The 72,089-nt window shown below is 37.3% G+C and overlaps 2 protein-coding genes across 3 annotated transcripts in view; both read left to right on the top strand.

Annotated features, from left to right (window-relative positions):
• The window catches only part of LOC131039293 (2-alkenal reductase (NADP(+)-dependent)), a 23,058-nt gene extending 11,521 nt beyond the window's left edge, over positions 1 to 11,537 (top strand). Inside the window, exons 2-6 of the mRNA XM_057972002.2 lie at positions 3,476 to 3,715; positions 4,302 to 4,479; positions 6,798 to 6,964; positions 7,297 to 7,379; positions 11,001 to 11,537. Of these exons, the coding sequence (XP_057827985.1) occupies positions 3,476 to 3,715; positions 4,302 to 4,479; positions 6,798 to 6,964; positions 7,297 to 7,379; positions 11,001 to 11,379 (1,047 nt within the window). The 3' untranslated portion in view covers positions 11,380 to 11,537. The remainder of the gene's footprint in view (positions 1 to 3,475; positions 3,716 to 4,301; positions 4,480 to 6,797; positions 6,965 to 7,296; positions 7,380 to 11,000) is intronic.
• A 19,731-nt stretch (positions 11,538 to 31,268) lies between these two features.
• LOC131039222 (2-alkenal reductase (NADP(+)-dependent)) lies at positions 31,269 to 58,030 on the top strand. Of its 2 annotated transcripts, XM_057971929.2 has the most exons (7): positions 31,269 to 31,386; positions 31,554 to 32,348; positions 35,570 to 35,808; positions 36,717 to 36,894; positions 37,835 to 38,001; positions 38,274 to 38,356; positions 57,652 to 58,030. In XM_057971929.2, exons 3-7 carry the CDS (start codon positions 35,584 to 35,586, stop codon positions 58,028 to 58,030), a joined length of 1,032 nt encoding a protein of 343 aa, XP_057827912.1. In that variant the 5' UTR covers positions 31,269 to 31,386; positions 31,554 to 32,348; positions 35,570 to 35,583. The 2 variants fall into 2 exon arrangements, with proteins under 2 accessions (XP_057827912.1, XP_059069189.1); XM_059213206.1 differs by lacking the exons at positions 31,269 to 31,386; positions 31,554 to 32,348 and having other exon boundaries at positions 33,313 to 35,808; positions 38,274 to 38,354; positions 57,647 to 58,030.
• The last annotated feature ends 14,059 nt before the right edge of the window (positions 58,031 to 72,089 follow it).

Genomic DNA, 72,089 nt, shown 5'->3' with positions numbered 1-72,089 from the left:
AGGAGCAGATAGTTCCAGAAGAGTTAATTAAAGCTAGCTTCTCAGCAACATCAAATTGGCATCAACCAAGTGTCAGACGAGTTGGCATCCTAGTCATCACTTCTCCAGTTAGTGTGGTCCACCTCAACATGTCCAGATTCAATGTACCTAACTCATGGAAGGTGGCACAAACTTCGATGTACCTACCCCAGCTATCCATTGGTCGAATTTTCCAGAGAGGACATGTGTCCAATTAATACAATTTTATCATTGGTCAAGCATTAAATGTTATGTAATGGTTGTAACAAACCCTAATTAGGGTTTTCATTGTTGAATCCTGGCCATTGATCTCAAATTGATCTTAGCCATTGAATTGTATTGTGGGCACTATATAAGCCCCGACTCTTCATTTTGTAAGGGAGTTAGAAAGGAAATAGAAGATAGATAGAGAGTAGTTAGAAGGTGAATAGTTAGTTGATAGCGTAGCAATTAGAGTAGAATAGGAGGACAAGGCAAGAAATTGTTGCCATTGACTGTAAACAAACTCCATTTTCATTGAAGTAATGGTGAAGTGTGTCGTTTCTTGCAATATGCATGGTTTCTTGTTGAATCTTCAATTCTAGATGGTAGATGATTAGATCGAATGAAGGAAATTGTTGAATGCACCTGTGTGGAATCCGTTTAATCCATACCACTAGCCTCTTACTGATTGTAAGGACGCCTTGTGTGGTCAACTAGAATGAAATGAGCTTAATCATAGGTCATTACACGTTTATTGTTTCATGCATTTTCTTGAATGGTGATCATTGTTAGATGGTGTACGATTTAAACATATTGGAAGTATCCCTTAGAAGATCGCACTGAGTTGGTGTTGAATTGTTCAGCCTGATGGTGAGACCCAGCCCAGTAGGAATCCACCTAGTCATTCATCCATCTTCTCGCATTATAGGTAGTAGAGTAGACTTCCTGAACCTTGCATCTTTTGCCATTTGTTTGTCTTCTAGTTAGTTAGTAGGACTTGTGATTCCAGCAAATCAGACGTTCAGGTCATTGAGTGTAAGTCCCCTTGTGATTCCAGCAAATCACATCATACCACAGAGAGCTTATCCACACGTAGAGACCCTACATACAAGAACCTTGAAGTTTCTCCAATTGATCCTTTTCGCGATATCTTCAGCATTCAGAAACTTTACTCAAGAGAGGATAAGGTACCCTTGGGTATTTTATTCTGTGTTTGGTCGTGTACAAAATACACGTCAACACAACCTCATTATCCTCACATCCATTTCCATAATAACATTTAGAAAAATTAAATTGTACATGATTTACCTTCACCATTGCAATTCTTTCTTCACTATCAATCATTGTATCATTGAAACATAAATCAAATTTCGCACTTACCTCATCAAAATCTGATATTTCTCCTTTCATTACTGCTGCAACACAATTTTCAACCTCCTCATATCCACCCATTTCATTCACATCATTCACATGCAAATCAGAATCATCAGTAAACTCACAAAATGTAAGTTTTACCTTTTCTTTTATGGCTGCAACTTGGCTGTTTTGTCCTTCAATATCCTCCATTTCACTCAACTCTTTTGTTGCTGCTGCAACCTCTGTATTTTCATCCTCCATGTTTTCTAATAGACATTCCTCAGCTTCAAGTTCATCAATCTCTTCATTTTCATCCTCTATGTCACATGCATGACACTCTGCTACTTCTTCTTTCTTTCCTGCATTCAAAACATCATTAGAATAATAAGGATCAACATCACTTCTTTTGTGATGAAGGGTTCTTCTCTTTTCCAACTCTTCTTATATTTCTTTCACTTGCTGCTTCAAATTTATAAATTCTTCTCTCATTTGATCTCTTATTCTCTCTCATTTTTTTGAGTCCAGGAATTGTTAAATCCATCTAATGACAAAAGTCTTCTTTCTCTTTCTCTATTCCATACTCAAAGAATCACAAGGCCTCAACATAAAGCCTCTAAGTATCTCCTCTTGCATGCACGTTCATCTACAAGCAAATATCCACACACTCTCCACCCTCGAGTCCTAGTGCAAACTACCTCCAATCGGTGCTTCTGCTTGGACACTCAAAAACTCTCGCTTTGATACCACTGATGTAGTTAAAACAACTGCAACTACAAATAAATCAATGACAAAAAAAATTGCAATATAAATTACAAAAATGGCCTTCGTGGCCTCTGATATTTCATCTCTCATTTCTCCCATAATCTTCAGCTCTGCCCTCTTGGCTTTGTATCCTACTTTATCTTTCTTAGCAGCCCACTTTTCCCATGCCTTCTTTTCTATTACTTCTTTATCCACTTCATTCTTCCATCCACATCCCACCTTTCCTACCTCTTCTCTCTTCAAATTTTCTGTTTATCAAATCTTAATTCAATGCTGCTATAACAGCCTCCCCCCCACCCAGTCTCACGTAGCAGCATCTGCCCATATATATATATATATATATATATCTGAATTAAATAAGCTCCAAAGTGGCAACTTTCTCCACTACTCCCACACCTCCCTCCTTATCTTGTGCGCCTACTTCTTTTTAAATGTTTGCTGCCATTTTTAGCTTTCCGTTTTGCTGATATAAATGACCCAAGAATGGGAATCCATTTCCTCACGTAGCCCCATCTTTTAATTTCCCTCTGTAATTTGCAGATTTGAAATGATTTCCATTTGCCATAATGAAGCATCTATTATAGTGGTCACTGCCTCCCACTACTCTGTATTTATACCATTTTTAGGAATTTGATTTCCTTCCCAAAAAAATAAAATGCCACTACTATTTCAATGCCTCCAAGAAGGCACAGAGAAAGCTGTTACAAACTCTGCTATATCACCTGCCAGTGTCGAAAACAAGGTGCGCTGCCTTTAATTCCCATAGGGAGGCAGGATGCTGGCAACAGTTACTAACTCTCCATTCTGGCACGGGCAGCCAGGATGCTCTTGCATCATTCAATATGTTTCTGTTCTGTTTGATTGGAAATGCAACTATCGCTCTTTATTTTCCTAGGCGTTGTTATACTTATTCTGTAATATGTTGAATTATATTTTATGATAATGATCTAGGTATTACATTCTTAATGATGTTTTGAGTTGCTTATTTTACTTCTGAAGCATAAAAGTAATATTAAAACTGCATTGGTGTGTGTTCTGATTGTGAAGGATAGCATTCATCACATTAATTTTTTTAAAAGATTCGGATAGTGCATTTGTTCATGCTTATGCTGGCAATAACCATGTGTGATAGACAAGTTGCAAGCTGACACTTTTAAGTAGTACCATTAAAAGACTATTTCTTTTCTTATGTTCTTTCTTTATTGCATTAGTACATTTGTAGCATGGTCACTTACCTTGAGGTCAGTTTATTTGAAAAACTTTTGGAACAAGTTGTTTGTAAGAAGAGTGATACTTTTAATGTGATTAAAAGGGCAATTACTATGAGATTGTAACTGATGTAACCGCTTTATTGCAGGGTGGCTCTACTCAAATGGCTAGAAGTGAAGTGATCAATAAACAAGTAATCTTCAAGGATTTCGTTACTGGAATGCCAGAGGAGTCCGACATGTCATTAAAATATAACAAACTAACCTTGCAACTGAGTGATGTATCACAAGATGTTCTTGTAAAGAATTTGTATTTATCATGTGATCCTTATATGCGATTCCGCATGGCAAATAATGTTCCCAACTCAGCCCCTTTTATGCCTGGATCTGTAAGATTTTCTTGCTTAATGCTTTTACTGAAAAATCAGTTAACTTTCATGTGAAAAATGTACCACTTTTTGGTTTTCCTATGCATCGATGGAAAGAAATAGATGCAAGATTAAGTAGCATATGCTGATTCAGTTGGTGAATTTTGAGGCAATGAAGGGAATCCCATGATAAAAACCTTTCAGTTTAGCCTGAGATAACTTACTAGTTAGTGAGTGATATATAATGAGTAAAAAGATATATTTACTTTTGCAGGTTAGATTTAATAGTTTCCTGTATTTACTGTATAGGATCAAGTCTGATATTTTAGAAAATGAAGATAAATTTACTCACCTGAATATTGTTTCCTGAAGAGTTCAAAATATATCCAATTTACCTTAATTTCTGTGCCAATAAAAATTGAACTTTTCATAACTGAAGAATTATATCACTTGGCACAATTTCTTTCAGTCTCATCTTGCACTAGATTTGAATGAAATAAACTTTTTCTTGTACTAGTTCAAGATTGAGTCAATTAGAATTGAAAACAAATAACCCAAGGTGACTCGTGGCAATGATTATAATTAAGGAATTCGGATCTATATGCAGGTCATAACTGGCTTTGGCATCTCCAAGGTTATCATTTCAAATCACCCTGAATTTGAACAGGGTGATTTTGTATCGGGTTTTACTGGATGGGAAGAATACAGCATTATACCAGGCGGCATCAACTTGAAAAAGATCAAGTATACGGATGTACCTCTATCATATTACTTGGGAGTTTTAGGTAATGGCATAGCAGGCCATATTCCTATTTTTGAATCCTTATTGTTTGGATTGCATGAGATGTTGTTTGATCAAATATGCATTTATTGTTTATAGAATCCTTATCATTTGGGGTTGAATGATTTTTTTTAGTAAATAGGTATTTGGTTGATGGTTATTCTGTTATGATCTCTAAAGTTCTAAACTACTTTTCAAAAGAATAATTGATAAACGTGGGTATGATTATACTGATGGAAGCAACTTTATTTTTCCCTTCATAGTATTGAGACTTAGACTTGTCTTGGTATCAAACTCAGGCTAGTCTCCCTCGACACATTTTTGGCTTGAACTCATATTTGGCAAAAAACTTGGCAAAAACTTGATATGACTCAACAAATTAGAAAGCTCTAAATTATGTATCAGCAAGGTAAGAAAACAGTTGGTTTGATGATGGAGATGCTTGGACCTGCTAGCATGCTCCCTGAGTACATTATTATTATCACTGTACATACTACATAAGACTGAGCTGTACCCCATTGTTGGCTGCATTTATTGAGGAAAACTAGCACACCAAGAAAAATTATAGAGAATAGCAACAATGTGCCATTGACAATTGTATATTGCAAAGGAAAGAGATTACAATGTAAAAATCATACAAACATGAGAAGCCTTGCATTTTCTGATCAAAATGCAGCTGAGTATCAAAAATACTTTAATAGAGAGAAGCTGAAAAAAAGTGAGAGTGCTGTATTCATCTTCCTGACAATAAGGCCGCCAATCTGGAAAATCTTCAGATGCTTCCTCAGACAAATCTTCAGGCCTCTTTATCTACTTTCTCAATACTGAAGTGACACTGCTCATTATTTATTGGCAGGGTCTCCATAGACATTTTCTCACCAGCAATTGCTGACATTTACTACTCAGACAATATAATTTTCCTCACAGAAATCACAATCCTCTTCAATGAGTTATCTGCATAAAGCATTTGATATGTATAATTACTTTTACTGCCCAAAACATTATATATGCCATTGTATGTGCTGAAATGCCATTGTCAAGCTCTTTATGGAGAAAGTTGGCACACCCTTGTTTTATGACAGTGGGAAGCTTAAGTATAAGAATTTGTTCATCCACTATGTTAGCATTCTCTGTTTATTTTGCATCAAATTTAGAAGTTCTTTGCCTACTGACACATACAATGATGACTTATCACTTGTAACGCAATGAATGATAATTTTTTCTACCATTATTGCATTAACTAGCTTATAATTCTCATTATTGTAGAAACACATTTACAGAAGACTAACAATCTCTTCCTCGTTTGCTCTAAGAATTGCTCATTGGTGTTATTCTATTAATGGGAATGCCTGCTCTATAGTTCCAGATTTGCTGGCAGCAGGAATATGATTTCAAATTAACCATGCTTGTCAATTGGAAATTTGCAGATCGTTTTGGTCATTCAGGCACATGAAATCTTAAGAAATTTTTTGACTGTTAAAATTTATTTTTAACCTGTATTTTAATTGTCATTCATTGAGTTTGAGTGTTGTGAAAGTTTAAAAAAGTTCTGAATGGTTAATTTTATGAGGAAATAAATATCAAATTTTAAATTGAGGTAATGAATAAATATTGTTTTATTTGAATTTACAGCCTGTAAACACTTTTTTTCCAGTAATATGCAGCCTAAAAAACAAAAATACAGGCTACAGACCATCAAATTTCAGGCCTGATTGGCTGGCAGTGGTTGATTGGTTGCCCTGATTCCTGAAAGAGAAAATAAAAACAAAGCAAGCGGTGGTAGAAGGTGGTGAGAAAGATGGAATAATATTTTTTTTTCTATAATAGCAACTTTGGATGTGCTCGAGAGATATCCTGTTTTTATGAAGTTTTGACTTTCAAAATAAACAAGTACTTGAGTGATAACTGATACTGGCATTCGGTATCATTAATTCTAAACACTTTTAAACTTTGAATGGTTAGATAAAGGTAATTTTGGCAACTTGAGTTGCATAGATTGTATCAGGCAATATGAACTATGCCTTCTTTTCCCAGACCAAATATAAGAGTTGATATAAATGTTTCAAGTTAAAAATTCTTTCTGGATGACAGTTCACAATAATCTTTAAACTCATGGTGAATATAAGCTTTAAGTTCTGTTCACATTTATTATGTTAATCAGAAATCTATGGCTGTATCTCTGGCTAGTTTCTTGGCTGTCAAGATACTGATAATTATTGAGAATTATAAGGTTTAAATGTCTCTGGAATTGGTGGGGTTTCTGTCTTCAGAAGACAATTAAGAAATTTCTAGTACTCATTTCTGATGCCAGTTATCTTACAGGAATGCCTGGGCTCGCAGCATATGTTGGGTTTTATGAAGTAAGCTCCCCTAAAAAAGGGGAAAGTGTTTATATCTCTGCAGCTGCTGGGGCTGTTGGTCAGCTTGTTGGCCAGTTTGCCAAGTTGCTTGGCTGTTACGTTGTTGGGAGTGCTGGCACCCAACAGAAGGTTACATTTAGCTATTTCTTGTTTCTAATTTTTGTGTCTTCCACAATTTGAAATACTTTCTTCTGGGCACGTAAACGAGGGATTTTACTCAAAAGTGCCAGGTCACCCACCATTGAGCATCGTGGTTATAGTTTTACTTTTTTTAAAGCTCACAAGTTGCAAGCTATAGTGAGGATATGGGTGCCTGATAGACATATAGTTACTCCACTGCCTCAAATCAACATCAATCATGTCAACTATGGACTTAATCGTAATGCTTCGGTTTGGCTGCATTTAGAGGTCATGAATATGAATGACTATGGCTATGCTGACTCCAGATCTCTGTCATGCAGGTAGACTTATTGAAAGATAGGTTCGGTTTTGATGAGGCATTCAACTACAAAGAAGAATCGGACTTAAATGCTACTCTCAAGAGGTAATGCATATTCAACAAGACTTTATGGCTAGCTTACAATCCTTGTGATATGATATTAATTTGATCAAAAGATGCAATACATTGTCTGTCTCTTCTATGAATATTGAAATGGAACTATAATGCTTTATACTCCAACAAGAAACCAAATTGGAATGCTTTATTATTTTTATTCCTTTTTTCTAAGTTTATTGTATTACTTCCTATTATTACTTGCCATTTAGTGTCAGAGCTATAGTTGTTGGAAAATTGAAAATGGAACCAGTATGTCTGTTAACTTCATTTAATTTATCTTTTTGGTATGATAATTCCTACAAGATTTCCAATGGTACCATCTACAAAAGATAATAACTGTGCAGAATTTTGAATTTCGTTTTTTTAAAATTTGGGGTTAAACGCTTTTTGACTGGAGCTATGAACCAGTAAGGCCACATACGGGGGAACCTTATCCCCAACATGAGCACTCAACAATAACACCCTGGTAGGGATTTGAACCTTGGTGGCAAGAATCACAACACCACAATTTAACCATCACACTAGCTATTATCTTATAAAATATTATCATTTTTTCATTTTTCAATTGAACCTAGATTCCCTTTAAGATCATTGGGCAGAACATGAATTTGTTCAAGAAGATATAGAGACACTACTCCTAATATGTACCATTGTGATTGATAGAGGAGGTTTGTTAGGTCCCAGAGACAACTAAGAGGGGGGGGGGGTGAATCAGTTGTCTAATAAATTCAAACCAAAAACAACTTAACCAACCTTAATGCTTAATACCGGTAAATCAGATTTTATGCCGGTAGACAATTTATCAGTTAATTACAGTACCAGTAAAGATTAATGCATGAAACAGAAAGACAATAACATCCACTACACATAACACCATTATTTGTACGTGGAAACCCTGTAAGGGGAAAAACCACGGTGGGAAACCTTACCCACAATCAAATGATACTACTGCAGATAGTATGTGTATACAGATGGGGTCTGCACATGCAGAAAGGCCAAGCGCCTAGAGCTCACTGCTCAAACACAAATAGGAGTCACACTGACTACAATTGGATGGTTAAATCCAATAATAATGTACTGCTCAAAATAGCATCTTCATATGTTAGATTCAGTACTGGTTCAGTTCTGATATGCCTTCACAAAAACCTTGCTTCACCTTAAATGATGTCTGCGTGTATAGCTTTGCTTATTCTCGCATATACCTTCTTGTAATTCTTTTTCCCAATCGCCTATCGATCTTACAAATAAGATCTTACATATATACCATAACCTAAGACCAATTTTAGTAGGTCGGCTCTAAAAGATATTACAATAAAATCAATTTACAAGTACATCAATAACCAATGCAATATTCGATTCAACATGTCGGCTTAATGCATTTACAATAACAACAAAATCATCTCCAAAGCGTGCTGTGCTGATCTGGAATAGATAAGCTTGCCGGTGCTTAATCTGGAACTATTTGCCGGTAACAGCAAATATGCAAACACAAATAATCCAATGAACATATCTCCAAGACAAAGTGTCCAAACGATGTCTTCGACATAACCAGATGTTTTCCATATCATTCCAAGTGCCCGTGAACAATATATCCTGCCGGTGTACCAGATACCGGTGACTGTGCATAAAGTCACTTGCTTGCCGGTGAATATAACCATTTCTCCAAAGTGCCAGAGTTGATAAGTGTTGATAGGTGTTGACATCAATGACAAAACCATACCAAAATACCAACAAGGTTCTCTTGCTGAAAATTGGGTGAGAAATTTATATGCAGACTAACTTAGAATCTTAGGCTGTGGCTAATTCACATCTTGAACCCTAAGCTATGGACATCAATGAAAAAATCAACTTGCATCTTGTAACCTTTTAACCTAGAAGCCTTTCTCAAGATATTTTCGAGAAGAGTCTTGAGCATCTGTAGAGTGTCAACCCTATAGAGTATCATGATCATCCTCAATTCAACTATCCTTTGCATCCTTGACAATAACAGCTTGTGAAGCCTACTCAACCTATGTTGTCCCAATCCATGGGGACACTAGACTCAGAGCATGTTAGCAATCTATTGGTACTTGTTTCTTTTTTATGAGAGAAAAAGTTGACATCCAGTGATGTGAAGGCCATGCATATCCAGTTAGTTGAGTGTTATACAAGGACGAAAAAATAATTTCATAATTCAGATATGTGAGGCTGGTATTTTAAAGTAAAAGCTATTTGTTTTCAGAAAATTGTAGACTACTAAACCCACCCCTTTTACCCCTTCATCCCACTCCACATAAAAAAGGAAAAAAACACTAAACTATTTTAACTATTTTTTGAGGAAGTAACTTATCTATGCAATGACAGGACAGATTTGATTTGGAACAGAAATTTATTTATTTATGCATAGCCTATATTAGCCCTTGACCCTTTCTTAAATTTGAATGTACTACTGAAATTAAATTAACCAGAAGAAAACAAAATAAAATATATTTCAGAACTTGTACAATTCTTTTGTGAAAGAACATTTCATTTCTGAGAGACAGTGGAGTGGCATATCTTTGATAAGCATATTCTGATTTTGTCACAATGGTGGTGATGTGAATATTATAGTGAGATAACTATTATCTTGTAACTTTCCATTATCTTCGAATCAGGTATGCCAGATCTAGTCAAGTTATACCGTTGATAGATTGTGAGTATATTTTTTTAAAGTTTGTGATTCTTTACATATTTTACCTGCACCTTGTACAAACAAGCAATTTTTATGTTTCCAAAGACTTCATCTGAAATACTCAGTTTTTTTTCCAAAATAAAAAACTCCCTTTTTCAGCCATAAGTGATATTACCATCTGCCATGCTACACTTTGTATTTTGTGAAGTTATCAGTGATCATCCGTTTGATTTTTGCAATGATCTGAAATAGTCTCTATATATACTATAAAATGTTATCCCGCATTACAAAGGATTGAAAAGAGAAACTTTGTCTAGACCACATTTTGATTTTCTCATTTGTTAATCAGATTTATAATCATTTTAATTTTTCACAGTTCATTTCTATGTAGCATATGGACAACTTTACAACCATTATACATTTTTAACTGTATTCACTTTGGCATTCCTTGCATTTGATATGAAAACCATGTTATGGTGCACTGTGTTCTTTTGCTTTATGATGGAGTCAAATTGCTCATTCTATCTGAATAATGTTTCCTCTCACGAGCTTAATAGTTTCACACGACTTGGATGATAGTAAAATGAAGAGTTTCCTATTTTCTTCAGAAAAGAAAACACCACCATTTCTAATTTCTTATGGCATACTTGAATTATTTTTCACCGATGCATGCAAATACACATCAATGCTCCAGTTATACAAAAGCAGTACATATGAGATGGGCTTGTTGATAAAGAAGTTGCTGACATCTTTTTTTTTTAAATGTTACTGATGATTCCTTTGTTGCAAACATTAAAAATATGTTTTTTCAATTTAAATGATGATTCCTTACCTTGTAGCAAATATTGAAAAGGTATCTAAGAAAATTATAAACAATGATTTCCTACATTGAAGAAAACATTGGACAAGATGCTATTATAACTGAAACATTGATAAAAGTGTCTTTTTATGTAATCCAGGTACCTTCCAAATGGGATTGATATCTACTTTGAGAATGTGGGTGGTGATATCCTTGAATCAGTTCTTGAAAATATGAATGTTCATGGACGTATTGCTGTTTGTGGGATGATCTCACAATATAATCTGGAGGAGGTAAAAGGTATAAAGAATCTAAGACAACTTATATCTAAGCGGATAAAAATGGAAGGTTTCTGTGAACCTGATTATTTGCATATGTACCCTGAGTTTGTTGAGAAAGTAAGAGGCTATCTGAAAGAAGGAAAAATAGTTTATATTGAAGATACTGCAGATGGTTTGGAGAATGCACCATCAGCGTTTGTCGGTCTCTTTCATGGTAAAAACATTGGAAAACAGATTGTACACATATGTGACGAATAATGGAAAGGAAATATGGCTGTCTGATGAGAGCAATTATCTGGTATCAAGAAGTTTAAGCTATATAGTCTAGTGTAGACACATTTGTTTTCAAGACTCCCAATGTAACATATTTATTCTATGATGAGGATAATGCCTGCTAAGGTCCCGTTTGTTGACAACCTTTGTATAAATAGAATCAATTTTCCTTTGGTAATCCATAATAAACCCTCAGTTCTCGCCCTCTAACCTTTTCTTCTAGATTGAAAAGTTAGGTTTCAAGAAATATTTTCTGTACAGATCTTGATTTGATAATAAATGTATTTTCTAAAAGTAGACACTACGAGATGTCTAGAACTTCAAAAAGTTGGGAGGAGGTTCTCTGCATTGGTTCTCTCAAGGTTTCCAACTTATAAAAGAAAAGTTAAGCACCCTTCCAAGATATCGAGTCACTGATTAGAGACTGGTACAACCTAATATCCGCTAACAATTATAGAAAAGTTATTATATGGGATTCATTGCTGTTATAGAAATTGAGCAAATCTGTATTGAATAGGATAATTTAAATAACACCCCACCCCATAATACCCACACACAAGTATTGTAAATCACCATTCTGCGTGTAGAATCACTATTAATCACTCATCATCCCCCTCATACACACACATGTATTGTAGGGATGGACCAAAATGGTTCTTGTCATCCTATTGCTTCTTTTTTTAATCCACCTGCTTCTTATACAATAGTTAATCACACTTCCATTGTCAATGTTCATCATGGATCTCTATTATTTATGTTATTAATCATGCCACGTAGAGAAACATGTTTACTATCCTATCTGATAAAATCATAAAACTAATACTTAAAATAGTGAACAATATTAATAATGCATACTAGATAAAGGAATTAAAGTATATTAATATTTTTCTTCGCACATGAAGTTATTACAGAAGTAGTCCAGAGATGGTCAGCCAAGTATCAAAGTTGATCTAACTAGATCATTTTTCTTTCCTTGTCGATGTTGGCACCCCATTTTGTTGTCTCATTCTTGCCCTTTTGTTGTTGTTATGGTCTTCTTTTTGCCTTTGTTAGCCCATTGATCATAATCATTCTAAGAGATTCTAAGTGGGCTAGGTCATATTGCTTGATTGTACCTTTGGATGGTTCATTTTTTTCCCCTCTTATGTTAGTCAAATACCTAAGTTGAAATTTCCAAAATTGGCTAAGTAGGGGTTTTCGGAGCTTTCATAGGCACTTGAAACCTTTGGTTCTTGGTTCCTATAAAACCTTCAATGGGTTCCTAGTGCAATCATAAGCCCCAACAAGAAACGCATAATGATGAGAGAAAAGGTAAAGGCGATAAAAGGTAAAGATAATGGTAAGTGGTTCCAATGGTTTTTGGAACTGTTGGAACCTTTGATAGGTTCCCATTGCCCCTCTAAGCCCCAATGACTTCTTGTTCCTTTGTCGAGGGTTTGCGTTTTTAACATTTCATCTTTCAGAGGCTCGACATAGGGAGTTGTAATTATTTTAAAGGTTTTTTTGGGGCCCAATGACATGTTTCCTCATTGACCTACTCCACCTACCAGCATTCATGGATCCATTTCACCCAACTATCTAAAGTAAGTGTAGACATCCTACTTCAATCTAGAGCGCTCATTATAGGCAAGACTCTTCTCCAACATTTGGTTTTGCATGTGCCATAGTGTGATGGTTTAGTCTTTAAACCTAGGGATATATGTTTTATTATGAGTCTAATTTTGGGAGGAGGTTGGTTCTTGTGATGGCAATAGGAGGCTACGTAGGTGCAAGTATTCATCTAAGGTTTCAACCATGCTATGTCTAGTTGCAAAAGGGCAATGGATCCACGAGGCATGTGAAGGATAATATGTATCAGATATTGTGTGAGGATGTCTTCATTATTGTTTGTATTTCTCTAGGGAAATCTTTAGTAATTGTAAAGGTTTTCTCTTCTCATAGTTGCTGACATGAATGTAATGTACATTTGATAATTTGACAACATTCCAAGATATTCAAATAGGTATTGTAATAATCATTTGTTTATTACATATGAATTCATGTAGTCTAGTTATGATTACTAAGTATGCGCTCTATGTAATGTTTGTAGTTTGATGGCATATTTGTCTAGATAGACTATTATATGTTTTCTTTCATTACCTCCTTTATTCTTATTTGTGACTTTAAGTCCATTAGATAGGCATTGATCTCTAGTCCACTTGACCGATATCAAATCATTCACAACAAACAAAATGTAAACTAGTAGTGTTGGAGTAGGAGTAGCTTTAGTACATTCATAACCTCGTGATATAACTAAGGATATATCTTAAGCGAGCCTCAAATGAATTCATTTTGTGTGGGTTATAATTGTATATTGTTGTCAGCTATATAGGGGTTTCTAGGTACCCAGTTGTTCTTGGTTCAATGACAGTCTTTGGGACCAAGACATCAAGTTGGGTTTGGTTGTCATTAATTTTTTTTTCATTTGATGTGATCTCAATACTTGTTAAGGTATGAATACCCTTTCAAGTCTAAGATGAGCTCAAAACGTAGGAGATATAACCCACTCTCGTAGACTTGACCTTCAACCCTCCACAGTATGTTGATGAGCTAATTGTACTTACTTAACAACAACCTTGGCCTTGTACGTGAGATTTGGTTTAGGAACTGGAGTAGCAATTTTGGGAACCACCAAAATGGTGTATCATGACTAAATTAAAACATAAATCATTATCCATTTTGCATAATCACCCCAAGTAGACTATAAAGGGTTGCTGTCTCGGGGAGATCAGTAGGCTTCTGGGATTGTAAGTCCCTTGTTATTCTCAGCAAGTGGAAGTTGTGGTGATTGACATATGGTTATTGCCAAGCTACAGATGTGTGAGAACTGGACAAAAAACTTATATAGGGGGAAGCAGAGTACCTCGACCGTTCACGAGAGAACGTATCTACATTGTGCTTTACTTTCCCACAGGCGAAGGTTCGTGGTGGAGAAATCCAAGGAGGACCAAAACAACATTCCAACGAGCAAAGGTGTTCAGAGTGATTGCAGAGTAGAGGTGAAGTAGGAGCAGCAACAGAGTAGCAGTGTGACTTGGAGTCCCCGTTCAGGGAGGAGGCTTGGGTCATGTACTAGGTAAGTCATCGCGGGCTCACAAGAGAGTCAGTGGTGCACCAGGTTGAGTTTCAAAGGAGACAGGGTCTTTGTGGATTTGGAGTCTACGTGAGAAGCTACAACTAGGGGCGAGGTGCAGTGGTATCTGTACCGGTGTTTCAAGAGTGGACGCAGATCCAGGGGTGGGAACTTGTAATCGGGTGCTTGGGAAGTACTCGGGGTAGTGACCAATGATATTGTTGGAATTGTTTGTAGACCGGGCTAGGGGCCATTCTTCAGATCAATAAAGCTATCTTATTGCCCCAACATTGTGTTATTGTGTAAGGATTCCGCTGTGCAAGTTTGTACGTGTTGTGCAAGTGTGTGTGTGCAGGTTCTCGAGCTTGGGAGTGCTTACAGGCGTAGTCCGAGTTCTTGGAAGTGCTTGGATCTCACAGACAAGTACCAAAAAGATCGTCGGTGCCGCACGGGAAAACCTAGCCCCGTGACAGTTGGTATTAGAGCACAAGGTTTTGATACCCCAAGCTAGCACACTAAGAGGGAGTTTAGTTTACATCAGTCATGACGAAGCCAAGAGCAAGGGATGCTGACGAGGAGTCAGAAGGAGAGCAGGGCTCACCCCATATTCACGTTACTGAGAGGTCCAAGACAAAGGAGCGACTTTTGGAAGCGAGAAACCATTTGGAGGCTTTGGAAGAGATGGAGCTGCCGGCGCGCACAGAGGCCGCTGAGGTAAGACTGGACATTGTTGAAGGTGAGATCAAGGATCTCCAGGTCCTGTATGGACATGAACAGCAAGAATGAGTTAGACTTGAAGACGAGTTGAAGAAGGCTCTTTGGGAGATCGAGTTTGTCAAGAGTTGTGTTTCTCAAGTAGGGATTACCAAGGGTGCAAGAGTGACACCAACTGAAAAGTATGAGGGTGATCGAGATGACAAGATCATGGAGAATTTCTTCTTCGACATGGGTAGGTACCTGAAATCCATGAGGGGATTGATGGACGAAGAAAAGGTGGAAACAACCATAGGATTCCTCACTGGAGCAACAAAGCTTTGGTGGAGGACCAAACTTCAAGACATGGAGGCTGGTAGGCCGGTAGTCAAGGTAGACACATGGGATGAGTTGCGGGATGCACTCAAGGAGCAGTTCAAGCCAGAGAATGCAGGTTGGACCTCCTTCAAACAACTTTCAGACCTGAAGCAAAAGGGAAGATTCGAGATTATATCAAAGCTTTCCAGGTCCTTATGTTGGAATTTCCAAATATGGATCAAGATCTTAAGTTGTATCACTTCTTGAAGGGTCTGGTACCGTGGGCTCAGAACGAGCTACAAAAGCTGAAGGTTCCAAATGTCGAGGAGGCCATTTCAGTCACGGATCGACTGGTTGACTACAAGGATTTGCCGAAGGCACCGGGTGCATCGGGTGGATCCTATCCGCCGAAGAAAGACAAGAAGCAATTCCAACCCAAGGATGATGGAAAGTCTAAGGGAAAGGGGGACTCTTCTAGCAGCAAGTAGAGTGGGACAAGGAAGTCCTCATCTGGTAAAGGTTCCAACAAAAGTTCGAGAGACGTCGAGTCAAAGATTGACAAGAGAGGGCATGGGTGTTTCATTTGTGGAGGCAGAGGTTGAACTCTACATAGATGGCAGTAGACCAGGATGGTTAGATTGCAGCAATGGGTGTGATCCAACGTTTGGGTGTAGTCAATGCCACCGAGTAGCCTAAGGCAACGACTGCCGAACTTGAGAACCACAACAAGTTGTGTTACATGGAGGCCCAGTTGAGTGGGAAGTACACAGTGGCTATGGTGGATACATGAGCCACTCACAACTTTATCTCAGTCGGGAGAGCTAGAGATCTGGGGTTGAAGGTGCAGGCCGATGCATGCTCTTTCAAGGCGGTGAATTCCTTGTTCAAAAAGATATATGGTATTGTCCGGGACATACCATTGAAAGTCGGCTCGTGGCAGGGTCGCATGGATCTGACAGTGATCGAAATGGATGATTTCAAGTTGATTTTGGGTCAGGAGTTCTTGAAGATCGGCAAGGTTGCGGTGATACTTCACCTGGATTCATTGGTGTTTTTAGATCCGAAGTAGACATGCTTGGTGAAGATGACAGAGAAGCGATAGTCTGGGAAGGCTCCGATGATTTCAGCATTGGGAATGAAAAAGGTGGCCAAGAAGCATGGTAAGGAACCGATGTTTCTAGCAGCGCTACTTGGAGGTTGGGATGAACTTGAGGATGTGTAGGAGACACCCATTCCACTTAAAGTAGAGGAAGTCATTCTGGAGTTTGAGGACACTATGCCAGTCAAGCTACCCGCTCAACTCCCAGAGAGGAGAACTGTAGATCACAAGATTGAAATGGTACCAGGGGTGAAGCCACCAACACAGGCTCCATACAGGTTATTTGGTCTAGAGATGGTAGAACTGAAGAGGCAGTTGGAGGAGCTGCTTGAGGCAAGTTACATCAAGCCATCCCGTTCTCCGTATGGGGCGCCCGTGTTGTTCCAGAAGAAGAAAGATGGAACATTGAGGTTATGTATCGACTTCAGGGCCCTGAACAAGTTGACCATCAAAAATAACTATCCCCTTCCTCTTATTGCTGATTGTTTCGACCGATTGTCTAGGGCAAAGGTCTTCAACAAGCTTGATCTTAAGCAGGGCTACTATCAAGTGAGGATTGCAGTGGGAGACGAGGAGAAGGTTGCATGTGTGACTAGGTATGGGTCATACGAGTTCATGGTGATGCCCTTTGGGCTATGCAATGCACCCACAACATTTTGTACACTCATGAACGATGTGTTCCGACCTTTGTTGGATAAGTTTGTGGTGGTGTATTTGGACGATATACTAGTTTACAGTAAGAACATGGAGGAGCACAAGCAACACTTGGCAAAAGTATTTTAGTTGCTCTGGGAGAACAAGCTTTTTGTCAAGAAGGAGAAATGTGCGTTTGCTCAGGAAGAGGTGCACTTCTTGGGGCATATCATTGGAAAAGGTTTCATTCGTCCAGGCCTAGAGAAATTGAGAGCAATCCGGGATTGGGAACCCTTGCAGAATGTTCATGAAGTGAGGTCATTTCTTGGTTTGGCAAATTACTACAGGAGGTTTGTTGAAGGGTTTTCTAGATGTGCTGCGCCCTTAACAGAACTTCTAAAGAAGGACCGGAAGTGGAAGTGGTCAGACAAGTGTCAGACGACCTTTGAGACACTCAAGGAGAGACTCACGTCAGCGCCAATGTTGGCATTGCTTGATTTCACAAGGCCATTCGAGGTTCAAAGCGATACTTCGGACTTTGTAGTTGGAGGGGTGTTGATGCAAGATGGACATCCAGTGGCTTATGAGTCGAGAAAGTTGCAGGATAGGGAGAGGAATTACCTTGCCCATGAGAAGGAAATGACAGGGATCATTCATTGTCTTCGAACTTGGAGGCACTATCTCTTGGGAACGCATTTTGTGGCGAAGATAGACAATGTTTCCTCAACGTATTTCAAGACTCAAGCGAAGCTCACTCCAAAGCAAGCCAGGTGGCAAGAGTTCTTAGCAGAGTTTGATTTTGAGATTCTCTACAACCCAGGAAAGAAGAATGTTGTAGCGGATGCTCTAAGAAGGAAGGGACAGTTAGCTGCTATTGAAGGGGACTAGGAGGCACGACACGGGGCTAGCCGAGTGGAACTATCTAGCGAAGTGTTGGAGTCTATCAAGGAAGGTTATCTGATGGATCTTCAGACGACGGAGCTGTACAAACAGGCTAAGGAGGGTAGGACTCAGAAGTTCAACATCAAGGATGGGTTGTTGTTGTTCACCCAGGATCGAGTTTACCTTCCGAAGTGGAATAATGTGAGGAGGGAAGTTCTCAACGAATGTCATGATGTTCTGTGGTCAGGCCATTCGGGATAGAAGAGGACCCTTGCATTGGTTGAGAGAGGCTTCTACTGGTAGAACATGAGGAAAGATGTGGATGAGTATGTCAGGAGCTGTCTCATATGTCAACAGGATAAGGCAGTAACAAAGCCTCCGGGAGGATTTTTGCAGCCCTTACCCGTGCCAGTGAGACCATGGGCAAGCGTGAGTATGGATTTCATCACAGGGTTGCCGGATGTGGATGGGTACAGTAGTATCATGGTCGTGGTTGACAGGTTCTCGAAGTATGCTATTTTTGTACCGTGCAAGGTACCGTGTAGAGCCGAGGACATTGCCGACTACTTCTTCAGGAATGTTGTGAAGTATTGGGGTGTTCCGTTGAGTATCATTAGTGATAGGGATGCTCGCTTTACCAGCAATTTCTAGAAGGAGATGTTCAAGCTAATAGGGACAAAGTTGCTCATGTCGATGAGTCATCACTCGGAGACAGATGGACAGACTGAAAGGATCAATGGGGTTCTGGAGGACTATCTTAGGCACTTTGTTTGGTCGGACCAATCCAACTGGCCAAAGTTGTTGGACCCAGCGCAATTTAGCTACAACATGCAGAAGAGTGCATCGAGTCAGTATTCACCTTTTGAATTGGTTTCAGGTCAACAACCACTGACTCCTCATACAGTTTTGAGTGGATATGTTGGGGACTGTCCGGATGCAAAAGATAGGTTGAAGGAGTGGCAAGATCGAGTGGATCATGCGAGGCATAACTTGGTCAAGGCCATAGAAAGAATGAAGCATTATGCAGACTCAGGGAGGAGCAATGTGGAGTTCAAAGTTGGTGACAAGGTCTTTCTCAGGATGGACCCAGTTTAGTTTAAGACACCCAAGGGATTGAGTGCATCACTTGGTCATAGATTTGATGAACCATTCACAATCACAGGGCAGAGTGGGAAAGTTGCATACAAGCTGAAGTTGCCAGCGCATCTTAGAGTCCACAATGTTTTTCATGTCAGCCAACTCCGTTCGTATCATCAGGATAAAGAGTACAACAACATGAACATACCAACCCGAGGACCAACATTTGTCAAGGATAGGCCGAGACTAGACGTGGAGGAAGTGATCGCTATAAAGGAGCGAGGATTTGGAAACAGGAAGTGGAGAGAGTTCTTAGTTCATTGGCAGGGCCAGTCCCAAGAAGAGGTGACTTGGGAGAAGGCTGAGAACCTCTGGAAATATGAAGCTAAGGTTTTGGAGTTCTTGGAACGGAACTCCAGCCTCCCCTTCTAAGTGTAAACAAAGTTGGGGGCCTCTGCAACACGAGTCTGGGACTGTGTTGCCGGTGTCGAGGACGTCACCTATTTTAAGTGGGGGAGGATGTAAGGGGCTACTGTCTCGGGGAGATTAGTAGGCTTCTGGGGTTGTAAGTCCCTTGTTATTCTCAGCAGGTGGAAGTTGTGGTGATTGACATATGGTTATTGCCAAGCTACAGATGTGTGAGAACTAGACAAAAAACTTATATAGGGGGAAGCAGAGTACCCCGACCGTTCACGAGAGAACGTATCTACATTGTGCTTTACTTTCCCACAGGGGAAGGTTCATGGTGGAGAAATCCAAGGAGGACCAAAACAACATTCCAGCGAGCAAAGGTGTTCAGAGTGATTGTAGAGCAGAGGTGAAGTAGGAGCAGCAACAGGGTAGTAGTGTGACTTGGAGTCCCCGTTTAGGGAGGGGGCTTGGGTCATGTACTGGGTAAGTCGTCATGGGCTCATGAGAGAGTCAGTGGTGTACCAAGTTGAGTTCTGAAGGAGACAGGGTCTTTGTGGATTTGGAGTCTACATGAGAAGCTACAACCAGGGGCGAGGTGCAGTGGTATCTGTATCGGTGTTTCAAGAGTGGACGCAGATCCAGGGGTGGGAACTTGTAATCGGGTGCTTGGGAAGTACTCAGGGTAGTGACCAACGCTATTGTTGGAATTGTTTGTAGACTGGGCTAGGGGCCATTCTTCAGATCAATAAAGCTATCTTATTGCCCCAACATTGTGTTATTGTGTAAGGATTCCGTTGTGCAAGTTTGTATGTGTTGTGCAAGTGTGTGTGTGCAGGTTCTGGAGCTTGGGAGTGCTTACAGGCGTAGTCCGAGTTCTTGGAAGTGCTTGGATCTCACAAACAAGTACCAAAAAGATCGTCGGTGCCGCACGGGAAAACCTAGCCCCGTGACAGACCATTTAAGAACAATTAGACATCACATTTCATCCATTCGTAACCATTACTAGTATACCTATACTCTAAAAAAAATATATGTAAAATAATGTTGAGAGATATCACATAATTGTCTTGCATGTTTATTAGTTGTCAAGGACATGGAGCTGAATAATGTTGCACTCTTTCACTCTCATTAAAGATGTAACAATTTCATATACTTAGAGAAACTGAAACATGCATGTATTTACTTGCCATTTGCACGTCAAATTTATTCAAAATCAATATTTTGTTTATAGAGATTTGTATGTCATTGTAGATGCCTCTCAACATAATTATATCATATAGGGCATTTTTTTTCCAAATACCATCTTTATTAGGTATTTTAACAAACTTCCACTACACTAGAATCATTACCCATTTAGTGTTAGTATCATTTCACATTTAGTACCATTATCCATTTAGTATCATTACACATTTAGAATCATTATCCTTTTAGGGTTCACTTTGATTGTGCATCATCCATCTCATAAACACTAGATTCATTTAGCATAATGATTACATAAACATCAACATCTCATCTCACATGCATCATAAGCATAAACATGATACAACATCACGTCCTGCACAATATTAGTTAAATACATCATGATAAACATACATAATAGCCATGCATGACACTCATAACATTTCATTCATGTATATCATATCTATGCATCACAAATAAATAAATATCCATCATAATAAAACATCACAACCTACATAAAGCACATTAGAATAATCACACCCATCATAATGCATAATCATAATCATAATCATAAAATGCATAAACATATACAACCCATAATAAATAATGTCCATCAATACACCATAGATAATCGTTACCAAAAGAATCATATCTCATATATATAAACAAGTCATGATACATTAACATCACCAAAAATGTTTACATAGCAGGTATGAATGTCTAAAATACATAAAGGCTCGAAGGCATATCAAAGTCTATCTTGTGCTCGCCCCCTCTAATTGAGCGAGTGATGCTCCTCACCTCCCGATCCTCCTATGGCTCCCCCTTTTGGTGGTGATGGTGGTCGTGGAGGTCCCATACCTATTGATGGTCCCTACTGAGCTGATCTCGATCTCCCTGACCTACTACTGTCTATATAACTTGGAGCTCTATGGTCTGCATGCACTGTAGTAAAATATAAATACCCATAATATAAGCTATCTAGTCAATATATTTGTCTCTGTGTGTCTCATGAGCATATCAGATGAGGCCTGCGATAACCCCTGACTTGGCACTAATCTCGTCATCGTATCCCTCTCTTCTCTCAAACGAGCAACCTCTATCTCTGCCCTCTATTGTAAAATGCGAGCTACATCCAACTCTACTAAAGCTTCTTGTACCTATCCATCATCCCCCATACCATCTAAATGAGATTGTAAGGTGTCTTATTTTGTCCTGAATAAGTCTCTCTTCGCTATAGCCAAATCCCTCTCCACCATAGCCAAATCCCTCTCCACCTATAATCCATCGACACTAGCCCTCTCCTGATCTTTGTCTACTATAGTCGCATCCCTGTCTAGCTGCAGAATATCTACCTACACATTAAAGCCTATACCTGGGTAACCTCTCCCTCCACCTCCTCCATCTCTACATATGGAGACCACCATCACCACCGTCATCCCCACCATCACCATCCTTATCTTCATTGTCATCATCGTCATCACCCGCCTCCTCCTCAACACCATCATCTCTCTCCTCAGATGCTTGAATCTATTTTACTACGCCTATCTCTCTGTCATAGTAGCCTCTTTGTTACCCACTCTATGCCATAATCTACAATAGTACCTTGTTAGAACATAATGTTATTAGGGGTCACAACCTTATAACATTTATATATTGTTCTAATATAAGGATATAAAACCTTATATATATTATATGCTTTATAAGCATATCCCATATGAAATAATTATAATCTAATAACTACTAGATTATTAATTATTTATGGATGGGGGTTATTGAAAAGGTGTGACTAGTGAAGCCACCCTTCCTCCTATATTTAAGGAGGCTCACTCTTATTTGAGAGATGTGGGAATTTGGAGATTTATGGTGAGTTACATCACTATGCACAAGATGTATTATTGGCCATGTGGAAGTATTGGAGGAGTATCTCCATATTCAAGTCTATTTTGTTATAGACAACATTTTGTAAGTGTTTTTAATAAAATGAAGTTTATGAGTTTTTTTACCCGAAAGAGTTTTCTCTATGTATATATATTATGTAATGTGTTAATTTATGGTTGTATGATTTTTAATGCATTGTTTTATATCTTGTTTATAATGATTAGTAGCCTAAGATCCTAATTCCTAACATACTTGCATCCTCCACATATGCCCTCAAATCCCATGGTACAGGCTGCATGCTGCTCCAGGATGACCTAGCCCAAATTGAACCATAACCACTCCCCATGGACTAATCTCATGAGTAACACGAGAAAAGATAATATATCCACTTGTCACCCTTGCTGCAACTCAAACTATCACCTCACTTGGTGTGGTAGATACTTGACATGAACTATACAATCGATCAAAAAACATGGTGTATGAGTATGTAGAACGTGCTCATCGTCATCTTCCCAGGCTTCACAAAGTCTCCATGCCCTCCATGTGATCTCAATCATCTCATCAATCACCCTCCTCCTATATCCTAGTTGTCCTACCTTTATGTTTTTGATGGATCCATCATATAAAAACACAAAAGGCTCCCTTGTCGCTTGTTGTCAAGGTGAAATTGACTTGAGCACTACAATGTGCTCCCATTCCAAATATGCAAAAGAGTGACTCCACATCCCAGGCTCTTTCCTTTCTGGTACATGACTACATGCATGTCTCCGTAGAGATGAGTCAATGTACAATATCCTCATGCATAAATTGTCCCCCACTCAAACAATTGATATAATACCCGCAACCAACCCATAGGAAACTCGTGACTACCAAGATCTAACACTAGCAATCCACTGATCAATATAGCAACATATAAAGGCAATACTAACAAACCCCTATGCATCGCTAACTGCAAACTCATACAAGTAACTCTAACTGGAATATCATCTCCTACAAATAGCTAATGAAGATAATAGTCGCTAGTGTCAATATCATACTCCACTGGGGCACCCCAAATAAGCAACCATGATATCGTCCAAACATCCTCCAAAGTGATACTGACCTCCCCAGTAGGGAGATGGAAGTTAATGGTCTCATTATGACAACAGTCTACTAATGTCATCATCATCACTCGATGTGCCCTAATATGTGGTCATCTCCCTGCCCACTCCAAACTGATTTCTACCAGAGACTCTTGGTCAACATCTGTAAGTTGCACTTGTAGCTTCATAGTAAATGGTCAATGCTCCGTCAACTACAAAATGGATAATCTCTCCTACACACCAAATATCTAGTCAACAAAAACAATCCCTCCATGGTACAAGCACCATTTCTTTCCATGCTCGTACTAAACATTGCAAACACCATTTACCTTTGCACAAGCGCTAATCCATGCATGCACCATTATAAGTGCCAACGCCACTTCCTTAAAGTGTTGCCTACACAAGCATCATTCTAGGTGTTTGCACACTTTACCTTGCACAGACACTTTCGCCTAAGCAGGCACCATTTCATGAAATACCACCTTCACTTTGACCCCTAAAAACCTACCATAACTTCCCTAAAACAGGAAATTAATTGCATGGATTATGATAAATACTGGGTGCCCTCACCTCATTGGTTTCTTGAAAGCATGAACCTCCCTCGTGTGATGCTTATAGCATGGAATGTTCACCATTTTGCTAAAAAATCACACTAGAGAGCTCTAAAATTTGCAAATGAGAGAGTGACAATGACCTTCATAGGCCCCCCATAGCCTATTTAGAGCCCATTTTCTCTCCTCCAACCCCCTCCTCTATTGGCCCCACCAATTAAAATACTCTTTCTTTTGCCATTCTTACATATTTTTTATCTTTCCCTTATGTTCCTTCACCAAAATGCTTTATTCTTCGCTACCTTCATTCTTTAATTTTCTTCTATTTTGTTGAGAACTCATCCCAAAAACTAATTTTTTGGGTGGCCTTTTGAGGGTGCATAACCAACTTACCTCATACTTCAATGGGGCAATGTTTTTCTTTTCTTGACACAATTTTATTTCACAACACCTTCAAAGAGGGGCAAAATATGTTGGCATTGTGTTGTCATTGATGTCAACCAGTATAGGATGTTTCCGGTATCATTGACATTGATGTCAACTAGTGAACAAGAGGCTATTGGCATTAGAGTTTGATGTCAACCAAAATGGAAGATGGACCGGTATGGGAGAAGAAATGATGTGTTGTCATTGGTGACAACCAGGTGACCATCTTCATGTAGAAGGAAGAACCAGTATGTACCGGCATGCTAGTGGTGCAGTCAAGAGACCGGTGAGTAAAAGGTTGTTGACATAGTGATGCATACAACCGACATGAAAGATAAGGCATACTGGGAGGCTAATTGTGATGAAGAGGTGGAATGTTATTTGAATCACATCAACACCGGAGATGATTTGTGTAGGTCACTGGATTGCTAGTATGCTGTTAACTAGCAGAACTCCCACCTGATGAAGAAGCTATCACGGGTTAAGTAATAGGTTGACAAAGTATGATGCTTCTATGAGTAGGCTGACATATGGAAAGATACTGGGACATATGTCAAGATGAAGATGTATCCTCCCCTCGACGAAGTCACACTTGTACCGACATAATGATTCCCTGAGATAGGCATGTGATTGAATGCAAAGACCGAATGAACAAGTGGAAGATGAAGAAGCCTCTAGAGCATGAGATTAGAAATGCACACCGGATAAGCAAGCGAAAACAAGGTGCGCTACCGGGACAGTGAAGGAAGAATGAGGAGTTGAGATGGTGTGTTTGTCATCTTGACAAACCAATTGAGAGGAGAATTAGTTAGATGAAGAAGGACGCTAGTGAGTCTGCAGGAACATGCATGGTGATATCGGGATGAAGATGAAGGTTTGTGCAGACTAGTTGGAGTTTGATGACTTGGTGTTATCAATGGGTCTCACCAGCAAGAAGGAAAGTATGTTGTCCACCGACACACATCTACCGAAATCTGCATTGGTGATAGTTGACATGTTATGACAATTGGTGAAATATCAGAGAAGAGACAAGGAAGATAAGGTTCTCACCTGATAAAGAGGAGTACAACAAACTGAACGTTAAGGAGAGTTGTCGGAGTAGCTATGTTGCCGGCAAGTGAACATATTTACAGAGGTGTTTCACCGGCATGAAGGAAAGAATATGTTGTCAATCAGGAGAAGATGTGCATGATGTTGCTGCAAAATGAACAAAGGTATAAACCGACAGGATAGAAAAGGCGATGGCATGAAGGTTAGCCGATAAAGTATGATATATCGGCAGGGTTATTATATCGGCAGGCTTGGTGAACCAATAGATTTGCATCGGTAGTGCATGATGGTTGGTGATCTTGTTTGAACCGACGCAGATGACTTAGCCGAGGTGGGTAACGATAGTGATGCCACGTGGAGGTGAAGTGGCGAACTTGCACAAGTTGGTGTAGAGTGACGATGAGGTAGTTGGCAGTTGGTCCAGCATTAATGTTGACTGCGAAGCTCGAGGGATGATTGCAGAGGGGTTGCGGCTTGAGGCAGGATGAATCTGACCATATCCATGGCATGCATTGATCTATGTAGAATGTCTGGATGTAGATCGAAGTTGTTGAAGCAATCCATCGAGCCATTATTGGTGATTGACCAAGAGGTGAGCAGACAGATTTATTGCAGGTTGCTGAAAAAAGAAAGTGTGTTCTGGAAGGCACGAAAATGGCGGATTTGTGTAGATGCATGAGAGAGTTAGATTAGTCAAAGTGAAAATAACAGAAGATAACAGTGACTGAGTGAGTGAAGGTTAAACCGATGATAAGGTTTAACAAAGGGTTTAACCGGTATGGTTTGAGTAATCGGTAAAGCAGCTAGATTGCATTAGAGAAGATATCTAGTAGGTGCTTATACCGGTAGGAAGAAAACATAGGGTGTTGAAGTACAGAACAATGAAGGAGAGATCCGAAAAAGCAAATGCAAAGCAAGGTAACCAGTAGAGTGTAAATTGGTAAAGCAACAGTAGAGGGAGGTGAACTGGTGCAGCAGGGAAGGTGTCTCACCAACAGAGTGAAGTATATGCAATGGTTACAAGATTCACTTGTAACAGTATAACTACTTCTATTTTTTATGCCATCATTGTGATCACTGAGTTGTAGCTCGGTGCAGGGGTTGTAGCTCCTTTGGGTTGGTGCCCATAAACTAGCAAGGGTTGTAGCCCATAAATCAGTTAGGGGTTGGTGCTCCTTGGGTTGTAGCCCTTAAATCAGTTAGGGGTTGGTGCCCTAAATAGTAAGGGGTTGGTGCTCCTTGGGTTGGTGCCCTAAATCAGGGGTTGTAGCTCCTTGGGTTGGTGCCCTAAACTTTGTAACAGATTTCGTTGTGAGGCTGGATTGGAGCAGCAGACTCCAACAACATTGCTCGTCGAGGGTTTTTCCATCTTGGGTTTTCCTCGTACATACTGGTGTTATGGGATGTGCCCTTGTGTATGCTTGCATTGCATTGTCTTGATTTATCTTATCAGCAAATCCATTAGGTAATAAGATGATAACCGGTATACACACATAAGATAGTTAAAGGGAAAAGATTGAGAACCATTGATTCACCCCCCTCTCAGTGGTACATTGTGTCTAACAAAATATAGACACCTTAAATTCGACTACTTGAATGTATTAAAAATACACCTTTTTTTTAATTCAAGTTCATTTAGCTTAATTCATCTCATCCCAATAATTAATTAATTTATATTAATAAATTATGATATTTTCATAATTAATTTGCAATTTATTACATTTTTTACTATTCTTCCTATAGGTTGATTAATTAAATTGAATTAAATTAAATTGAATCCAACCTTAGTCCCACCTCCTAAATTCTTCTAATCATAATTAGTTAATTAATATAATAATTAACTAATCTATTTCCTTAATCATCATTAACATTTTCTCTATTTTTTAAGTCTCTCAAATCCTCAACTTGTAGTCATATGACATGTGTCCTTGAAGCCTTCATAAATGCTTGCATGCACATGTCACTTTCCCACTTCCATGTCATCCTTTGACCAAATATTTTATTTGGCGCTCTCATGTGTGGGAGCGCTCTTCTCAATAGAGCCACCCTACACTTTCCTCTTTTTTCCATTTGTCATCTTTCCAATCTTACATCTCTTCCAATTTTTCTCTTTTTTTGTTTCTACTTGTCAACTCTTTGTTCTTCCCAATATGTGCTCACATGTGTGAGGACACCTTTTTCTCTTCCCCATGGCAAGTGTCATTCTCACATGTTCCCACCTTGTGACTCTTGTCACAAGGCTAAGCCTTCAATCCCATTCACCTCCTCTTATTCAATGTATGTCCTTCATGTCACTTTGTATCTTGACCCTCTATTATTCCATCAAGAAATCTATACATTGTACCCTTCTCTCTCTTCATTGGATCATCACTTGAATTCATGCCATTATTATGCTATAATTTTCCTTATAGAATCCATATTGTTATGCTACTTGGAGAGTAGTCCACATTCAACTAAAAATCAAGTGCAAATCAAGTGAATATAGTGCTTCACTTTGGCTCAAGCAAGAGGACAAGGTATATAGTTTTGTGCTTTAATTTCTATTGTTTTATGCTTTTAACCATTATTTTTTCTCATCTTCATTATCTTATAGTCACAACATCTTAAATCTTTAAAAAACATTCAAAAACAATGAGGTACATAGATTTTGTCATATCAAGTATCTTAATTAATATAAAGGTGAACCTCCTCCTTGATAATTCATCCATCTAGGCTACTTTTTACATCTTCCACATGTGTAACTCAACATGTTTATAACAAACCTATACAAAGATTGTGACTTGCTCTAAATGATAATATTGATTTTGAATCTTAATTTGAGGACTAAATGTATAGTTCTAACAGAATCCACAATAGAGGAAATACAATTTGACAAAAAACAATTCTTTGAGTCACAAAATTGTTTAGTGTACTATCTTGCACCATAACAATACTAGATATGTGGATATATGATACTACAAAATTTATTCATAAACTCATTGTAGGGAAATTAACTTTTTTTTGAGAATAAATTTTCTATTCAACTCCTAACTTCATTGTGTATTTCTCATATTCAAATAGCTTCCATTAAATGATCTATATTTTTTAGTAGTAAAAGTTTCTTCAAATTTCCACAATTTACACCTGTATTTTTTATACATTGTATTTGGATGATTATATTTGGATTAACTATATTGTCATAACTTTTTTATATGACCATATGTGTAGATGAAACTCAACATGATTTTTTTTTTTTCGAAAAACATGTATAACATGTTTTAAACACTAATCAGTATATATTTACCTAGAAATTTGTACGGTTTTAACAAAAAACTTCCTTGTATATAATTTTTTTCACTTCCTTGTTAAGAAAATTAGATTAAAAAAATTATATAAAATGTAATATAAGATTTATATTAATTTTAAAAAAAAATCAATAATTACATATTTATATTAAATTTGTTAATGCAAATTATTATATTGTTACCTAAAATTTCATAGGATTTTAGGAAAACAAATAATCTTTTTATGTTCCTTTTTTTCACTTTGTTGTCTATGGAATCAAATTAAAAATAATTATAAAAAATTAACACCACCATTTTGATATATACTGTTTAGGTCGAAAGGGTTTCATTTGAAACCTTATTGGTTGAAATAGTTTCGATCAAAATATTTTTTTTCTAAAACTGCCTATGTGACATCTCATTTGACACTTAAAACCTCTCCAACAATTTGCTAAAACTCTTCAATTTGGCTTCATTTAAAAAAATTCTAAAAATGCTCTTTTATAGAGCTCGAAATCTATAATCAATTTTTAAAAATATTTTGATTAGTTTATCATGATTTTCTAAAAAAAATTATTGCAAGTTGATATATTCAAAGATGAGGTTGATTATTAATTTTAAAAATATATGGTGCATTAAGGGAGATAATCCTCTCCAATAAGACAATTTTTTGCCAGTGATAAAAAAATGAAAAAAAACCTAACATTTTGATGAAGTTTGACTTTAAAAAAAAATTAACATATTTATCAAATTAACTATTTGAAAAAAAATCTAGATTAAAAAATTATTATTATTTTTTCTAATGATATCTCATAGACTCCGCTTTTTCATAATTTTTTAATTTAAAGTAAAGACTAATAAGACTAATAAGATGGCACTAGTATAAAGTGGTGGACCAATAGACAAAAGAATCCAATCAATTGATGATCAAGTGCATGAACAAAGATGGATGAATGTACACATTAATAAAGTTTAAAAAATAAAAGAAGTGGGTTAATCCCTTTTGTCTTTTGTGTGGACTTTAAATTGATAAGAGATTGTATGTGTTGGGTTCATTACACCTATCCATCTCTATGTTAAAATGTTATTATTATTATTGTTATACAAGAAGTTAAATCACATAAAAAAATATTATTTTTATTTTGATTAAAAAAATCAACCTTTACCTCCAACCTTCCCTACTTGACCACCCTATACATGTCATTTATATGTAATTCATCTAGGTGCTTGTAACATGGAGAATGCTAATAATAAGGGAAGTGCTCTTTCTATGTGGATTAAGTAATTCTAAAGTTAAATTTAGTTATAATTTGGTTTTTTTTTTCTTCATAAAATACAATTATTAATTTTTTTTGTTATCTTTTATAACTATCTTAAATTATTTTAGCTATATATTATTATAAAGAGCATGAGCTTAAGTCACATAATAAACAATTTTTTTTAAGGCACAATCCTAATCTCATTGCTTAACTATCGCACTTTTGAAAATTTGAAATTTGATAGATTTATTTATTTAAGATTTTCTATTTTATACCACCATTAGATAAAATATGAGAGAAACCAATCACAAGGGTTAAAACACATCTTATTCAAAGGGGCTAAACTCCACACAAAAAGCCGTACAATTTCCAAAATTCCAGTGTTGTTAAACCACAAAAAATCTGAAAGAAAAAACGTTATGTTTTAGCTTGTATCATTCACAACCTCACTCCACTCTACAATTATTCTCTTCTACCAAATAAAATGAATTACTCAATAAATTAGGCCCTTTTCTATTGATACTTCATTTTGCCTATTGGATACTTAATTATATCTGTATATTTTTATTTGGCTTTAAACTTTCATGTTTAAATACTCTGGTTCTAGCCAGTTGGAAATCTGCCATTATCGTTAATAGTCCTTTTATTTTTTCTAGACTATTAAATTTTTGACGGCTCTAATAAAATGGCTAAACCATAAGCCTAAAGGTCTCCAGTCCTTGGAGGGAACTATGTTATGTTGAGCTCTCTGAGAATAGGTATTTTTGGAATGTTATGGAACTCAGAGAATAATCTATGTATTTAACCAAAATTAATATAAATATGACTCTGCCTTTACATAAAAAATAAAATGAATTACTCAATAAATAAATAAATTAATTCTATTTTATAGTACAAACAATCTGTTTTAAGATGCATATATCACTTGCAGTATATGATACTTCCCAAATTCCCAATATACAGGAGGTATCTAACTCTGCTTATCTAGAATTTGAACTTGTATGAATATACGAAACACTAAAAAATAAATGAAAACATTATAACAATAATCAAAAGTACGATGGCTAAAACATCTGGTACAAACTGATTTCTGTAACTACGTAGTTGCATTCTCTTCTTTCATAAAATCCTCGCTATTTTATTTATGACTAGACTCTTTTTGCTTGAAAATTTTGAACCAGGTTATGAGTCCATGTCATGTATTAAACTGAATTACTTCAAACTCTTATATTTTTTGCATCAGGTTGAAGTTATTCACTCACTGTACAGACAATTGAGCTGGGGCTATATTTTTAGTTAGTATCCTCTGTACAATTACATTTCCATAGTCTGAATTCACTTCTTTTCTATTTATTGGCTTGCATAAATTGAACTGAAAAGGTTGGAGGTTATAAATATTAATAGTACTGTTGGTCTGCTGAAAGATAGTTTCTGTTTTGTAAATTGGGTCATAAGTTAAGTTTGATCTAGAATGAAATTTAGAATAGTATTGCTATGGATGAGTTTATGGAAAGTTTCATACTTCATTTCTATAGATGAATTCTTATGAACCATTGCTATGATATAGAAATCAATACAAATTGACTCAAAAAAATAGTGACATAAACTGAAATGCACTTTTTTCTGATCTGTGGATTGCTGCACCTGCTGCCATCGTCTTCTCAGTCTGCAATAGTAGACAGAGTGATAAATCTAGACTGTCTTCTGGCGGGCTTGGGCTTTTAACCAGACCTAAGTTAAAGTTTAATGATCTGCAATTATATGGGACAAGGATTAGGTTCCCATATCATGCACCCACATTTTCTGATGTATCAGCCACTCCAGTAACCTGATTTGGAACCCATATCGCCCTGTCTTTGGGTGACTATGACTCTGCAATCAACTTTTACATAGTGGGGCTGGAATTCCAACATTCCTAGCCATCCAGAATAAAATAATGTTTAATTAAGTGTGGGCACAGGTGACTGTAGATTCCTGACATGTTCTGTTGGTCGGCTGCATAGCCAGCCATGCCCCATCTTCAACAATCTATAATGAGGTGCATTTCCACATATAACTCATGAGATATATGTTTATTTCTCTTCCATATCCTGAATGAATGGTGTTCTTTTGATTCCTAATTCAATATTTTAGTATCGCACGTCCTCATATTATTTTATTTGTATAGAATCAGAATGTATATGTGGTAGAATTAATTATTGGATTTATGTGTTCAATTCTAGTTTGAAGATCTGTTTATCAAACTTTAAAACTGAGTATTATAAGACTGGGGATGAAAGGGTTGTTACCATTAAGAATGATTTATATTTTAAGATAAGTACATTTAGTTTGTAATATAGTTAGGTGCATTCCAAAGAAATATGGAATAGTCTTATATTGCTATCAGTCAGTCATATATGGATCTATATATAGACTGTCCAACATTGTAAAATATGAAAGAATCTTCTTTCTTTTATAGATGCACAAAGACCTTTACTAATGATAAATAAAGAACATGGACAACAGCTGTTAGAATAATCTCTTAATAATTTCATGATCCTTCCAATGTTTTGGTTACTTCCCTAAGGCTATCAGATAGTCAATCTAGTGTATAGGATGTATGAAAGGAACAGGAAGTAAAGCCTCCAGAAAATTTGGATGGCTAACTTTGGTATATGAGTTTTCATAAATGTACAGATATCATTTGTTTTAAAACAAGTTATGCATGACACTGAATCCATAATTCGGTTCAAGCATGAATTTATAATATTGATTAAGACACATTTACGAGTTGATCTTTAACTCTTTTATAAGAGCTTGGAACAGTTCCAAAAGTATTTAACAAGTTCAAAAACCGATTAAAAAAATTCAATGCAATGCAGCATAAGAGTAAAAACTACTAATTTAGTTTATTTCTTCAATGAAAGGTAAAATAATGGAGCAATGGCTCTAGTAGTGCATTTTCATAGAACAAGAACTTAATGAACAGATTGAATCAACATGATGATTTTATGTCTAAAATCACTGGAATATCAATCATGGAAACATGAAATATTTATAGAATAGAAAACCAGCTATGCACTAAAATGATTTGCAGGAAAACGAAATACACTAATATGTAAAAGTCATTAGAAACTATCTTATTGGTTTCATAAGGAGCACGGGAGGGCTTGTAGCTCTTCCCCACCCTTTTTTTCTGCTTATTAGAAAAACTTTCATTTTTAATTAGAGAAACAGAGATGCTTGAAACAGAAAGTAGAAAAACTTAGTTTTTAACGAGAACAAAGGAGATTTTTAGACATTTACCAGACACTTGGGGATGGCTAGATATCCCCAAGATGCCCAGCTTCATTATCTGTCATTTTAGGCATGCGTCTTTGAAATTTTTGGAGAACATGGGATGGCCAGGGAACTTCCCTTGCCATCTCTGTCCCAAGGTCACAGATGCAGGGTTGGAAATTTTAGACGTGTTTTTGAAATTACTGAGAATAGGGGATGGCCAGGGAACTTCCCTTGCCTTCTCTGTGTCCCAAGGTCACAGATGCAGGGTTGGAAATTTTAGGCATGCGTCTTTGAAATTAATTGGAAACAGGGTATGGCCAGGGAACTTCCCTTGCCATCTGTGTCTTAAGGTTGGAAATTTTAGGCATGCATCTTTGAAATTCTTGAGAACAGGGGATGGCCAGGGAACTTCCCTTGCCATATCTGTGTCCCAAGGTCAGAGATGCAGAGTTAGAAAATTTTAGACATGTGTCTTTGAAATTCCTGACAACAGGAGATGGCCAGGGAACATGAGTTAAAAAATGGAAAAAAAATTTGGATGCAAAAATATGTATCTTATATATTGGGAAGTATGAGAAATGGTTGGTTCTGGAACGCTTTTAAAGTTTCTTATATGATAGAAGGAAAACATTGTATTTGTCATTACTTATACTATAAAAGCATTAAATTTTAGGCTGTTCTTGCAAAATACATCATAAAATTCTAGGTTTTTGCTTGACACCAAAGGTCTCATTTGCTGTTCTTTTATTCTGATTTGCTTGTCTTTCAGTAAATTCTTCAATTAGATACTGTTGGTCAAAAGATGAGAGCAGAGAAGAAAATAAAACAGAGAAGAAAATGATGCGAATGCTTCAGCATACCAAAAAAACTTTTTATTGATGCATATAAATTACAGCTATCTCTGCATTTATAGAGGATTTCATGCATACGACTCACATTTAGCAGTTACAAGTATAAACCAATTATAGACCTATGACATAACAGATTATGAGACGTGGAGAACAGATTAGGAGACCTGGACAAAATGCTGATGTGGCTGCTATATAGTCTGCTTCAGTTGATGGAAGTGTCACTATGGGTCGCTTCTTTGATGCCCATGAGACTGCACCTATTATATATTGAAAGACATGTCCAAAAGTGTTCTTTCATCAATGCTCTCTGCAAAATCACTGTCAGAAAAACCAATCAAATCAAAATTATTACTTTTGGAATATGAAATTTCATATCTTGTTGTTCTCACAACGTATCTTAGCATCCTTTTTCCAATTTGCCAGTAAGAGACCTGAGGTGAATCCATAACCCTTAAAATCAAGCTAACATCATACATGATATCTGACCTTGTAGTTGTGAGATAATTAAACTTCTAACATATTGGATCAACATTCAAGCCCTTATCCTCCTTGTTAGTTTTGTCTTAGCAACAATTTTAGAGTTAAATGATTGATTTATGTCTTAACAATTCCTCAATTTGCCCATTGAACTGGGTCAGGTGTATGGTGTTGAAACTACACATTTCCTGATTAGATTGGTCCAATACCATTTAATTTTCCGATTGTGGAATGCTATGATCAAGGGGCTGCAATAGTTCATCAATAATAGATTCTTAGTGATTTTTTGCTTCCAACACATCTGGAAATATGGATATCAAAGCTGCATTAATTGCAAAGAAAAGTATATATTATGCTGTATTCTTCTAAGCGACTCACATTTTAGACTTTAATTGTGTGTTTGTTCAATCTCATGCTGGCAATTACTATATGCCACAAAGAAGCTGCATGCTGACAATTTCTTTGTCACCATGAAAGAACTGTTTTCTTTATGATGTTCTTGCTTTATTGCATTTGTCATCGGATAACATGTTGCAGTGTGGTCACACACCTTCAGATCAGTTTATTCAGAAGACATCAAGAACATGTTCATTGAAAGTAATGATATTATTGATGTTATCAGAACGGAAATTTCCATAACACAAATTTGATTAGGAGCAATTTATTGCAGGGCAACTTTACTGAATGGCTAGCAAGGAAGTGGATAATAAACAAGTAATCTTCAAGGATTATATTAATGGACTGCCAGATGAGTCTGATATGTTGTTAAAACATAACAAACTGACTTTGCAACTGGATGATGGATCACAAGATGTTCTTGTAAAAAATTTGTATTTATCATGTGATCCTTACATGCGAATCCGGATGAGAAATATTATTGCTTGCACAACTCCTCTTAGGCCTGGATCGGTAAGACTTATTTGTTAATTTTTAGATACTCAATAACTCTATATGAAAACAGTATGTACTGAATAAGCATGAATGCATTTGGTGGCGTCGTTAGGAAGCAATGGACATAAATACATAGCACATTTCATACCAGTTCGTTGATTCTGAGGCGGTGAAAGGCATCCCATAATAACTGAGGAGAAAAGAAGCCCAGTAAACTTTTTACGATATTAGATCTTAAAAAATAATAGAATAAAAGAAAACAAAGAAAATATGCAATGGTTTAACATGGGAAAATTCTTTCAGAAAAAAAAATTCAATACAGTGTTGCAAAAATTCAACTTTTCTTCTAGTAGATTAATGATTTTTTTTATTTCACCATGTGTAAATATAAATAAATACATTTAAATTTATTTTACATTTTATAAAAATCATAGAAAAGATAAATATGAATGCTTTAAAACATAAAGAAAATAGAAAATACAATAAAATTCTTTTTTTTTTCCTGAAAATTGCTAATGCATTGATGATTAACCCCATCTGAACTATTAAACATGAAAAATATATACCACATATCTAACAGTATTCAGGAAGAATGACTCGTACAGGCTAGATGAAGTAGTTTCCTGCATGCACTGCAAAGAATCAAGCCTTATATTTTGAAAATTGAAGAGAAATTTCTTACCTGGATTTGCTTCCTAATGAACCGAAACTTTATCCAACTGTACTTCATTTCTGTATTTCATACCATAAGAATTCTATGATTTTGCACAATTGCTTTTGTTCTCATCTTGCAATATAAGTAGAATGGCATTTATTTTTTCTTAGTCTGATTCTTCCATATTAAGCTATATACAATAGAGAAGTTAAAAAACAATCCAAGGTAACACATCTATGATTAACATGGAAAACATTGATTCTATCTACAGGTCATAACTGGTAATGGTGTCTCCATTGTTCTCATTTCAAATCATCCAGAGTTTCAACAGGGTGATTTTGTAACTGGTTTGATCGGATGGGAAGAATACAGCATAATACCAGGGGGCATGAACTTGATGAAGATTAAATATACAGATGCACCTCTTTCGTATTACCTGGGAGTTTTAGGTAATTGACATAATAGACTTTATTGGTTTTCAACTCCTGATAATTTGGATTGCATTCAAAAAATTCGAGTCTAACTTCAAGCAAATAGATTTTAGGCTATGGTTACTTTGTTACTACACCCACAATACTCTGTAGGATGAATGTTTTAGAAATGTATGTATAATTTAACTGAAGAAATACATTTGACTGTCCTATACATACGACCACTTTTTCTAGATAGAAGAAAATTAATTTCTGTGGCTTTTTAAATTTTTCGAATATTACTGGAGATTACCTTGATGTACTTAATTTTTAAATTATGAGCGTGCTTATCACATGGAATTCTTTTAAGGTTGAAGTTTATATTTGTGTTTTCTCAAATGTATGCCATTATATTTTCTGACCTCATTCTCTGTAACTTATGGAGAAAAATAGTATGCCCTTATTCTGTCACAATGAGAAGCTTACACTTGTCATTGCATGATGGGAAGCTTACACTATAAGCATCCATTCATGTGCTATAATACTTTTAATTGTAAGATAAGAGAAGCTTTGAAATCTTGAGATTGCACACCTTGTATTAAGATTTAAGAAACTGAACTATGCCTTCTTTTCTCTTAGCAATTGTGTGAGTTGATATAAATGTTTCGAGTTAGAAACTCTCTCTGGATGTCAATTCATAATAATAATTTATGGACGTTGTGCTAGTAACCTGTAAGTTCTGGTCATGAATTGCAGCATCTAGAAATCTCTTGTATTACCCCTGTCTAGTTTCTTGATTGTCAGGATAGTAGGATACTAATGATTTTATGAGATCCTTGAATAAATAGAGAATTAAGCAATTTATCCATGCTTGTTCTGAGGTTAGTATCTCCATGGAGTTGGTGGGATTTTTATCTTCTGAAGAGAAACAATAATTTTTACTGTTCATTTCTAATGCCAGATATGTTGCACAATGCAGGATTGGTCGGCCTCACGACTTATGTTGGGATTTATGAACTGAACTCTCCTAAAACTGGGGAAAGCGTTTACATTTCTGCAGCTGCTGGGGCAGTTGGTCAACTTGCTGGCCAGTTTGCTAAGTTGCTTGGCTGTTATGTTGTTGGAAGTGCTGGCAGCAAAGAAAAGGTTATTTTGAGCTATTAACAGTTTTGTGTCTTTCATTATCTAACCTTCGTGTTTTGTTACTTCCATATTTCAAAATTGAAAGTATATAGGTATCAAATCACTGAAATTATGATCAGAATGTGGATGCTTGATGACCACAAAGTTACACTTGATCCCTGAACCCTACCAATTATGTCAACTGAGAACATAATAATTCACTTTAGGTGCTTTCAATCTCCATGAACATGAATGGCCGCAGCTATATAAACTGACTTGAAATTTCTGTTATGCAGGTGGACTTACTGAAAAGCAGGCTTGGTTTCGATGATGCATTCAATTACAAGGAGGAACCAGACTTAAATGCTGCTCTTAAGAAGCAAGACATTTTCAATGTGACTCAGCTAACTTAAAATACCTGTAATTTGACACTAATTTGTTGAAGCATTATCTTTTCAGTCCCTTAGATGAATGTTGAAATGGGTCTATAATGTGTTATATTCCAACAAGAAACAGAATGAAAGAAATATTTTGTTTTTCTTCGATCTTTTTGAGATTTTGTTTCATTATTTTTTATGTACTTGTAATTTAGTGAAATGACTAGAATTGTTTGGAAATTGGAAACGGCGGCTTACTTCATTCAATCTTATCTCTTTGAAGTTTGATATCACAATTCTTAGAAGTTTTCCAATGAAAATCTACAAATGAAAATATTTTTGCAAGATTCTAAATTTTCTTAATTCTTCACACATCCAATTGATATGATTAATATTGGTGATTTGGAAAACATCATCACTTTTTATTTTTGATGCCTTGATTGCCTCTCTGAACTTTTATAGGACATGAATTTGTTCAAGAAGATGTGTGGGCATTGCTACTAATATATAGTCTGATGGTTGAACATGGTGGTATAGAGGAGTTCACTATAGTAGGGTAATAAAGTTATAGATGGACCAACAACTTAGATCGCTGGGCTATTGCTAATGCACATCCTTGTTGGAAATTTATTGTCCTCACCCCTCCCGTTAGCACCTACTTGTAATAGAGAAGCCCATTGAAGATTTTCTGGGATCCATATCCCTCTTTCCCCTTTTGGCGTTGCAGCAGCAAATTAATGATTAAATGAAGTAGGTAAATTTGAAATCAAGAGGGAATTTTTGTGTGAAGGACAGAATGAGACAAAAGGAAGGAATGCTCTTCCAACATTTAGCTGAGTTTTTGTATGCAGCAGCAAGTTCTTTGAGCTCTAGGCAAAATAGAGGAATGTTTTTTGTGCAGCAGCAGAGAATAGAAGGTAGTTCAGTGCAGCCGCAAGGAGCTCCAAACGTGTAGAAGAACAGGGAGTTCTAAGTAGCTCCAGATAGTTTCAGAAGTCTGTAATTGGTTGCAGCTCCAGATCGCTGCGGATAAACTGTTTGTAATTATATTGTAATCTGAGTTTGAAGTTTTTTGAAAATGTTATTTTATGATTTAGTAGAGAAGAAATATTGCCTGTCTCTAGGTATCTTGTGTTTGGCTTTTGTTTTTGTGTGTATTCCCAACTGATTGGGAAACAGAGCTGTGCGCTATGTGTTTTGTTGGGAACTTTTATTCTTACAGTTGGTATTATAGCTAGTAGGCCCTAAGTCTTAAGCGAGTTGGGCAATTTTTTCTGGGTATTGAAGATTATTAAATTGGAGACATGGCTGGAGAAGACAAAAAGAGTTGGCAGTTGCTACAATCATTTAATTGATAAATTTATGATGTATGGCAAATAAAATGAAGATCATTATGGTTGCAAATGATTTTTGGGAGCTAGTGATAAGTGGTTCACAGATGTGACTGACCTAGCTCAATATGCAACTCTCACAACCAACTTGAAGACCCAGCTAAAGGAGACAAGGAGAATAGATGCTAAGAAATTGAGTTTGATAGAGGCACCCTTAATAGAGGCAATCTCTCCAAGAACAACAGAAAATAACTATGCAAAGTAAGCTTGGGAAATCCTCCAAACAAGTTACAAGGGATTGATAAAGTTAGATTGGTGAAGCTCCAGATGCTTGGAAAAGATTTTGAGACTCTTCAAATGAAGGATAGTGAGTCCAATTCAAATTTATGCTATGAGATTTTCACAATCCATGCTGTAATTCTCTTAATTTTTTCTGGATTCGATTGTGTATGCAATTTTTTATCATTCAAAACGTTGATGATAAAAAATTGCATACACAATCGAATCCAAAAAAAATTAAGAGAATTACAAGAGTCTTTGATTTGATAAACCAAGGAAAAATGGCAAGACAATGGAAGAGCAAAGGACTGTGGAGAAAATCCTTAGAAGTTTGCCCTCTAAGTTTGATGCAATAGTGATTGCCATTGAAGAGGCAAATGACCTCTCAACATTGATGGTGGGTGAATTGATGGGTTCACTTCAAAACCATGAGCAAAGCTTAAATAGGTATGCAACTTCCTCCCAAGAACAATCTTTCAAAGCTCAGGCCAATGCAAAAGGTAGGGGGAGAGGTAGAAACAACTTTGGACGAAGCTTGAGAGGTAGAGGTAGAGGCAACTATACACGAGGAAGTTTTGGAGTAGACAATTCTAGAGGAACCCACAACCAAGAGGGAGCAAGCAACTCTCAGTCCAGCATCGGAGCCAAGAAGAACAACAACAACTTGAGTTAAAGGTATGATAAGAGCTATGTACAAAGCTATTATTGTCACAAGCTTTGTTATTATGCAAGTGAACGTTGGAAAAAGTTGTGTGATGAGTCCAAGCAAAGTGCAAATGTGGTTGATGAAAAGGTAGCTAAAGGTGATCACTCAAAGGCCTTCATCATGTGTGACACTGGTGAGAAGGGAAGGATTGAAGTTTGGTATTTGGACAATGGATGTAGCAACCACATGAGTGGTAATGAAATTTTCTTTTCTTTTATTGATATAAATGTCAAGTCTGAGATTAAAGCGGGCAACAATGCAATAGTTTTAGTTGTGGGCAAAGGGTTTGTTATGATCCACACGAAGCAAGGTGAGAAGGAGATAAAGAATGTCTACTTTTCCCTTGGTACAATCTCTTGAGTGTTGGACATATGGTCCAAAAAGGTTACAAAGCACTAATGTAGAAGGGAGAATGTGTCATTTTTGACAAGAATGGGAACAAAAATATTGTTTCAATAGAACAAAATTACAAATGACAAAAAAATGGATGTTTCCTTTGAGGATAGAAACATGTTTTTCATCTCAATCTATAGCTGCACCTCCTAGACATGAAAAATGTATAGCACTACAATAGCAGTCAATTTTCAAGACTGTCATTCAAGACCCCTCTATACTCTAACATCCAAGAAGGGTATGCTTAGAGGTTTACCAGCCATTGTAGAGCCTAGTGGTAGATGTGAAGCTTGCCTTTTAGGCAAGCAACATAGGAAGCCCTTTCAATCAAGCAAATCTAGAAGAGAAACAAAACCATTGGAGTTGGTGCATATTGATTTGTGTTGCCCTATTCAAACTATGTCAATAGGAAAGAGTCAATGCTTTATGACCTTCATAGATGATTACAGCCGTAAGACATGGGACTAAATCTGAAGCATAAATCTGAAGCATTTGATAAGTTTAAAGTGTTTAAGGTCCAAGTTGAGAAGGAAAGTGGATGCTTCATCAAGGTGCTAAGGTCAGATAGAGGGGGAGAGTATACCTTCAATCAATTTGTGAATTTTTGAAAGCATCATGGCATCAAGAAAGAGTTGACAACCATCTATACTCCACATCGAAATGAAGTGGATGAGAGGAAGAATAGAACCATCATGGAGATGGCAAGGATTATGTTGAAAGCTAAGGAACTCCCAAATGAATATTGGGGAGAGGTTGTGTTGTGAGGTATTCACACATCACCCCATCGCAAATGAGGACCCCCACTTTTTTCCTACTTTCTAGGTAGTGTTTGAGCCCTTAGTTATTAGCCTTTGCATTAGAGAGGTATAGGCACTCAAATGACTAGGAGTCAAGTGGATAGTCTTGTGTAAGGTGTGAGGTGAGTAAGTTAGAACCTTCCCTTCATGTATACCCCTTATGTAGTGAACTTCTTGCACTTCTCCCATGGAGAGAAAACTCATCTTAAGATCTCATGTTGAGCGTGTTATCATGTATTGAAGTTGAGAGAGTAAGTAAAAATGAGAAAAGGAGAGTTTAGTCTTGATTTGAAATCCACTTCATAAACTCACCTACATGAGCAAACTTCGGGAAATGAGTTACATGAGCAAACTTCATGTTGAGAGGTAGATGAGCGAATTTTCCTTGAGTGCCTTGTTAGAGTATATGGGTAAATATGAGTTTGGCCGTTTGAATAAGATAGTCCAAGGATTGAATTCATATACAATGAAAGGATAGGTGAGCTCATTTGTAATCTACTTCATCTTCAAGTCTTCAATAGGTTTTAACTTCATGACTTGAGGATTTGGAGCGAACTTCATGACTTGAGGATTTGGAGTGAACTTCATGACTTGAGGATATGGAGTGAACTTCATGACTTCAGGATTTGGAGCGAACTTCATGACTTGGAGATTTGGAGCGAACTTCATGACTTGAGGATTTGGAGCGAACTTCATGACTTGGCGATTTGGAGCGAACTTCATGACTTGAGGATTTGGAGTGAACTTCATGACTTGGAGATTTGGAGCGAACTTCATGACTTGGAGATTTGGAGTGAACTTCATGACTTGAGCATTTGGAGAGAACTTCATGAGTTGGAAGATTGGAGCGAACTTCATGATTTGAAAGATTGGAGTGAACTTCATCACTTGGAGATTTGGAGCAAACTTCATGACCTGGAGATTTGGAATGAACTTCATGAGTTGGAGAAATGGAGCAAATTTCATGAGTTGAGAGAGACAAGCGAAATTAATAAGCAAGGTGATTGAAACAAACTTCATGTACACACCATTTAGAGTGATCTTCATCTTCAAACATACATGAGCAAATTTCAACTTCATGTTTGGAGGCACATCAGCGAACTTCATGAACTCAATGAGATGAGTGAATTTCATGTAGGAAGCATCAAGAGCGAATTTCAACTTCACAAATTAGGGGAGATGAGCAAATCTCAACTTCATGAATTGAGCTACCATGAGCGAATCTCAACTTCATGTTCAAACCTACATGAGCAAATCTCAACTTCATGAATTAACATACATAAGCAAATTGAACTTCATAAACTCACCTACATGAGTGAACTTCATGATTGGAGGGAGATGAGCGAATTTTCCTTAAGAGCTTTGTTTGAGCGTATGTATAAGTGTAAGGATTAAATCAATGAAACAACAAAAGGATTGAAGAAACTTTCATTTGAAATTCATTTCATCTCCAAGACCTCCAGAACTTCATGTTGAACTTCATAAAATGGTGGAGATGAGTGAGCTTCAGGAATTGAGCTACATCAGCGAACTTAAAAAATGAAGACACATGAGCGAATTTTACAAAATGAGCTTCAAGAGTGAATTTCAAGTGAGTGAACTCTACTTCAAGTAGGCGAAGGTGCAAGAATGGTTACATGATTACTACCTTAAATTGATTTGAAGTTTGGAAAGAGTCATTTTGGGTTAAGCTCATATAATGAAGGAGAGTAGGTTCAAAGACAAGGGCAACTTCATGGACATCAAAGGTGGAGTAAACTTCAAGAGCTCCTCTCTACGAAAAAAACAACTTCAAGTGCTCCTTCATGAAGTTGAATTCCCTCTAAATCCTCTTATCAAACTTGCAAATCACATAAAAATAAGGGATATATCAAGTTAAGAAGAACTATCAAAGTTATATATTATGTATTTGATATCATTTTTGTTTTGTTTTGCAAATGAGAGAAGATGGTGATTGCAAAGCAAAAGGAGAAAGATTGTAAGATCTACATCATTGTGCAAAGAAGAAAACTTCTCTCACAACACCAGGGAATCACAAAGAAGGAATTCCAAAGAAAAGAAGCAGTGGTGACATCAAGAGTTCGTTCTAGGGTACATCAATACTTCAAAACCAAGATCTATACCTTGCACTTTGATGATTGACACATTCAAGAGGACACTTTTAGAAGAGTTAATCAAAGTTAGAAGATCGTCATCATCATCGTGGAAGCTAGACGATGTTGAGTATCAAGAAATATTCCTTCATGATGATATACCAAGCCTACAAAGTGCAAGTTAAAGGTGGTGTCCTAATCATCATCCCAGTCACTATCTCTACCAATCAAAGAAGTTCCACATCAACAAGTCTTGATGCAATGTACTTGACTCATAAATGAAAGCACAAACTTCTATGCACCTACCCCTGTTATCCATTGGTCGTATATTCTAGAGGTGACACGTGTCAAAGCGTAATTATTTCATTGGCCAAATTGAGTTTGTTGTAACAAAACCTAATTAGGATTTTTATTGTAAAATCTCGGCCATTGATCTCAAATTGATTTGAGCCACTCATTGTAATGAGCTCTCGATATAAAGCTCAAGCTCCTCATTTTGAAAGGGTTAATAGCGAATAGTTAGTAGCAAGAGGAGAATAGAATAGAAGTTAGAATAGGATGGGAGGAGAAAAAATTGTTGTTGAAGACTTGCAAATGAGATACTATTTTCATTGAAGTTGTGGTGAAATGTATTAGTTCAACAAGTCTCATGGTTTCTACTTCTCATTTTGTTTTCATGTTAATTAGATTGAATGGAGGAATTTGTTGAAAGTGTTTATGTGGAATCCATTTAGTCCATACCACTAGCCTCTTGCTGATTGTAAGTGTGCCTTGTGTGGTCAATTGGAATACTATGCACTTAACTTCAAATCACTATACATCCAATTTTTATGCATTAACTTGAATGGTGAGCAGTGTTCGATGGTAATGATTTCAACATCTTTGAAATGTCCTTAGAAAATTGATTGAGCCTGTGTCAAATTGTTCAAGGTGATGGTGAGACCTCACCCAGTAGGATTCTAGCTAATCATTCAACTATCTTCTTACATTCTAGGTCTTAGAATAGTCTCTCTCAACCCTTTCCTTTTGCCTTTTTTTTTTAATTTCAAGTTAGTTTAGGACAAAAAGCATCACAAGATTGAAATATTAGATGATCAAGTTCCAATGATTCAAGCATTCGACAATTCAACGCAAGTCCCCTTGTGATACCAGTAATCACATCAACCAACTGTGCTTATCCACTCGTCGTGACCCAACATACCAGAACCTTGGAGTTATCTCAAGTGATCCTTAAGCCAATATTCAACATTTGAGAAGCCTTGCTCAAGAGAGGATAAGATACTTTTGGGTATTTTCTTATGTGTTCGTATGTGCTTAAAATACACATCAACAAGTTGTTGTAAAAACAATTTAATTGATAAATAAAGGTCCCACAAAGGCTATCCATGATAATATTCCACAAGAAGTTCACACTACAAAATGGCACCAAAGTCTTACATGGCTAATCAAAACAAAATGAATGGTCTTGAAAGACCTTGTTACAACTTAAAACATTCAAGGAACCTACAAACACCTCTAAAAGCCTTCATTGCTCAAATGGTCTTCAAACCCTGCAAGGTGCTCCTGCACCATACTCCCAGGGGGAATAGAAAACTCAAGTCTCTTGAGGAATGAAGTCTGCAACAGAATGTCCATACTTTTTAATGTCATCTTTTGTCATCCACATGGCATCTTCATCACGTAGGCCACTCCACTTGACAAGGTACTCCTTATAAGTCTTCTTTCTAGTCTTCTCAACCACCTTGGTGTCCAAGATGCTCTCCAACTTCAAGGGTTGGCTAAGTGGTAGATCCTTAACCCAACCTTCATCTCCTTCTGATTGCAAACCTGCATCTGAACCTGCAACATCACCTTTGTAAGGAAACAAATCTGAAACATTGAAAATGGGTGATATTTCTAAGCCTTGAGGAAGTTCAATCTCATAGGCATTAGGACCAAACTTATGTACAATCTAGCAAGGACCAATCTTCTTCATAAGCAACTTGGTTGGCTGCCCCTTTGGAAGTCTCTCTTTCTTCAAGTGTGCCATCACCAAGTCCCCCACTTTATACTGCACATCTCTCTTCCTCTCATTTGCTTTCTCTTTGTACTTTTTAGTGTTCTTGTGAAGAGTTTCTCTCACCTTCTCATGAATGTATTTCATGGCCAATGCAAAATCCTCTGCTTGAGCACTTCTTCTTTCCAATCCATGTAGATCCCTTAATTCAAGAATACCTCTGGGATGAATCCCATAGACCACCTCAAAAGGACTTCTTCCTGTGCTTTTATTGACAAAATCATTATAAGCAAATTCAGCTTGAAAACTGATTATATCCCAAGCTTCTCCATGTTGTTTCGTGAGACATCTAAGCAAATTCCCCAATGACCTATTCACCACCTCACTTTTGGCCATCAGTCTGAGGGTGATAGACTGATGTGAAGGACAACTACGTGCCCAAATTCTTCCACAATGTACACCAAAAGTGGCCCACAAACTTAGAGTCCTTGTTAGTCACAATGTTGAGAGGCAAACCATGGATTCTAATAATTTATTTGAAGAATAAGCCAGCAATATGGGAAGCATCATTAATACATTTACATGGAAAAAAGTGAGCCATCTTACTAAATTTATCAACAACAACAAAGATACTATCGACACCTCTTTGAGTCCTAGGAAGACCCAAAACAAAATCCATGCTGATACTCTCCCATGGCCTATTAGGAATAGGGAGTGGTTGATATAAACCTGCGTTTGTTGATGTTCCCTTAGCCCTTTGGCATATTCTGCAACTTTCAACAAACTTCTTGACATCTGATTGCAACTTTGGCAAAAAATAGTACCTCGTCACCTGTTCTAAGGTTTTATCAAGCCCAAAGTGACCTCCCAAACTGCCACAATGTTTCTCCTTGATAATTTTCTCCCTCATGGAGCATCTAGGGATACACAACTGGCTCCCTTTGAACAACAACCCCTGCTGCAACAAAAACTTAGAAAAATGAGAACGATAAGAATCTGAAAATTGAGTGCAAACCTCATATATCTCACTGAAATCTTTATCATCCTTGTACATTTGCTTGAGGGAATCAATTCCCACACTTTGCAACTGGATTTCTTGCACCATTCACACCCTTCTACTCAATGCATCCGCCACTTTATTGGCCTACCCCTTCTTGTGTTTGATGGTGAATGTGTAGGCTTGAAGATGTTCAACCCACTTCATATGCTTGTGACTAAGTTTCTCTTGTCCATTCAAAAAATTGAGAGCATGATTATCAGTATAAACAATGAATTCTTTAGGTAAAAGGTAATGCCTCCATTTCTTCAAGGCTTGTGCCATTGCATACAACTCCAAATCATATGTAGAATACTTCCTTTTAGCACCATTGAGTTTCTCACTAAAGAAAGCCACCGATTTGCCCTCTTGACTCGAGACAACCCCTATGGAAAGATTACTAGCATCACACTCCACTGTGAACAACTTGTTAAAATCAGGCAAAACAAGAATGGGCTGATGTGCTACTCTCCTTTTTAGATATTCAAAAGATTCATTTGCTTCGTTTGACCATGAAAACTTACATTTGATTGTGTCTAGGATAGGTGCACATATATGACTAAAATTTTTGATGAACTTTCTATAAAATGTTGCCAACCCATGGAAACTCCTCACATCACCTACTGTCTTAGGTGTTGCCAATGACAAGATAGCCTCCACCTTTGCTCGATCCATCTTCAAATCCCCCTTGGAGATTACAAAACCAAGGTAGACAAGCTCCTCTTTCATGAAGACACTCTTCTCCATGTTGATCATCAACTTTTCATCATGCGACTTTTGCAAAACTAGGTTCAAGTGCTCCAAATGCTCCTCCTTTGTCCTGCTAAACACAAGAATATCATCAACATAAACAAAAACAAATTTACCAATGAAGTCCTTCAATACCTCATTCATGAGGTGCATAAATGTGCTTGGGGCATTGGATAGCCCAAAAGGCATCACCCTCCACTCATAGAGACCTTCATTTGTCTTGAAGGTTGTTTTCCATTCATCCCCTTGCCCTATTTTGATTTGATGATATCCACTCTTGAGATCAATTTTGGAGTAGTAGCAAGCCCCTCCCACTCAGTCCTTTAAGTCTTCAATTCTAGGCATAGGAAACCTATATCTTATGGTAATCCTATTGATGGCCCTAGAATCAGTACAAAGTCTCCATTTACCATCCTTTTTAGGTGCTAGGATTGTTGGGACAACACATGGACTAAGACTCTTTCTCACCGACCCCTTATCCAACAATTCTTGCACTTGCTTGGCAATATCCTCATTCTGAGATGAAGTCATCTTATAGGCTGGTTTGTTTGGTAATGTAGACCCTGGTATAAATTCAATCTGATGTCTTATGTCCCTAATGGGTGGCAAGGTGTTAGGCATTTCCTCCACCATTATACTCTTATATCTATCCAACAATTGTTGCACCTCCTTGGGAATTTCTTCCTTACCGTGACTAGGCACATTAGGATTGTTTTTGGGCTTCAAAATCAGAGCATACCCAGGGGTTCGTTCTTCCTTTAGGATATCTAGAAAATCTTTCCCACTTACTTACATGACACTTGACCTGATGTTCTTATCCACACTCTCATTCGGTAAAGGATCCATCATGTATTTTCTCCCATTTTTGGTTATGAGAAAGGAGTTTGTTTTCCCATCATGTTGGGATTGTACATCATATTTCCATGAATGTCTTAACAACAGATGACACGCATCCATGGGGATTACATCATACAATATTCTATCTTTATACTCCCCTATCTCAAAATCTACCCAAGATTGTTCATCCAATAAGACTTGCTGCCCTTTATTCAGCCATGATACCTTGTAAGGGTTAGCATGAGGTAACCTTTTCAACTTTAATTTGTCTACCATCTCTATGGAAATCAAATTTTCAGTAGAACCTAAATAACTATTACCTTACATAGCTTACCATAGGCCTTGCACATGGTTTTGAATAATGTCTTCCTTTGAGGGGGTTCTTTCACTTGAGGCACCTTCAACATGGTTCTCCTCATCATCAAGCTTTCTCCATCATGGGCCAAGGATGCACTTCCAATTGAGGAATTGACACTTTGGCAATATTCTTCTTGAATCAACTGGTTCCTTCTCTCTCCTCCATGAGAGTTTGAGGCTTTCTTAGGACACTTGCTTGTAGTGTGCCATACTTGGTTGCAATTGAAGCATCTCCTTATGAAGACACTAGGACCTCTTTCTGGTCCTCCAAACCTACCCCTTCCATTGGGTCTCCTTCCTCTAAAGCCTCCTCTTGAACCCGAGTCTCCACTTTGTTCTTGTTGGCTAGACTCACCTGGGGTTTTTTTAGATTGTCTTCTTCCCCCAAAATTTCCTTTTCCTCTAAAGTTCTTGCCTCCTCTTCCCCTACCATGTTGTTCACCTTTTCTTCTCAACTTATCCTCCACCCTCAAAGCCATTTGGAAGCATTCATCTACTATTTTAGGAGTCATCAGACTCATCTCATCTTGAATGTTGAACTTGAGTCCATTCAAGTACCTAGCAACCTTCTCCTTTTCATCTTCATGGTGCCCTGATCTCAAACTCAATTTCTGGAATTCCTCTATGTAGGAAGCCACATCCAAATCCTTTTGCTTCAAGTTTTGCATTCTCCTATACAACTGCACTTCATAATCAATAGGCATGAATTGGGCCTTGAGTTTGGACACCATCTTGTCCCAAGAATGAATCATACTCTTGCCCGTCTTCACCCTTTCACCTTGAGTATAGTTCCACCAGGTTAAGGCAACACCCTTTAGTTTAGTCTTTGCAAACTTCACTTTCTTCTCCTCAGCCACTTCCTTGTACTCAAAATAATTATTCAGGGAATCTATCGAATTTACAAGTTCTTCAACATTCCTCTTCCCATTATAGGTAGAAATCTCCATCTTGGCTTCAAAAGAGTCTTTGCCTATTGTCTTTAGGGCCTCAATGAATGGTCGTTGATCAATAGGTATCTCTGGCTCCTGCCTTTGGGGTTCTTCTTCTTTATCCTCTTACTCCCCTTCTTCATCAGTCTCCTCACTTGGCCCTTTTCTTTTCTTCATCGCCTTTAGTTCAACCTTGAGTGCTTCCTTGACCCTGGTCTTGATCATCTCTTCCATCTCTTGGAATTTCTTAGCAACTTTTGCGGACATACCCTTTGGAGGCATTATGCTAGCCTCTTCTTGGATCTCTTCTACTGAGATACACCAAAATCTGTCCTCCCAATGATCAAACTTTCTCTGATTACCAATATGATGCAGATCCCCAAGGAACAAAGACTTCTCACACAAACTCACTCTACAAGACCCTCAATTAAGGTCTCAACATTCATAGATTCTTGGACAATCCTTTCAACAACATACAAGAACACCTCTACACTTCCCTTTGTTCAATGGGCCTCTTTTTGGTCCCCAAACAACTCATAAAGATACAACTTCTCACATCAAGTCTCTCCTTGACACCAACTCTCTTGTGGTCACCTATGAGCAACTTGGATTATAATACATCCACCATTGCAGAGTAGGTATGGGCCCTATAGAACCTCTTGTCCAACCCTAGAGACATTGACCACAACCAAGACAACACCCTTTTGTTGTACAAGTTCAATCAAGGTGACTTTCCCTCTACAAGACTCCTATTCCTAGTAGCCCTGGTTTGATCCTTTAAGGGAAAAACTTTAAAATTATCCTAATGACACCCTAGACTCTTGAAACTTTTAGATGCCCCCTTTGGTGACACAAAACACTTCCAAATCTCAGACCCCAACTCTTGGGTCAAACGTTGATGCTACAGGAGGCCTAATAGGGCTTTTAGGCCACTTTTACAAAGCAACTGCACACCAATGGCTTGACCCAATGGTATCAATGGATGGGAAAGGTCTGCACACATCCCAAAACACCAAATCCACCATTATATAGGGTCCACCACTCTTGGTTTTACCTCTGCACAATTTTTAACAGTCAAAACTGGCTAGTCACATGAGGATGCCTGGCCTAGGGTTTGATCCCAAAATCCACCAGTTCAACGACCCACTCAAAAAATTTGGAAATATTAAAATCCATTGTCTCCCCTACCATTCCCCTTAATTTGAGATAATTTGGACTAAGGAATGTGGTGTTAAGAAAGCATTTCCTCGGAAACCCTGGTTTTGGAGGGTTTTCAAACCACCTTTCACAAAAGTGCATATATCTCACTTATTTCTTAGTATTTTCCTGCCAAATAAAAACCAGATGAACATTAACACAAAGGCCTATTCAAATCAATTACTTAGCCTTCACATGGAGTCTGTACAATGACCATACTGGCACTGCTACAATGAATTTGTGTAAATTTTTGAGTGTTTATTGAATTTGATCACTGTCTTACATCCAAAACTTCATCAATCCTTTCTTCTCGATCTCCAGGGCCTTAAGAAAGGTCTCTCAAACCTCCTCAATTGACTCCAACTGAAATTTGGATTAGGTAGCCGTTGGAGGGAGATTAGTTACAAGTTGACAACAAAAGTTGTCATCCAAACTTGACAACTTTGCACAAAACTTGACAATCTATGACATTTGCCTATGTAACCCATTAGGACACACCATAAACCTTACAAATAGGTCACATAGGAGCCAAAATACAATTCTCGCCTCATTTAGGCATTTTGGATGTCATTTGACCATGGTTGACCAAATAGGTCCTAATAAGTTCACACTACAAAATGGCACCAAAGCCTTACATGGCTAATCAAAACAAAATGAATGGTCTTGAAAAACCTTATTACAACTTAAAACATTCAAGGACCTACAAACACCTCTAAAAGCCTTCATTTCTCAAATGGTCTTCAAACCCTGCAAGGTGCTCCTGCACCAAGGATCCACATGAGGGAGGTGCACTCTAGGAGAATGATTACTTTTTTTAAGGTTCATCCTTGAGAGGCAGATCTTTGAAAGAAATATTAACAATCTCTTCTTGAACTAGGGTATCCCTATGAGTAGAGACAAGTTGGGGAGAGGGAGATGCTTCATGTTTCGAGGAAAAATGATTGAAATCAATAGAAGGTGAGGTTCTATTAAGGGAATTGTCAATCATATCACCCTCTTTTATCATAATTTCATCCTCTTTGACCAAGGTAGTCTCATTGGGGAGAAAAAAATTAAGAGAATAATCAATATCATCATCCAATGGCTCATCCCAAATAGTGAGATCATTAGGAGGAGTGTTAAAAATATCTTCTTTCATAATGATGTCCTCATGGGAAGGGTCAATTTTGGGAGAGGGGATAGCACTATTTATTAATGCTTCATCTTTAAGAGGGAGAGCATTAATAAAGGTGTTATTGAAATCATCCTCTTGCCTCAAAATGTCCTCAATAGGCTCATTAGGAATGGGGTGAAGTGTTAGAACAAGGTCTAAGAAACTATCATGATGCAAGGACAAGTCGGTTGAAGGCCGACATAGGTAAAGTGGAGTTTGGGGCAGCGTCTTGAAAAAAATTTGTGGCATGAAAATATTTGGAAATGTCTTTTTTTTTTCCACAAAATGAAATGAAAGAAACAATGCAAGCAGAGAAAGTAAACTAGATGTTTAAGATTTGAAGAAATTATGTGATACACTAAATGCAAGCATAAAAGTGCAAGAACTATATGTTTAAGAAATTAACACACCTTGCATTCAACCATATTTTGGGGTTTTTATGTTGCTTTGATAGAAATGAAACATGCAATAACAAGATCTAATAAAAAAATGGAGATCTAAGAAGGTTGGATTCACACCAAGTTCACCAAAATATGATGCACAAAAATGGAACCAACTAGCTAAGACCTAATCGCACTCTCATACACAAATTGGAATACGAAAGCTCCTAAGGAGAATATTCACTTTGACCACTTCTTGTGAGAGAGAGAGAGGGTCAAGGAATATCTTTAGGGTTTCTATTCCTTTGCTGCAAATGAAGAGGAGATGTGCAAAATATGATGCAATAACCAATTATGCTAGGAGATGAACAAAGAAGCAAACATAAACTGAAAATGCAGAATCTAACTGAACTGAAACTGAGAGACTGAGTATAGAGTAGGAAGGGAAATCCAAATGTGCACTTGTGACTGAAATTTGGAGCTGACTAAGCAGGACTAGGGCACTGGGCACCCTGGTCCTTGATATTGTAGCTTGTTGTGGTTCTGGGAATCAAGTCCCGAAGGTCTGATCTGATGAACTGCCCACAAAAACTGAAAAATGAAGGGGACCAGGGCGCCACGCCTTGGTCTCAAAAATTTGAGACCTAGCTCTTTCCTTTAGCCTGCACATGTGTGATCTATTGGTTCCAAAAATCGTGCATGCGCCAAATTCCTGTACCTGCAACTGGAAAAATGGAGTCTAGGTGGCTATATAGGGTTTTGCCTTAGTCAAACCCCTTGTTTTGGTGGTTTCTACCTCCACAAATAGTCGATAATGTATTGAAAATGTGTGTGCAAGAATCTTGTGTGTATACAAGATCCTAAATCAACAAGAAAGTAGGTCTAGAGTTCCACCCTATGCTTTGGAGAGTAAACCCTAAATGAGTGTAAATGTAAATGTTAATGCTTCAAATCAAAAGTGCAATAATTGATTTAAATCATGAATGTAAATCTGAAAATGAATGTTATGAATCTCATACAAAGACATGAAAATAACATGAAACCATACCAAACCCCAATCAATAGTCGATGATCTCCTATTATTCTTCAATATCTTCAAAGCTCCTAATTGTTGTTGAAAATGCTTGATATAGACTTGGTGAATGCTTGATTTGTTGTTGTAGACTTCACATAACTTGCACTTTCACTTCACAAGAGGCTCCTTCAATCACTAGATCTTAGATCCTTCAAATGAGGAAAGGAAGGCTTTATGTAGGAGACCCTAACTTTGTTTTGAGTCATAGGCCAACCTAGAAATAATATTTTCCGCCAATCTCTTGGGTTTGAATATATTGAAATACTACCAAAACATGCTCCCAAAATTTGGGGAGAAAAAGTCAAGACCAAGTAGGTAGCTATTTGGTCCGAACACACGGTCCGACCAACTTTTCACCAAATTTTCGAGGAAGCAAGATATTGTGATTTTAGAGAAAATTCCAAGAGTATATGGGAATTTGAGATGTCTAGATATGTGAAATCGGGCCTTGAAGGTTGAAATAGGACATAATTAGGGTATTTGATGAAACGATTTGATTGGAAGAATAGAATAAAAAGGGGCGCACTTAGGGTAAAGGGTCCAATTTTATGATGTGTAGAGGGATAAAAGAAGACTTTAGATTTAATTAAATTAATTAATTAAATGCTTAAAGGGAATTTTAAATGCAAGATGAAAACACACTAAGGCGGGTGCTAACCTAAGCGTGGAATTGTACCACCCAATTAAGGGTGTACAATTTACAACGCTACAGAAAGCATGAATATTAATAATCCCTAGAGAGTAGCTAGTAATATTAAAGAGACCCCATAAGGCATGGTTAGTGGGGACACACCTATGAGCCACTAGGTGTTGTTGCCACATAGACCAAATGAAAGTGGAAAGTCCTCCATGACTTGGCTCATGATAACTAAGCAAAAGGTGACTTTTTTGCTAATTTACATGACAAATGACCAAAAGCATGAAACTTACAATTTTTAACTCATAAACAAAAGACATCGAGTTTGGGAAATCTTTGTAAAGCATCTTGCATTATGCATTTTATTTTTGGGTCAGTAAGACCCCAAAAATGACATGAAATAAAATTCAAGGAAGAGGATAGTTGAGAGGCATGCCATCTTCATCAAGCTCATTAAGAGAACCATAACTATTCTTCAAAAAGTCTTTTGCAAATGACACCATTTTGGGAGAGAGAAACCCCATATGTACTTTATTTTGATATGGGAAAAACTCACGTTCCTCTCTTCCATGGCCCAAGCTATGGGAGCAAGAAGAGGCAAGAAGAGAGGGTGGTCAAGAGGCTAGATGTGACAACAAAATGCTAGCAGGAGGTGGCATTTTATTAAAGTGAGGCTTGTTTGCCACTCGTAACAACTTTCCTAGAGGTTGAGAGTCCACAACAACCTTCTCCTTATTAGACTTTGAAATCTAAGGCCCAATAGGCATTTGTTGTCCATCACCATTAGCTCTATAATTACAAGCATTTCTTTTATTACTGATTATAGTCCAACCATCCTCTACTTTTTAAGGTGGAGAATTGCTAGTAAGTTGGTTGGGTTGAAGAGTAGAGAGTTTAGTGACTAAAGGATAATCTCAAATTTTGTGTGTTGAAGATTGCCATTGATAACAAGTGTTTGGCAAGTTGAGACACACAACACTTTGGGTAGGACTCTAAGTTCCTATCTAGACTTCAATGGAATCCTTGAGGTCCATGAATAGGTCCATCTCACCACGAGCCCTTTTTTGAGGGTAGGCAAAGAAACATTCTTTCTCAACATGGATGACATACAATGATGCCACAGTATGGTTTAAGGACTAGAGTGGCTTGGGGGACCAAGGAATTCAACCTAGATCGGAACCAAAGAGACCATTCCTTGAAAAGAATGAAGTCTCAAGTCCACTAGGTAAAAACTAACAAAGAGGAACAAATGTACTAGGGGCCATGCTCAAAGATGGCCTTAACAGCCTTGCCTTCAATAAAATTGAAAAGAAAGAACCACTTAATGAGGTTTTGATAAACCTCCATGTGGACGCCATGAGGGACCCAAGTGGAGTTGACCCAATTTCTTAGCATGCTTTCAGAGGGAATTTAGGACTAGAAGATACACCTCATGAACCATTTTGTAAAAAAAAATTTGAGGACGCTCTAGAGCCATTTTCCTGCACATCCAAATTAGTGACCCCAACATCAAATGCCATGAATGCAGAGATCTCCTCCTCTAGATAGCAGTCTGAAACAAGGGTGACAGGGACAAAGAGAGGACACAAGGAGGGGCGTGGAGACCAAGCCTAACCGTTGCAAAGTTTCCCAGCAAAATAAAGTTACCATTCTCTCTTTATTCTTTTGTGTTCTGTACATGGTATGTGATTCTCCTCTGCAAATTGTGCACATTGGTATAGTGCATTTCTCTGTAAACATTGATCAGCTAGGCTTCCTGGAAACAGTTTCATGACATGCAAAACAAATATGAGGCAGAACATGTATTGACTCCATATGCAAAGTCAAGGGATGTGATTTAGTTGCAGATAATGCAAAACTAAAAAAAGAAAGATCTAGGACTCAAGAATTCCTCAACTAGATCCTCTGTTTGCTGCATAGAATAATCAACAAGATCCTGCCTTGCATGATTGGGAATACAAGACCATATGATTTGAGATATAGGTATCCCAAATGAAATGAAGATACTGAATTGTGCACAAAAATCAGGGTTGAGAAATATAAAACAAAATCCATGAGCCCCATAGAAAAGGCAACACAAGATGTCATGCCTTTGATGAACATGATTGTAGTTCCAGAAAACTGTTGACTATGCCTTTTGAGGAAAAGGCTCAGATGTTAGTCTTTCTAGAACTAATGCGAAAGAATTTTCATGGTGACGATGTTGCTTGTCTAATATTATCTTGTGTTCTTTGACCCTATATAAGTTATGTTTCTTATGGAATGAAAAAAACACACTTAGATATACTATTTAGTATTTTTCTATGTAAGTAACTTATCTGTGAAATGAAAGTACAGATTGAAGAACAACAAACACTTATTTATGATTATATGCATCGCCTATATCAGTCCTCGAGCGATGTCTTAAATTTATATGCATTGTTAAATCAAATTAGCAAGAAAAGAATTAAATAAATTAAATGCAGAAGCTATTAAAAGTCTCTCCGAAAGATCTTTTGAGTTTTGCCTAATGGTGGTGAAGCGAGTACTATGGTGATATCATTGCTGCCTTTCAACTTCCCATTGCATTTCAAGCTACACTGGCTCAGGTGAAGTTACGAATTCGATAGCTAATGTATATAGTGTTCTGACGTTGTGATTCTTTAGATCTCTTACCTGTAGTTCTAATTTCTAACCAACGAGTGATTTGTACTGTTTATAAAGTATTTCTAATATTCGTTTTTTTGGCCAGGAGTAATATTATTGTCTATAACGTCACAGTCTCGTTTTGACATTGTATCATGGATCACCTGTTGGATATTATTATGAAGCAATATTGTTGCTTTCTATGTATGGAAGTTTCCCCTGCATTGCAATAGGTTGAAAAGGCACACTTTGTTTACAATACATCTTAAATTTTCTGGTGTTTTTATCAATTGACATCTTCTTTTTCTCGGACCATTTCTTATTAGCATGGACAATATGGCAATCCTTAAACATTTTTAACAGCATTTGATTTATCTTTGGAGTTAATGACAATCGTTTCATGGTATAATGTGTCCCCTTGTTCTATACATTTCCTTTGTTTAGCTTAGGAGTTTCACTTGGACTCAGCTGGAAGTAAAATGAACAGCTGAATATATGTTATTCAAACAAGACAATATTATCACTTGAATTTTATATTGTCAGACTTGAATTGTTACTCATTGAAAATTGCACATCTTCTTCAATGGTCAGCTTATCCAAGAGACAAATACTTGGGAAACTCGCTTGTTGATAGACCAGTTATTGATTTATAATTATGAATTCATAAGTCATGGTTTTTTACATTGTAGAAAACATTGATAAAGGCGTGGTTTAATATAATTCCAGGTATCTCCCAAATGGAATTGATGTGTATTTTGAGAATGTTGGTGGCGATATGCTTGAAGCAGTTCTTGAAAACATGAATGTTCATGGACGTATAAATGTTTGTGGGATGATCTCACACTATAATCTGGAGGAGGGGAAAGGTATAAGAAACCTAACCCAATTGATTTTTAAGCGCTTAAAAATGGATGCTTTCATTGCACCTGATTATGTGCACATGTACGCTGAGTATGTTGAGAAGGCAAGAGAGTATCTCAAAGAAGGAAAAATAGTTTACATTGAAGACATTGTTGATGGTCTAGAGAATGCACCATCAGCATTTGTTGGTCTCTTTCACGGTAAAAACATTGGAAAACAGATTGTGCGCATATGTGACAAATAATGGAAAGAAAACACACAAGACCGGTGATTACAATTATCTGGTAGCAAGGAATTTAAGCCATTTAGTCTGCAAATAAACTCATTTGTATTCAAGAATATAAATGCGACATATTTTCAGTACAATGAGGATAATGGCTGACTAAAGTTATTTTTATTGATAATCTTCTAATTAAAAAACAGTTGATTCTAATCTGATTCTAATCATATTGATTGTGATAACTTAATGTCTGTAATTTTCTATATTGATAAAATCATTTGTTTATAATAATCAATAATAAAAATTTAATACTTTTCATTAAATATTATTCTTTCTCTCTAATGGTCTGTTTAGAATTATATTCTTCTATGAACAGCACAAGAACAGTTACGCTTCAACAACTGTGATTTTTTCTGTCAATATCTTGATTTGATAAGAATTGTTTAAGAATTGTTTGTAACAAAGTACTCCTATGGTAAGCTTTGGGCCAGGTAATCAACAAGAATAAATCAGAGATCTTTTTCTTCTCCACCCCTCAGCCCTCAGAAAAAAGGATCCTTAAAATCCTTAATTACAAGAAAGGCTCTCTGCCTTGCACATACGTGGGTATTCCTATTGATAAGGGTTTGAGGAATTCGAACCTTTGGGATCCTCCGAAGATAAAAATAGATCAGAACGTTAACTCTTGGAGAGGGAAGTGGCTTTCCTGGGCTGGCAGGCTTATAATGCTTCAAGCAGTAACCTCAGCCCTCCCTATATATCTAATGTCGTTTTTAGCTCTCTCTGCATGTATGAATTCCTTCATCATTAAAAAATGAGGAACTTTTTCTTGTAGAATACGGAAGAAAAGAACAAAATTGCTCTTATTGGTTGGGAAATTGTTTTTTAACCCAAGTCTTAGGGGGGCTTGGTATTTGTAATCTTCAGATTCAGAATAAGGTTTTGGGGGCCAAATTAGTCTGGAAAATGCTCACGGACCCCAAAGCAAAGCAAGATGGGTAAGAATGATGCAAACAAAATATGTTGCAGCAGGGGAATCGTCAAATCCTTTGCATGTTGGTAACCCTCCTAAAGGCTCTCGAATTTGGAACTTCATTCTTAAGTGGAGGGATTTAATAGCAGACTTTGTCTCTTGAGATGTCCATGATGGTTCATCAAGCTTATTCTGGGAAGACTCCTAGGGAGGATATCCAAGCTTAGATTCCCTCATTTTAGTTCCATCCTCAAGGGCCTGGCTTAGACAACACTGGGGGGTTAATGTCAGGGACTATGTAGAATTTTCAAGGGATAATTCTTTTCCTGGTTGGAGCTGGAAGAATCTGGATGGTCTTCTCCTTCCCCCCAATGAATTAGAGCAACTTCTTGAGGTCATAAAGGACAGGCAAGTGGTTTTTAGAGAGGGTGCAGATGTACTAATTTGGATTCCTTCAAAATCAGGTCATTATGGTACCAAGGAAGCTTATAATATCCTTGCCAACCAAGGTGCCTCTTAGGATCTAGGAATTCCACATAAACTTTTCTGGAGTAGCAAGCTAATTCCTAAAGTTGGCATCTTTGCTTAGTTAGCAACTAAAAAGAAAATTCTTACAACAGAGAAATTTAGAAAGATGGGTTTCCAAAGCCCTTCTAAATGAATTCTTCGTAAATCTCATGAGGAATCAGTTGACCATCTCTCCTAAGTTGTCCCTTTTCAGCAAAGTGCTGGAGGTGGTTATGTGCTAAGCTTGGCTGGATCACAACCCTTCCAAATGATATAGTTTCACTCTTTCAAGGATGGTCAATTCGATCCAAAGATGACATTCTTAGTCCTCTATGGGAAATGTCTCCTTCTTGTCTAGTCTAGGAAATCTGGAAAGAGCGTAATAGAAGGCTCTTTGATAACAACGCGAGGAAATTAGAATCAATCATTTCCTCATTTGAGGCTTCCATTGTTGAAGATATTAAGTATAGCAAACTAGCCCTCACTCCAAATTTGAATAAAGTTTTTATTGACTGGGATAGTAGAGCTAGGTTAAGATGGAATGGCATAAAAATCTCCTCATTTATAGGAAAGAAAAACAATGATAGAGCCAATTCAGTCTGGATACCTCCCAAAGCTGGATGGTCAAAATTAAATTTTGACGAGGCTTCAAAAGGGAATCTAGGCGCTTCTGGAATTGGATGTATTATCAGAGACTTCAGAGGAGTTGTCAAAGGGAAGCTAGGTTTTCCTATTCCTCCGGACACTAATGATATTGCAGAATTCAAGGCTCTTTTACTAGGTCTCATGGAGTGTTCTAAACAAAAAATCAAGAATCTAGAAATTGAAGGGGATTCAACAATCACCATCAATGCAGTTAGAACCGTATTCTCCCTAGATTGGAGGTTGAAAGCTTGCTTGAAAAAATCTTAGTGACACTTTCTACATTTGAAAAGTTCTCCTATAAGCATATTTATAGGGAAGCTAACATTGACGCAGATGTCCTATCCAAAGTTGCTTCTGATGGGATTGCTTTCCGTTGGTGGGCAAATGAATTAAATTTTGATTGACCTCGGTGTTTTCATTGGGGTCTATTTTCAACGGTAGTAAATAATAATTGTTCTTTCCATCGGTAGGTCGTTTGGATTTTCAAATCTATATTTGAACGACTGTCTTCTTTTTAAATTTTGCCACCTACTCGCCCCTCGGAGGCTTGAGCTGGAGCTGTTGACATGGAATTTGTATTATTCCTTTATCCTAGTCACAACTTTCCCCGACAAGTCATCTACTATACAAATGGAGAAAGTAACTATTAAGTTGGATGTCTCTAACATCATTAACTGTCCGGATTTGGTGTGTCTCAAGAAGGATTGTTGAGGTCACCGTATTAGGTGATGAGGATGCTGCCATCATGGTTTGGTATGTTCGAGATGAATTCGTGGCAAATTTTTGAGGTCCTTTCTTTCAATATCTATACTTTGGTATATGGATTTTCGCCACCTTTCCCCTCAGGCTTTATTTCTCAAGGCATTTCTCATTAATGATGCTTGGTACAAGAAGGAATGTCGGAAGCAGTTATTTTTGCCTTAGTCTAGGATTTTTTAGCTACCTTGTTTTGTTTAGTTGTTTCTCTCCTCCCTCATTTCCTTTCTGTTGTCAAGAAATCATGCTTCTCTAGCTTTTGTTTAAAAGGTAGAACCCTTCGGATTCATAGAAACAGTTTTCCCTCATCCGATTTCATGTTTTGGTGCGGACACTCAAGTTTCGCTGTCTTGCTCTAGCTACCAAGTTTCCTTTAAGGAAATTTCTGATCAAAGACTAAAAAGACTTCTCAGGATTTTGGAACCGCTAGTAATCTTAGCGGTCAAAATGATTTTGGGTCATGGTCACTTGAGCATAAAAGAATATCCCAGAGATAATTCTCATATCTCTTCTAGATTTGTGGCTTCATTGCTTGATAACCAAGTTCCTAAGGTGGAGGTACTCGCCTTAACTTCTCATCTATTCGAAGAAGAAATGCTTGAAGGACTAGACTCAGTTCTCAAATATGCCATCCTTGGCATTGGGCTTCCTCATCCAAGGGATATGATTCTTCTCTCTATCTCGGGAGAAACTATCAAGTTTTACCCTTTTCTCCTGGACCTTAAAGGCCTTGCTTTGATGCAACACAAGTCCTTCGTAGCCATGGCTGTTAGGTTTCTCAAATGGAAATTGTTGGGTGATAATCTTGAGGATCATGATAGGGAAGATGAATTCAAAGATTTCGCCAGACTAAGTGGATTCCTCCCTCCAAAAATTGAGCATGATGGTCTACCTGCAAGAGGTGAGGGTTGTGATGTTCCTCAAGAAGGTAGGGGTTGTGGGTAGTCGGCTGCTTCTGGTAGTTGTTGCAGGGGACGTCCGAGAGGAAGGGGTTGTGCCCGGTCTAAAGTTCAAGCATAGGGTTGGCATTTGAATCAAGGCTTTGGTAGATATGAATTCCTTTTGCTTTTAAAAGAGAACTTTGTTTAGCTTTCAAAGACTCTCATGTAGTATCAATGTCGATACCTCTAGACTTTAAGGCAGAAAGGTTGATATTGCATGCTTATACTCTCAAACTCTCGAGGCAATTAGAATGTTATTGATTTGCTCAGAAGTTCATTCTTGTTTGTTTGTTTGTTTGTTTGTTTGTTTGATAAGGAATGATTTTGGTTTGATTGGGGACTCGATCCCTCGTCTATTTTGGTTTCTTTGCCTTAAGGCCTCTGACATTATCTCTGTAACTAGAATATTAATTTTAATATAAATTTCTCTGGCTTTGTCGTTTACCAATAAAAAAAAGCATTGTTTGCAACAATGGCTTAAAGTGCTCAAATGTTTCTGCTTGGAACGGGTTAATAAATATGTATCAGAAGACGTGGGATAAAATGCAAGTACTAATTTACTATAAAAAAAAATGCAAGTACTAATTTCACTATCAAGACCATATATAATTGTATAGTTCCAACCGTTCGTTTACTGATTCAATTCAAAATGCATTGCACCACAAGACAAATACACCTATAGAAGATAAAAAGTTGCAGATCTAAGGTCTTGTTCATTGTTGAAATATGATAGAGCGAACAATTTTTTATACAAATCAAATCATGGTTGCAAATAAAATAATATTGACTTCTTTTCTGGCATTATTTTTCCACTAACTTTTTTATGAGAAACAATTCTTGCCAACAAACTATAAACTAACAATCTGTTATTATTTTTCTATCTAGGTAAATGTCGTGGTTATCCAACACAACATCAGCATCAACCCAAACTTCTTTGTTTGGATAAATTTTTTGATTATTCAACTTTACGTTAGCATCAACCTAAACTCCTCATGTCTAGGAAAATGTTTTGATTATCCAACCAACACTCAACTATCTATAATCAGTCTATGAATTCAACCATCCACAAACCAACAACTCACCAAGTTTGCAGATTCAATTATCGACAAACCAACAACTCATTGTATGCTTCCCTCTTGCTCCTGAAGAGACTAGAGATGAAAATATGTATCATGCAATGAATGACTCCTGAGCGAGAAGCTAGCTCAAGTTGATAGACATCTTCCCACCTTCATTTCATCCACACTCTAATAAGTGCACTTAATTTTTACAAGTAAGATCTATTATTATAATCTTCGAACCTTTGTTAAATGTAATGCGAATAGTCTCAAAAGCACAATCATTTGACAATATAATATAATTCAACATTGTAAAAATTTAAAATATTAGATTCAACCAAAAGTACACCTTATTTATCCAAAAAACAATCCTTATATCTCCTGTAGTCACATAAATCTGTTCAATTTAATTAAATGAATATTTTCTATTTATTTGATTAAAAACCCATTAGCCATCAATTAATTAAATTAACATTTAATTAATTCATCTTCAAACATTCTCCTATTAATTAAATAAATTATTCAATTTATTTTAATTAATTCATTAAACTAAATTCACAATCAATTAAATGAATAAATCCTATTTATTTCATTTAATCCTCTTTCTTCTTTTAAATAAATTAAATAAAACATTTATTTAAATCACTAAATGCGCCCCTCCCTCCCCCTCCCCAACTTGCATTCTCCTAAAAATGCAACTTGCCACTATTTGTTGAAATAAATGAATTTTATTTTAATAAAAATCTTATTTTCCCTCACCCACCAAACCCACTTGCAATCCTAATCCCCTTCTAGATTCTTCTAACCCCTTTCTAATTAGCCTAATCCATGCCCTAATTATTGTCACATTCCTAAGCAACTTGGAGTCACTTCTCAAAGACTTCAAGGTCTTTGAAAAACATTAAATGCTTTATGTGTTCAACAAGCTAACCTCTAAAGTCTTCTAAACCACTAATGACTCTTACATGACCATTTATGGTTAAATCCACTTGCACCCATGGTTAGGGACTTTGACCCCTAACTCAACCCTCATGTGACCCATGTGTCTTCTCAAGCATTTATTGCTTTGACCATGGTTATCCTCACTAACTCTTGCACAAGAGTTTATCCATTGGATAAAAGTATTATTCTTTGGATAATGAATTTATTCACTCAACTCAACATTAACCTTACCTCCCAAGTTAACCCTTAGGTCATGTCAAGCATTTAATGCTTCTTCCCTCTCCTCTCAACCCATCGCATGTTGACACTTGTCATCTTGGGATTGGGTTGAAAGTCTTCACATGGATCATAAACGATTCAATCTTGACCCTTGTTGAGATTACTCAATCTCAACCATCCATTGCTCCATTTTACCTATAAATAGAGCTCACATTCCTCATTTTCAAATCCTCAAGCATCTAGCATTTTTAGCTATCATCCTGAAAACTTGTATGCATTTACATTATAGTCATTTTTAGAGAGAGCATTTAGCATAAATCATCAATGTATGGTTAGTTTTTGGATTAAAATAAATCATTTTTATTCCATATCATCTAATATTAGCTTTTTGTTTACACTTGCATTGCATAAGTAAATCATTTTTCATCTTGAACCTCCATAAGGCATCCATGGTGCAAAAAGTTGTTGAAAGCTACACTTATTTGGAACTTGGAGAGGAGAGGAACAAGGAAGGAGAAGCTACGAGCATGGTAGAGAGCATATGGAGATGTTTAGTTACATTTTGTAGATTCATTAAGCTTTCTATTTGTTTTGTAGTGTCTTTCTTGATATGCTTGCTTAGGATAGTGTTTTCCCTGTGATTTCTAACACTAACAAATTGGTTTCTTGTTATTTTTTGTGTTTGGTTAGCATAACTAACCCTTCCATTTTGCAGAGCATCATTTGGTGAACCCGACATGAATAGAAGAACAACCTTTAAAAAAAAAAAAAACTACTAATTTTTGAATGTTTTAATTGACACACAGGTTGCGCTCTTGTGCTTTTGTTCTCACTTTAGCGCTATCACAATTTGGTATTTTAACGCTATTGTTCCCACTAAGAGCGCTATTGTCCCCAAATTGGCGCTTTTGTTTCTATTCTAGTGCTATTGACCCTCAAGTAACGCTATTGTTCTAGTATTAGCGCTTTTGACTCTCTGTTTGACAACATTTCTTTTAGCGCTATTGTATTTTATGTTGCACTTTCGTGTTAAATAGCGCTTCTATTCTCACACAGAGTAGTGCTATTGTAACAGAGAGTTGTAAAAAATACCTTGTAACCGAAAAAAAAAAAAATTAGGCTTGTAGAAGCCCACCATGTATACGGATCTTGCTAACTTGTTTTTTTTGTAGGTTTGAACTAACCCAATTTTTCTTAGGATTTTAGAAATTCACTTCTTTTTTAATTGCAAGTTAAAATCAACCTCAAACTTCATTTTGGTGCTTTAAAACCCAACAAAAACAAACTTTGCTTTTCTTGCAAGTTAGGGAACTTCAAACTTCATTTTTTTGGTGCTTTAAAAACTCAACAAAAACAAACTTTTCTTTTCTTGCAAGTTAGGGAACTTCAAACTTCATTTTTTTGGTGCTTTAAAAACTCAACAAAAACAAACTTTTCTTTTCTTGCAAGTTAGGGAACTTCAAACTTCATTTTTGGTGCTTAAAATCAATAAGACAAACTTTGCTTTTTTTTTGCATCAACTCAAACTAAAATTCGCAATCCACACTTTGTTTTGGGCAAACTAAAAAGAACAAGCAACTTTTCCTTCAAGTTCAAAGCGATTTTACTTCAAAGCAAAACGTGCTCTTAATTCAGTTGACCAGGATTTCCAATTCCTAGATTACAAAACATTTCCATTGAAGGATAAAATGAACACCATGATTGTTGGAGCAACATCTCCAAATAGTTAGATCACATTGCAATGATGAGTTAAAAAGAACAAGTGTCTTTTGTGTTTGGCACGCTTGTGCAAAAAATTTGTCGAGTGGTCCTACTTCTAACACACACTATCCTCTCCCTTGACTTTCGTGGTCCTAGGTGCAAGAGAAAAGTGTTAGTAACACTCAAAGTTTATCTTTTTAAGAGAGGCCTGCCAAGAGACACATCACTCTTGGGAACGACCTTGCGCGGTAAATCCTTCGAGCCGCTATAGAAATTAGGTGTGAGCGAAAGCTGTAGCCTTGGGTATAGCTGGTCCTATAGTGTAACTTGCCGAAATAACAAATGGGCCCCACCACAAGTTACAAGGCTCTTAAGTGAGTCACTACAGAATGAACTTATGTCCAAAGACATCGAAAATTACTAAACACCTTTATGTAGTAGCCCACCTGTTCTATTGATTGAGGATATTTGTGAGAAGTTCAGTGCAAGAGCATAGAGGGTTTTTCTCCCAAGATACTCACCATACATATTTCCTTGAATAGAAACATAGTTTTTTGAAAGGCTACTTGTAGCTTAATAAAAGTGGTGACTCCCCCATCATACGGTTCATCTATTTTTTATGCTCGTGCAAGACTTAGTATATCACATCCTTACCTACCACAACGGGATTCATAAGGTATGTAGTACCAAAGTTGAAGAAATATCAAGACGCAGGCTGAAATTATCACAACTGACCTTTTGACCTTAGGGATAAAGTGTGTTTGAAGTGTCTTCATTTTGTGTCAAGACTAGTGATAAACTGAGCTGACTTCAGGCTTTTTGTAAAAACATACTAAAAAACATTTGGAAAAGGGGTCAAAAAAGTCCAAATATTGGGTTGATTTAGACCCACACTTATTTGTGCCTTTTGAGGCAATATTCTTATGTTTGTGTGCTTGATTTGTTTTCTTGTCAAAGAAAAATCAAAAATCAATTCCAAAACAAGTATTCATCCAACACAAACATTTTCAAATACCAACAAAGATCACAAACAAAGTGCAACAACAAAATATCAAACTATATGACCATTCTTCACATTTTGAGAAAGAAGAATCTTCATCAACATATCAATTTGAAGAAAAGACCATTGAGCTCAAATGATTTCATCAAAAGAAGGAAATTCTTCCATCTTAATAGACAAATCTTTGTCTCACATAGAACCTTCTTACGTCACATGTGTCTATATCTTCAAGGAAAATCCAACGAGTTTGATCAAGAATCTTTAAATCGTAGAGCTTTTACTCAATATAGAGCTTTGAGTTATCATAAAAACAAAGGAGGCAAAATCATTCTTGCCTTCTTTCTAGACATTTGCATCACATATAACTCAGCTAGGGAAGAGCCACCAACCCCTGAAAGAGAAGAGGAAGAATTTGCCCCATTTGTGACACAGTTTCTATTGAAGTTAACATTCCATCCATTTTCACATTCACACACATGATCAATCCATTCCAACTCTCGAAACATAAAGAGGTTTTGTCTTGAGTTCTCTTTCGATGTTGCTTGAATCAAACACAACACATCACTTTTTAGAGTGTCTCTAAATCTAGGATAAACTCATACTAAGAGACATTTCTACGTAGGTTAAAACTAGTCTATGAGTGCATCCTCTCATTACTAGGTAGTTGGGTCTGTAACACATCTCAGGCCTCTCTAAACCTTATCATATCAAAAAAATTTGTCAACCAAACACAACAAGCAATTCAAGGAAAAACTTTGGTAAAATCTACCTTTAGTGCTAGATCTCCATATGCAACACACTTCACCAAACATATATCTCTCATTCCATCACCAACTCATCATCATTTTCACCAAACTTCAACAAAAACTTGTAAACAAAATGGCTCAAACCAGATCAAGGTATAGACAACTAGAAATTGAAGAGGACGAGGAGGAAAATCTCAATGAATTCCAAGAAGCCCTTGGAGGAAATGTAAATGATGAAAATCCAAGTACTCCTACTCTTGCAGCAATAGAAAGGGTGCAACACAACCCTCTCTTCAATCGACTTTTTGACGAAATCCTCAAGAACAACGTCGATGCTCACTTTTTAAGACTTGCTCAAGAGGGAGCCAAACTACCCTCTGATTTTGATACAACACAACTATGGCAAGCATCAGAACACTAGAGTCATAATAAGGATGGAAGAGGTCGAGATCACATTAGATACAACCTTAATCAAGGAAATTCCCCACCTCCTCCTCCTCCAAATGACATTGACATGTTGCAGCAACGAGTCGATAATTTAGCCCAACAACTCCACAGTGGTGTGAAAACAAACCAGTTTTCACTTAATGATATTTGTCTCTATCCCTTTGATAAGAACCTACATATGCCATCTTTTCCATGAGGTTATGAAACACCTAAGTTCGAAAAGTATCAAGGAAAAAGAGACCCTCGCAATCATGTTAGAGAGTTTCATTTAGCTTTCCTAGAAGTGGCATATGAGGACACATACCTAATGCAACTCTTTCCTCAAAGTTTGGCAGGGGAAACCACGCAATGGTTTTCCTGACTAACAGGCAGCATTAGGACATTCGAAGAACTGGTCTAGAAATTCATTGCACGTTACTCACATATTATTGAACATGATATCACCATGGCCGATCTATGTAACACCAAGCAAAAACCGGGGGAGCTATTTTCAGCTTTCCTGCAATGATGGCGACAAATGTCTAGCAGACGATCCCTTCAGCTACCTGAAAGAGAGCTAGGGGAAATATTTATTTCCAACTTGAATGAAGAAATGGAATTTCATTTGGACATGAAAGGCACAAAGTCCTTTAATGACATGATCACCCAGGGTTTAAAATGTGAACAAGCCCTCATCAAAAAGGGGCTTATCAAAATATACAATGATCCCAAAGATGCCCCTTGCCTGCGATTCAACAGTGATAAACCTAACTTTTGGAATAAAAACAAAAACATCATCAATGATGGGTTGTAGATGCAAGGACTATTAAGAGTGCACAACCTGTGGTCTGATTTATAGGGCGAAACCCCCCACCCAAGAATAACACGATTGTTCCCCCAAATCAAGGATGCAATGTACCTCAAGAGGAACCAAGACAAAGATAGCAGAATTATAAACCAAAACATACATACACTCCCTTAGGGGAACCTATTGAAATAGTATTACGTCAGTTGGTTTCCTCAAATCTGGTGACCTTGCCAAAAACATCCAATTACGAACCTCAGGTCAAACCTTCATGGTGGAAGGATAATGAACATTGTGAATTCCATCAAGGGAAAGGGTATAAACAAAGCAATTGTCACAGATTGAAAGATCTTATTCAGGATCTTATTGACCGAGGCGAGATTGAAATTGAAGGAAATGACCCAAAAACAACAAACAATGATCATCTTATGTTTAAGAATCCACTTCTATCACAAGATCAAAGGGGTCCTTCCACTTCAGGGTGAAACACAGATACCATCGATTATGCACGAGCCACCTATAATTACACTGTGAATCACCTATATGATGCCAATGAACAAATTACAACCATTACCATAAAAAATCCAAGCTCTACCTGCAATGTTGTTACACGTCGCAACAAGATCACCATTAAAGCAGCTCCACAAGGCACCCCCTCCATCCCAAAGCAGTATAACCTTGTGGAACAATTAGATAAGACACCCGCACTTATCTCCATCTTAGAGATTTTGCACCTATCCCCATCTCATAAAACAATCTTGGATCAAGCTCTCCAAGAGGCGTCAGTCCCTGCAAATCTAAATACAGATCAATTCCAAGCTATGGTTGGAAATCTAAGGTCATCACCATGTCTCACTTTCTCTAAAAGTGACAATACATCCTTCCAACAACCTCATAACGCCTCACTCCATATTGAAGGATTTATCAACCAACATAGGATCAAGTGAGTCTTGATCGACAATGGAGTAGGCCTAAATATCTGTACATTACAATTAGTCACAACATTGGGATATGCAATTGAATTAGTAGATCCCTGCAAAAAGATAACCATAAAAGCTTATGATGATGCAAAGCATTCATCCAAAGGAGCAATTGTGTTACCAATCCGAGTGGGCCTCCTAGTGGTGAAGCACATCATATGTCAAGTTCTGGATCTTCCTCTATCATATAATTTATTGTTAGGAAGACCTTGGATACACGCCATGCAAGCTGTTCCATCCACCTACCACCAATGTCTAAAGTTTCCTCATAACAGTGTAGAAATTACAATCCTGGGCGATGCAAATCCTTTTCCATATTGTCACAATATCAATCATCAACCAGAGATTACCGTTCCCAACAATAGAAAATCCATCTCATCTACCTCATACGTTAGTCCAACCTCTCTTTCCAGTTCAAACACCACTATACCCAAGCAAGAGAAGCTCAAAATGAAAATGGCAGAGGAAGGTTCTGGAGAGTACAATCTAAGCCAACTCTTTTGTGTTGGAAAAATGCCTACATCTCCTAGAACTCATGGTAAACCTCAATGGTTACTTCAAACACCACTGGTCAAGCCAACATGCACTTTGATGCCTTTCATCCTTGGAAAGAGTCAAGAAGAAGAGACCAAAGATGAGGACTTAGCAGAATGGATCTATAAAGATCCTATCACCACAAACATCACACAAGCTAAGCTTCCCACAGATCAATATGGAAAAGGCCTTCTCATTATGCAAAGAATGGGTTATGATGGTCAGAGTGCTTTGGGACCTTGCAAGCAAGGACGACATGAGCTGTTGCAGCCATAATTAAAGCCCAAAGATAACACAGGATTAGGCTTTCAAAAGGAGATTCTTCCTAAACTCAGATTCAAAGGGAAACCCAACAAACCTCTATATCAACCTACTACAAACATAAAGAGGTCACCTTTGATTATATCAGCAACACCAAGAACCACACCAATTGCTCCAATACGGTTGAACATCCCGGCAATAACATCCACAACACCAATCATCCCACCAATAAAACCAACAACCCCATCAACAACAACAACTATATCAATAGCACCATTATCAATATCAGAACCCCCAACAGTATCAACAACACTGGCAATTCCAACAAAAGCAGCAGGTTCAACAACACCGATACTCCCCATATCAAATTCACTGATCCCAATAAACCTTCCTGCAACACCAATCATTTCATCTACAAGGGTACATCAACCAATCACACCTGCAGTGTTTAACTCAAAGGACATTCCAGTATAGTATAGTAATCGGATACTGGAAAGTGACTCAGAGACCGACTCACATGAGTGGGAATTTGATTCAGTACATCTCAATACTTCAGATGATGAAGATGCATCACCCCCTCCACCTCACAAAGAAATCCCTATTTATGGAGAAGCGTAGATTAAAACCTCTTGGGTTCCTGAACTGGAAACATCTTCCACAGACCCTACGTCACATCCTACGCTCGATTTTGACAGGGAGAGTACCATCAATGACCTGCACCACAACGTCTTAACCCTCACTGACACTTCTTCTAAACTTAACCTGATCGATGAGGTAATGCCTATTAAACATCCTGATCTCATTGAATGGAACCAACCTAATCCCCTATGTCTTGACCATTTCCAAAACGATGAGGTGATCATTGACTTTTTGGAACTACGGGATAACATACCAAGCAGGGATCACAAAGTTGGATTCGTCATTGAACTTCATAGCGCAACATACTTTGGGGCGGATGCCAAACCTTTCAGATGCAAAAATATAACAATAAAACATGGATCTTCCAGTGAAAACCACACTGTGGCACTGTTTGATCCCACAAAAGTAAAAAGAAAGAGCGTATCCAATGGTGAAAACCTCTCGAAGGTGCCTGAGGATGAAATTTTTGACATCCTCCCCTCTAGTACATAGCAGGAACGATCAACAATCCTTATTGAAGAGACAAAAGAATACAACATGGGGACTCCTGAAACTCCTCACCACATACATTTGGCATCTCTTTTAATTCTAGAGGAACAACCTAAGTTTGTCGAAATCTTCCAAAAGTGTCAGATCAACTTTGCATGGTCATATGAAGACATGCCTGGTCTTGATACTGATTTAGTCATGCATCACCTCACTATAGCAGAAGAAGCCAAACTTGTCAAGCAGAAGCTTCGCAAGATGCACCCCCAGATTGCGGTACTAGTCAAAGTAGAACTTAAGAAACTCCTGGATGTTGGTTTTATTAGAACAATTGATTATGCAGATTGGATATCCAACATTGTGCCTATCGGAAAACCCAATGGGGACATCTATATCTGTACTAACTTCAGAGATCTAAACAAGGCATGTCCTAAAGATGACTCCCCCCTACCAAACATCAACAT

This window comes from Cryptomeria japonica, chromosome 10 (assembly GCF_030272615.1).
Source record: "Cryptomeria japonica chromosome 10, Sugi_1.0, whole genome shotgun sequence".
Lineage (NCBI taxonomy): Eukaryota > Viridiplantae > Streptophyta > Pinopsida > Cupressales > Cupressaceae > Cryptomeria > Cryptomeria japonica.
This window is presented reverse-complemented; position numbering and strand designations above follow the sequence as displayed.

Bases quoted from the DNA above. Each gene is read 5' to 3' on its own strand.
- LOC131039222 (XM_059213206.1), top strand. From the start codon at position 35,584: ATGGCTAGCAAGGAAGTGGATAATAAACAAGTAATCTTCAAGGATTAT. The intron at 36,895-37,834 runs GTAATTGACATA...TGCACAATGCAG, and splicing joins GTATTACCTGGGAGTTTTAG to GATTGGTCGGCCTCACGACT. The intron at 38,002-38,273 runs GTTATTTTGAGC...TCTGTTATGCAG, and splicing joins GTGCTGGCAGCAAAGAAAAG to GTGGACTTACTGAAAAGCAG.